The sequence below is a fragment of the Pseudoliparis swirei genome, chromosome 20 (assembly GCF_029220125.1).
Source record: "Pseudoliparis swirei isolate HS2019 ecotype Mariana Trench chromosome 20, NWPU_hadal_v1, whole genome shotgun sequence".
NCBI lineage: Eukaryota > Metazoa > Chordata > Actinopteri > Perciformes > Liparidae > Pseudoliparis > Pseudoliparis swirei.
Window position 1 is genome coordinate 118077 of NC_079407.1, and position 70020 is coordinate 188096.

Here is a 70020-nt window from a genome sequence, read left to right on the forward strand (position 1 = left end):
CCTCCTCTCTGTCCTCCTCTCCTCCTCTCTCCTCCTCTCTGGCCTCCTCTCTCCTCTATGTCCTCCTCTCCTCCTCTCTCTCCTCCTCTCTCCTCTCTCCTCCTCTCTGGCCTCCTCTCTCTCCTCCTCTATGTCCTCCTCTGGCCTCCTCTCTCCTCCTCTCTGGCCTCCTCTCTCTCCTCCTCTGTCCTCCTCTCTCTCCTCCTCTATGTCCTCCTCCTCTCTGTCCTCCTCTCTGTCCTCCTCTCTCTCCTCCTCTATGTCCTCCTCTCTCTCCTCCTCTCTGTCCTCCTCTCTCCTCCTCTCTCCTCCTCTATGTCCTCCTCTCTCTCCTCTCTCCTCCTCTCTCTCCTCCTCTCTGGCCTCCTCCTCTGTCCTCCTCTCTCTCCTCCTCTCTGTCCTCCTCTCTCCTCCTCTCTCTCCTCCTCTCTGTCCTCCTCTCTTCCTCTCTCTCCTCTCTGTCCTCCTCTCTCTCCTCCTCTCTCCTCATCTCTGTCCTCCTCTCTCTCTTCCTCTCTGTCCTCATCTCTGTCCTCCTCTCTCTCTTCCTCTCTCTCCTCCTCTCTGGCCTCCTCTCTGTCTTCCTCTCTGTCCTCCTCTGTCCTCCTCTCTCTCCTCCTCTCTCCTCCTCTCTGTCCTCCTCTCTCTCATCCTCTCTCCTCCTCTCTGTCCTCCTCTCTGTCCTCCTCTCTGTCCTCCTCTGTCCTCCTCTGTCCTCCTCTCTCTCCTCCTCTCTCTCCTCCTCTCTGTCCTCCTCTCTCTCATCCTCTCTCCTCATCTCTGTCCTCATCTCTGTCCTCCTCTCTGTCCTCCTCTCTGTCCTCCTCTCTCCTCATCTCTATCCTCCTCTCTGTCCTCCTCTCTCTCCTCCTCTCTCCTCCTCTCTCCTCCTCTCTGGCCTCCTCTCTCTCCTCCTCTATGTCCTCCTCTGGCCTCCTCTCTCCTCCTCTCTGTCCTCCTCTCTCTCCTCTCTGTCCTCCTCTCTCTCCTCCTCTCTGTCCTCCTCTCTCTCCTCCTCTCTGTCCTCCTCTCTCCTCCTCTCTCTCCTCCTCTCTGGCCTCCTCTCTCTCTCCTCCTCTCTGTCCTCCTCCCTGGCCTCCTCTGTCCTATCTGCTCTCCCCTCAACTGGCTCCTTCTCACTCATGCATCCTCACTCTGCCACAGACGCTCTCCTCTCTTCCCTGTCTTCATCTCTTGATTCTCTTTGTCCTTTTAAGACACGACCGGTTCGGAAATCCTCTCCGTGGTGGTCTGACTCGGTGCTCCTCTCCTCTCCGTGGTGGTCTGACTCGGTGCTCCTCCTCTCCGTGGTGGTCTGACTCGGTGCTCCTCTCCTCTCCGTGGTGGTCTGACTCGGTGCTCCTCTCCTCTCTGTGGTGGTCTGACTCGGTGCTCCTCTCCTCTCCGTGGTGGTCTGACTCGGTGCTCCTCTCCTCTCCGTGGTGGTCTGACTCGGTGCTCCTCCTCTCCGTGGTGGTCTGACTCGGTGCTCCTCTCCTCCGTGGTGGTCTGACTCGGTGTTCCTCTCCTCTCCGTGGTGGTCTGACTCGGTGCTCCTCTCCTCTCCGTGGTGGTCTGACTCGGTGCTCCTCTCCTCTCCGTGGTGGTCTGACTCGGTGCTCCTCTCCTCTCCGTGGTGGTCTGACTCGGTGCTCCTCTCCTCTCCGTGGTGGTCTGACTCGGTGCTCCTCTCCTCTCCGTGGTGGTCTGACTCGGTGCTCCTCTCCTCTCCTCCTTCTCTTCCTCTCTCTCTGCAGCCAGAAGCTGGTTCTACCTGACACAATGCAGTCTTCCTTCTCTCACCCATCAACTCTTCTCTATCTCCTGTCATCCCCCTGGCCCCTCCTCCTTCCACCCTTCTGCCACTTTGTGACTACGTTACAAACAAGATGGACGACATCCCTCACCAGCACTTCTTCATCCCTCTCTCTTTCCTCTTTCACCCCCCTGTCTCCCAATCAGGTTCTCAGCTTGGTGACCTCCGCTGACCGACCACCTGACCCCTTGACCCCGTCTCACATCCTCCAGGCTGTTGCTCCTGACCTTCTGACCTCTCACCATCTTATGAACAGCTCCCTCTCAACTGGCTGTTTCCCTCTGAAGGAGGCGAGAGTCAACAGACCTGTCTCTCTACAGACCTGTCTCTCTATAGACCTGTCTCTCTATAGACCTGTCTCTCTATAGACCTGTCTCTCTACAGACCTGTCTCTCTATAGACCTGTCTCTATAGACCTGTCTCTCTATAGACCTGTCTCTATAGACCTGTCTCTACAGACCTGTCTCTCTACAGACCTGTCTCTCTATAGACCTGTCTCTACAGACCTGTCTCTCTATAGACCTGTCCCTCTATAGACCTGTCTCTCTATAGACCTGTCCCTCTATAGACCTGTCTCTCTGTAGACCTGTCTCTCTATAGACCTGTCCCTCTATAGACCTGTCTCTCTATAGACCTGTCCCTCTATAGACCTGTCCCTCTATAGACCTGTCTCTCTACAGACCTGTCTCTACAGACCTGTCTCTCTATAGACCTGTCTCTCTACAGACCTGTCTCTCTACAGACCTGTCTCTCTACAGACCTGTCTCTCTATAGACCTGTCCCTCTATAGACCTGTCTCTCTATAGACCTGTCTCTCTATAGACCTGTCTCTCTATAGACCTGTCCCTCTATAGATCTGTCTCTCTACAGATCTGTCTCTCTACAGACCTGTCTCTCTACAGACCTGTCTCTCAACAGACCTGTCTCTCTAGAGACCTGTCTCTCTAGAGACCTGTCTCTCTAGAGACCTGTCTCTATAGACCTGTCTCTCTATAGACCTGTCTCTCAACAGACCTGTCTCTCTATAGACCTGTCTCTCTAGAGACCTGTCTCTCTATAGACCTGTCTCTCAACAGACCTGTCTCTCTATAGACCTGTCTCTCTATAGACCTGTCTCTATAGACCTGTCTCTCTACAGACATGTCTCTCTATAGACCTGTCTCTCTATAGACCTGTCCCTCTATAGACCTGTCCCTCTATAGACCTGTCTCTCTACAGACCTGTCTCTCTACAGACCTGTCTCTCTATAGACCTGCCCTCTATAGACCTGTCTCTCTATAGACCTGCCCTCTATAGACCTGTCTCTCTATAGACCTGTCTCTCTGTAGACCTGTCTCTCTATAGACCTGTCCCTCTATAGACCTGTCTCTCTACAGACCTGTCTCTCTACAGACCTGTCTCTCTACAGACCTGTCTCTCTACAGACCTGTCTGTCTACAGACCTGTCTGTCTACAGACCTGTCTCTCTATAGACCTGTCCCTCTATAGACCTGTCTCTCTATAGACCTGTCCCTCTATAGATCTGTCTCTCTACAGACCTGTCTCTCTACAGACCTGTCTCTCTACAGACCTGTCTCTCTACAGACCTGTCTCTCTACAGATCTGTCTCTCTACAGACCTGTCTCTCTACAGACCTGTCTGTCTACAGACCTGTCTCTCTACAGACCTGTCTCTCTACAGACCTGTCCCTCTATAGACCTGTCTCTCTATAGACCTGTCTCTCTACAGACCTGTCTCTCTACAGACCTGTCTCTCTATAGACCTGTCTCTCTACAGACCTGTCTCTCTACAGACCTGTCCCTCTATAGACCTGTCTCTCTATAGACCTGTCTCTCTATAGACCTGTCTCTCTACAGACCTGTCTCTCTATAGACCTGTCTCTCTACAGACCTGTCTCTCTACAGACCTGTCTCTCTACAGACCTGTCTCTCTATAGACCTGTCTCTCTACAGACCTGTCTCTCTATAGACCTGTCTCTCTACAGACCTGTCTCTCTACAGACCTGTCCCTCTATAGACCTGTCTCTCTATAGACCTGTCTCTCTACAGACCTGTCTCTCTACAGACCTGTCTCTCTACAGACCTGTCTCTCTACAGACCTGTCTCTATAGACCTGTCTCTCTACAGATCTGTCTCTCTATAGACCTGTCTCTCTATAGACCTGTCTCTATAGACCTGTCTCTACAGACCTGTCTCTCTATAGTCCTGTCTCTATAGACCTGTCTCTCATAGACCTGTCTCTCTACAGACCTGTCCCTCTATAGACCTGTCTCTCTATAGACCTGTCTCTCTGCAGACCTGTCTCTATAGACCTGTCTCTATAGACCTGTCTCTCTATAGACCTGTCTCTATAGACCTGTCTCTCTATAGACCTGTCTCTACAGACCTGTCTCTACAGACCTGTCTCTCTATAGACCTGTCTCTATAGACCTGTCCCTCTATAGACCTGTCCCTCTATAGACCTGTCTCTCTATAGACCTGTCTCTCTATAGACCTGTCCCTCTATAGACCTGTCTCTCTACAGACCTGTCTCTCTATAGACCTGTCTCTCTATAGACCTGTCTCTACAGACCTGTGCCTCTATAGACCTGTCTCTATAGACCTGTCTCTCTACAGACCTGTCCCTCTATAGACCTGTCTCTCTATAGACCTGTCTCTCTACAGACCTGTCTCTCTATAGACCTGTCGCTCTACAGACCTGTCTCTCTATAGACCTGTCTCTCTACAGACCTGTCTCTCTATATACCTGTCCCTCTATAGACCTGTCTCTATAGACCTGTCTCTACAGACCTGTCTCTCTACAGACCTGTCTCTCTACAGACCTGTCTCTCTACAGACCTGTCTCTACAGACCTGTCTCTACAGACCTGTCTCTACAGACCTGTCTCTATAGACCTGTCCCTCTATAGACCTGTCTCTCTATAGACCTGTCTCTACAGTCCTGTCTCTCTATAGTCCTGTCTCTCTACATACCTGTCTCTCTACAGACCTGTCTCTCTATAGACCTGTCTCAAGAGACCTGACTCTCTATAGACCTGTCTCTACAGACCTGTCTCTATAGACCTGTCTCTCTATAGACCTGTCTCTCTACAGACCTGTCTCTCTATAGACCTGTCTCTATAGACCTGTCTCTCTATAGACCTGTCTCTCTATAGACCTGTCTCTCTATAGACCTGTCTCTACAGACCTGTCTCTCTACAGACCTGTCTCTCTATAGACATGTCTCTCTACAGACCTGTCTCTATAGACCTGTCCCTCTATAGACCTGTCCCTCTATAGACCTGTCTCTCTATAGACCTGTCCCTCTATAGACCTGTCTCTCTACAGACCTGTCTCTCTATAGACCTGTCTCTACAGACCTGTCTCTCTGTAGACCTGTCTCTCTATAGACCTGTCTCTCTACAGACCTGTCTCTCTATAGACCTCTCTCTATAGACCTGTCTCTCTATAGACCTGTCCCTCTATAGACCTGTCCCTCTATAGACCTGTCTCTCTATAGACCTGTCCCTCTATAGACCTGTCTCTCTATAGACCTGTCCCTCTATAGACCTGTCTCTATAGACCTGTCTCTATAGGCCTGTCTCTCTACTGACCTGTGTCTCTGTAGACCTGTCTCTGTAGACCTGTCTCTACAGACCTGTCTCTCTATATACCTGTCTCTCTACAGACCTGTCTCTCTATAGACCTGTCTGTCTACAGACCTGTCTCTCTATAGACCTGTCTCTCTATAGACCTGTCTCTCTATAGACCTGTCTCTCTATAGACCTGTCTCTCTATAGACCTGTCTCTCTACAGACCTGTCTCTCTACAGACCTGTCTCTCTATAGACCTGTCTGTCTACAGACCTGTCTCTCTACAGACCTGTCTCTCTACAGACCTGTCTCTCTACAGACCTGTCTCTCTATAGACCTGTCTCTCTACAGACCTGTCTCTCTACAGACCTCTCTCTACAGACCTGTCTCTCTGTAGACCTGTCTCTCTATAGACCTGTCTCTCTACAGATCGGTCTCTCTCCTTCACCTGTCTCTCTACAGACCGGTCTCTCTCCTTCACCTGTCTCTCTACAGACCTGTCTCTCTCCTTCACCTGTCTCTCTCCTTCACCTGTCTCTCTACAGACCTGTCTCTCTATAGACCTGTCTCTCTACAGACCTGTCTCTCTCCTTCACCTGTCTCTCTCCTTCACCTGTCTCTCTACAGACCTGTCTCTCTCCTTCACCTGTCTCTCTACAGACCTGTCTCTCTCCTTCACCTGTCTCTCTCCTTCACCTGTCTCTCTACAGACCTGTCTCTCTCCTTCACCTGTCTCTCTCCTTCACCTGTCTCTCCTTCACCTGTCTCTCTACAGACCTGTCTCTCTCCTTCACCTGTCTCTCTCCTTCACCTGTCTCTACAGACCTGTCTCTCTCCTTCACCTGTCACTCTATAGACCGGTCTCTCTCCTTCACCTGTCTCTCTACAGACCTGTCTCTCTCCTTCACCTGTCTCTCTACAGACCTGTCTCTCTCCTTCACCTGTCTCTCCTTCACCTGTCTCTCTCCTTCACCTGTCTCTCTACAGACCTGTCTCTCTCCTTCACCTGTCTCTCTCCTTAAATGTCTCTCCTTAAATGTCTCTCTCCTTCACCTGTCTCTCTCCTTCACCTGTCTCTCTACAGTAGTTGACACAGTGAACCACCAGATCCTGACGTCCTCCCTTCAGGACCTGGTAGAGGATCTGAGCCTGATCCTCTTCCTCTCACTATGGGGTCCCTCAAGGCTCCGTCCTGGGTCCCCTCCTCTTCCTCTCACTTGGGGTTCCTCAAGGCTCCATCCTGGGTCCCCTCCTCTTCCTCTCACTATGGGGTCCCTCAAGGCTCCGCCCTGGGTCCCCTCCTCTTCCTCTCACTATGGGGTCCCTCAAGGCTCCGTCCTGGGTCCCCTCCTCTTCCTCTCACTATGGGGTTCCTCAAGGCTCCATCCTGGGTCCCCTCCTCTTCCTCTCACTATGGGGTCCCTCAAGGCTCCATCCTGGGTCCCCTCCTCTTCCTCTCACTATGGGGTCCCTCAAGGCTCCATCCTGGGTCCCCACCTCTTCCTCTCACTATGGGGTCCCTCAAGGCTCCATCCTGGGTCCCCTCCTCTTCCTCTCACTATGGGGTCCCTCAAGGCTCCGTCCTGGGTCCCCTCCTCTTCCTCTCACTATGGGGTCCCTCAAGGCTCCGTCCTGGGTCCCCTCCTCTTCCTCTCACTATGGGGTCCCTCAAGGCTCCGTCCTGGGTCCCCTCCTCTTCCTCTCACTATGGGGTCCCTCATGGCTCCGCCCTGGGTCCCCTCCTCTTCCTCTCACTATGGGGTTCCTCAAGGCTCCGTCCTGGGTCCCCTCCTCTTCCTCTCACTATGGGGTTCCTCAAGGCTCCATCCTGGGTCCCCTCCTCTTCCTCTCACTATGGGGTCCCTCAAGGCTCCACCCTGGGTCCCCTCCTCTTCCTCTCACTATGGGGTCCCTCAAGGCTCCGTCCTGGGTCCCCTCCTCTTCCTCTCACTATGGGGTTCCTCAAGGCTCCGTCCTGGGTCCCCTCCTCTTCCTCTCACTATGGGGTCCTCAAGGCTCCATCCTGGGTCCCCTCCTCTTCCTCTCACTATGGGGTCCTCAAGGCTCCGTCCTGGGTCCCCTCCTCTTCCTCTCACTATGGGGTCCCTCAAGGCTCCGTCCTGGGTCCCCTCCTCTTCCTCTCACTATGGGGTCCTCAAGGCTCCGTCCTGGGTCCCCTCCTCTTCCTCTCACTATGGGGTCCCTCAAGGCTCCATCCTGGGTCCCCTCCTCTTCCTCTCACTATGGGGTCCCTCAAGGCTCCGTCCTGGGTCCCCTCCTCTTCCTCTCACTATGGGGTCCCTCAAGGCTCCGTCCTGGGTCCCCTCCTCTTCCTCTCACTATGGGGTTCCTCAAGGCTCCGTCCTGGGTCCCCTCCTCTTCCTCTCACTATGGGGTTCCTCAAGGCTCCATCCTGGGTCCCCTCCTCTTCCTCTCACTATGGGGTCCCTCAAGGCTCCGCCCTGGGTCCCCTCCTCTTCCTCTCACTATGGGGTCCCTCAAGGCTCCGTCCTGGGTCCCCTCCTCTTCCTCTCACTATGGGGTTCCTCAAGGCTCCATCCTGGGTCCCCTCCTCTTCCTCTCACTATGGGGTCCTCAAGGCTCCATCCTGGGTCCCTCCTCTTCCTCTCACTATGGGGTTCCTCAAGGCTCCATCCTGGGTCCCCTCCTCTTCCTCTCACTATGGGGTCCCTCAAGGCTCCATCCTGGGTCCCCTCCTCTTCCTCTCACTATGGGGTCCCTCAAGGCTCCATCCTGGGTCCCCTCCTCTTCCTCTCACTATGGGGTCCCTCAAGGCTCCATCCTGGGTCCCTCCTCTTCCTCTCACTATGGGGTCCTCAAGGCTCCATCCTGGGTCCCCTCCTCTTCCTCTCACTATGGGGTCCCTCAAGGCTCCGTCCTGGGTCCCCTCCTCTTCCTCTCACTATGGGGTCCCTCAAGGCTCCGTCCTGGGTCCCCTCCTCTTCCTCTCACTATGGGGTCCTCAAGGCTCCGTCCTGGGTCCCCTCCTCTTCCTCTCACTATGGGGTCCCTCAAGGCTCCATCCTGGGTCCCCTCCTCTTCCTCTCACTATGGGGTCCCTCAAGGCTCCGTCCTGGGTCCTCCTCTTCCTCTCACTATGGGGTCCCTCAAGGCTCCGTCCTGGGTCCCCTCCTCTTCCTCTCACTATGGGGTCCTCAAGGCTCCATCCTGGGTCCCCTCCTCTTCCTCTCACTATGGGGTCCTCAAGGCTCCGTCCTGGGTCCCTCCTCTTCCTCTCACTATGGGGTCCCTCAAGGCTCCGTCCTGGGTTCCCTCCTCTTCCTCTCACTATGGGGTCCCTCAAGGCTCCGTCCTGGGTCCCCTCCTCTTCCTCTCACTATGGGGTCCCTCAAGGCTCCGTCCTGGGTCCCCTCCTCTTCCTCTCACTATGGGGTCCTCAAGGCTCCGTCCTGGGTCCCTCCTCTTCCTCTCACTATGGGGTCCCTCAAGGCTCCGTCCTGGGTCCCCTCCTCTTCCTCTCACTATGGGGTCCTTCCTCTTCCTCTCACTATGGGGTCCCTCAAGGCTCCGTCCTGGGTCCCTCCTCTTCCTCTCACTATGGGGTCCCTCAAGGCTCCGTCCTGGGTCCCTCCTCTTCCTCTCACTATGGGGTCCCTCAAGGCCCCGTCCTGGGTCCCTCCTCTTCCTCTCACTATGGGGTCCCTCAAGGCTCCGTCCTGGGTCCCTCCTCTTCCTCTCACTATGGGGTCCTCAAGGCTCCGTCCTGGGTCCCTCCTCTTCCTCTCACTATGGGGTCCCTCAAGGCTCCGTCCTGGGTCCCTCCTCTTCCTCTCACTATGGGGTCCTCAAGGCTCCGTCCTGGGTCCCTCCTCTTCCCTCTCACTATGGGGTCCCTCAAGGCTCCGTCCTGGGTCCCCTCCTCTTCCTCTCACTATGGGGTCCCTCAAGGCTCCGTCCTGGGTTCCCTCCTCTTCCTCTCACTATGGGGTCCCTCAAGGCTCCGTCCTGGGTCCCCTCCTCTTCCTCTCACTATGGGGTCCCTCAAGGCTCCGTCCTGGGTCCCCTCCTCTTCCTCTCACTATGGGGTCTCTCCTCTTCCTCTCACTATGGGGTCCCTCAAGGCTCCGTCCTGGGTCCCCTCCTCTTCCTCTCACTATGGGGTTCCTCAAGGCTCCGTCCTGGGTCCCCTCCTCTTCTCTCTGTCATTCGTTCACATGGCTTCTCCTACCATCGCTATGCCGATGACACCCAACTGATCTTCTGGTTTCCCCAATCTGAAACACAGGTAGCAGAATCTCTGCCTGTCTGACCGACATCTCTCAGTGGATGTTTGCTCACCACCTGAAAATCAACCCTGACAAGACCGAGCTGCTATTCCTTCCAGGGAAAGGCTCTCCACCCATGACCTGACTACCACCTTCACCAGCTCTGTGTTGGCCCCGCCCCCGACTGCCAGGAACCTCGGGGTGACACTCGACAGTCAACCTGACGGCCAACATCACTGTGACAACGCTGCCCTGTACATGCTGCACAACATCAGGAGAACACGGCCTCTTCTTACTCAGAAGGCGGCACAGGTTCTGGTCCAGGCTCTGGTCATTTCACGCCTCGACTACTGCAACTCCCTCCTGCAGGTCTACCCGCTCAGGCCAGCCGACCTCTGCAGCTCATCCAGAATGCAGCAGCTGGTCTTCAGCCTGACTCCACCCACATCGCTCCGCTCCTCCACCCACACCACACCACTCCTCCACCCACACCACTCCTCCACCCACTCCACTCCTCCACCCACACCTCTCCTCCACCACTCCGCTCCTCCTCCACCCACACCGCTCCTCCACCCACACCTCTCCTCCACCACTCCGCTCCTCCTCCACCCACAACACTCCTCCACCCACACCTCTCCTCCACCACTCCGCTCCTCCTCCACCCACACCACTCCTCCACCCACACCTCTCCTCCACCACTCCGCTCCTCCTCCACCCACACCTCTCCTCCACCACTCCGCTCCTCCGCTCTCTTCGTGGTTCCCGGTGGAGCAGCATCCGCTTCACAACATTGGTTCTTGGTACCGTGCTCTGAGCGGATCGGGCCCGTCTACATCAAAGTCAAAGTCAGTTTTATTTGTCAATTTTCCATATGTGCAAACATACAGAAGATCGAAATTGCGTTTCTCTTCTGTCCAACATAAAGTGAATTGTGCAACATATAGACAACATAGAGTGCAAAAATAGTAAAAAACATGTGAACATATAGACAACATAAAGTGCAAAAATAGTAAGAAACATGTAAACATATAGACAACATAAATTGTGCTAGCAGCATTCAGACATGTGAGTCTGAAAGAGGACGGAGTGGGAGGATGGGGAGAGAGTTCAGCTTCCTGACAGCCTGGTGGATGAAGCTGTTGGACAGCCTGGCGGTGTGAGCCGGAGCTCGGTATCTCCTCCCAGAGGGCAGGAGGCTGAAGAGACCGTGTGAGGGGTGGCAGGGGTCACTCTCAATCGAGGTCGCTTTTCGGGTGAGGCGGGTGTTGTATATGTCCTGCAAGGATGGGAGGGGTGAGGCACCCATGATCCTTCCAGCTGCCTTCACTATGCGCTGCAGGGCGTTCCTGCTGTGGTCTGTGCAGCTTCCGCCCCACACAGTGATGCAGTTGGTCAGGATGCTCTCGATGGTGCCGCGGTAGAAGGTGCACATGATGGATGGGGGGCTCCCTGCTTTCCTCAGTTTCCAGAGGAAGTAGAGGCGCCTCTGTGCTTTCTTTGCCAGCGATGTAGTGTTGGCTGTCCACGAGAGGTCCTCACTGATTTCCACCCCCAGGAATTTGGTGCTGCTGACCTGCTCAATGTCCGCACCGTTGATGGTCAGTGGTGGGTGATGGGTGTGGCCTTTCCGGAAGTCAACAACGATCTCTTTGGTCTTGCTGTTGTTGAGCAGGAGGTTGTTGACTCCGCACCACGTGGTCAGAAGGTTGACCTCCCTCCTGTAGAGGGTCTCGTCATCCTTGGTGATGAGACCTATCAATGTTGTGTCGTCTGCAAACTTGACCATGTGATTGGTGCTGTAGCTGGTTTTGCAGTCGTGAGTCAGCAAGGTGAAGAGCAGGGGACTGAGCACACAGCCCTGAGGGGCCCCTGTGCTGAGTGTGATGCTGCTCGAGGTGTTGTTGCCAACACGTACTGCTTGTGGCCTCTCACTCAGGAAGTCCAGCAGCCAGTTACACAGCGAGGTGTTGAGCCCCAGCTGGTCAAGTTTGCAGATTAGTTGTTGTGGGATGATTGTGTTGAATGCTGAGCTAAAGTCTATGAACAGCATTCTTACATAGGAGTCTATTTTGTCCAGGTGGGTGAGGGCTGGGTGGAGAGCAGAGCAGATTGCATCCTCCGTGGACCGTTTGGCCCGGTATGCAAACTGGAAAGGGTCCAGAGTTGGGGGGAGAATGGATTTGATATGCGACATGACTAGTCGTTCAAAGCACTTCATGATTATGGGGGTCAGTGCCACTGGACGATAGTCGTTGAAGCAGGACAGTGGATTTCTTTGGCACAGGTATGATGGTGGTTACCTTGAAGCATGATGGGACAACAGCTTGTCTCAGAGAAGTATTAAAGACATCCGTGAAGACGTCCTTAAGCTCCTCTGCGCAGTCCTTCAGCACACGACCAGGCATGGTGTCTGGACCTGTTGCCTTGTGGGTGTTGATGGACGAGAGAGTCCTCTTCACGCTGGCAGCAGACGGGCACAGAACCTGATCGTGGGAAGGGGGCGGAGTCTTGTGTGGACGAGTGCTGTTCTGTGCTTCAAACCGGGCAAAGAAGCTGTTGAGGTTGTTTAGCAGAGAGATGTTGCTGTCGCAGTTCTGTGGCGTGGGTTTATAGTCTGTGATGGTCTGAATGCCCGCCACAGGCTGCGTGTGTCTCTGCTGTCTTTAAAGTGCCGGGTTATCTTTTTGTGTAGGAATTTTTGCTTTCCTGATGCCGTGGGACAGGTTGGCTCTCGCTGTTTTCAGGTCCGTTTCGTCCCCAGCTCTGAAGACCCTATTTCTAGTCCTCAGCAGCCGATGGACTTCCCTGTTAGCCACGGCTTCTGGTTAGCCAGTGGTGGTGGTCTTTACATGGGTCACATCATCAATGCACTTGCTAATGTAAGAAGTAACAGTGTCTGTGTACTCCCCATGTCTGTGTGGTCGTTGTATGTGGCTGCCTGTTTAAACATTCCCCAGTCTGTTGAGTCAAAGCAGTCTTGGAGAGCGCAGGAGGCACCCTCTGGCCACACCCGTACCTGCTTCAGAACCGGTCTGGAGGCTTTCACTCTGGGTCTGTATGCTGGCATTAGCATGACGGTGATGTGGTCAGAGAGACCTATGTGGGGAGGGGAGGCCTTGTACGCTCCTTTGTGGGTTGTGTAGACCAGATCCAAAATGTTGTCTCCTCTTGTAGGAAATCAACATGCTGGTGTAGTTTGGGAAGGACAGTCTTAAGGTTTGCATGGTTGAAATCTCCAGCAAAGATGGTGAAGCCGTCTGGGTGAGCCGTCTGTTGTTCGCTGATGGCCTGATACAGTTCACCGAGTGCGCATTTCTATCACTGTTGTTGGAGGTCGGGGATGTAAACAGCGACTAGCAGAATCGCCGTAAATTCCTCGGCAGATAAAAGGACGCACCTTATGATCATAAACTCCGCCAGTGGTGAGCAGTGTTTACATACCACGGCAGCGTCCGGCACCATGCGTCCGGATGTAAACACATACCCGCCGCCAGTTTCCCTCCATCAGCGAGGGCTCTGTCCGCCGGTAGCATGTTAGCTGCTCCAGTCTCACAGCAGAGTCGGGATGTTGTCGTTTAGCCATGTTTCCGTGAAGATAAGCACACAGCAGTTCCTCACGTCTCGCTGCTCCGTCTGCAGCAGTCTAATGTGGTCCATTTTATTGTCCAAGGATCGCACATTAGCCATGATAATGGATGGTATGGCTGGACGAGTTGGCCTAGCCGCTAGCCTAGCTCGGATACCTCCGCGCCTACCCTCTTCTGCTTCCTCTCACAACGCTTGCGCGCCTCCTTTCTGGGGAGGAGTGGCAGTCGAGTCCGTGTGGTCGGTGTGGTCGTGGGCGGTAATCCGTGCTCATGAGTGTTTCCGCTTGTTCAGCGTCCAGAGTGCCGTGTAGTTTGGTCCTGCCGATGGTTAACAGAACCTGGCGACTATATTTGGGTTCCGACGTAGACAGACGAGGCGAAGACGAACAATTTTTGGACGAACTTTTGCACAAACATTTAGAAACAGAACAAAACACCAAATGGTCAGAACAGAGAGGGGCCGCTGCGTCCGTACGCGCCGCCATCCTGGATGTGGTCACACCGTACACCTCATCACGGTCGCTCCGCTCGGCAACAGCCGACCGACTCGTGACTCCTCCCCCTCGAGCTCATCACTACATCCAGACTGTTGCTGTCCTGGCTCCTGATTGGTGGAACCAGCTCCCCACTGACATCAGGACAGCAGGAAGTCTCTACATCTTCACCCCGAGACTGAAAACACACCTTTAGACTATACCTGGAGTAAAACACAGATTAGCTCTTCAGTGGCTCTTAAATATCTTATTGTGGTACTTTTGTGGTTCCACTATGTTGAGGAAATATTACTTCCTGTGTTCTTGTTGTTCTTAGTTTGTTCTTTAGGTTGATTCACTTATTGTAAGTCGCTTTGGATAAAAGCGTCTGCTAAAGGACATGTGATGTAAGATAATGTAAAGACAACATACAACATATACCAGACAACATATACCAGACAACATATACCAGACAACATATACAAGACAACAAGACAACATACAACAAGACAACAGATAACCAGACAACAGATAACAAGACAACAGATAACAGACAACAGACAACATACAACAGATAACAAGACAACATACAACAGATAACAGATAACCAGACAACATACAACAGATAACAAGACAACATACAACAGATAACAGACAAGACAACATACAACATATACCAGACAACAAGACAACAGACAAGACAACATATACCAGACAACATATACAAGACAACAAGACAACATACAACAAGACAACAGATAACCAGACAACAGATAACAAAAAACATACAACAGATAACAGATAACAAGACAACATACAACAGATAACCAGACAACATACAACAGACAACAGATAACAAGACAACATACAACAGATAACAGACAAGACAACATACAACAGATAACCAGACAACATACAACAGATAACAGACAAGACAACAAGACAACATACAACAAGATAACAGACAACAAGACAACAGACAACAAGATTAATAATAATTAATCGCGATTAATGAATTTCAGAATGTGCGATTAATTAGTTACATTTTTTAAATCGATTGACAGCCCTAATATATACACAAACTAGAATGGGCACTCGGTACAGCGCATACCTTCGCATATCACAAGATTGGGCATTGAATTATGAACATTTTGGCATTAGTTGCATGCCAATTGGACAAAAATGTATCGTGCTGTAGGAGTATACAAATTCACGAGGGCCCTTTAAGGAAAGGGGCGTAGCCCTGGTGACGAGGGGGGTTAAAGGACACCAGGAAATAGAGAAAAATACAGGTGTTGCAAAGGAAAATAAACGACCACGGTCAAGCAGAACCACTCGACTCTTCGTTATTTCCGCACACCTACATTGGTGACCCTGATTTCTCATGGACGTTTCCGGAGAGAAGATGACGACACATGCAGTTTCGCTGAAGCTACCAGAGTTTTGGGAGACGCAGGCATCGGTGTGGTTTGCGCAAACTGAGGCTCAGTTTGCCTTAAAGGACGTTACAGCGGACGCCACCAAGTACGACTATGTCGTGGCGGCCCTCCGCAGTTCTACAGCGGGCCGAGTGGCGAGCATCCTGGAGGATCCGCCGGAGAGGGGCGAGTACGCCCGGTTGAGAGACCGGCTGCTGAAGATCTTCGGGCTGTCTGACTGAGCGGGCTCGCCGACAGCAAGCCGTCAGAGCTCATGGACACAATGTTAGCTCTGCTGGGACGGCACAGACCCGACTTTCTGTTTCAAGAACTATTCCTGCGGCAGCTGCCCCTGCTGGTGCGAGCCGCGTTGGCCAACACCGCGATCACCGACGGTCGGGAGTTAGCCGAAGAGGCCGATAAGTTTTTTCTGGCTGGCCAACAGAGCTACGCGGCGGCGCTGAGGCCGACTCAACCCACGGCATGGCTGCCGGGAGAGACGGATGTCGTGGCCACAGCGACAGCAGCGAGCCAACGGCAGAGGTCTACCGGCATGTGCTACTACCATGCTAGGTTTGGGCCGAAGGCGACACGCTGCAGAGCTCCGGGCAGCTTCAGCGGGACGAGAAACGCCAGAGCCGGCGCTCAGTAACAGCCATGAGCGTCGGGCGGGAAGGCCGGCTGCTGCTCATCATGGACCACGCTTTCTCTGCAACACGGGAGCGCAGAGGAGCGCGGTGCCTGCATCGCGGGTGGACATGCTGACCGGCGGGCAGGGCCCCCCCTAGAAGCAGCTAACGGGACCCCCATACGCACGTTTGGGACGCGGGGCCTCGAGCTGTCCTTTACGGGGCAGCGTCTCAGCCGGGACTTCGTCACTGCCAAGATCGCCGTTCCCCTGCTGGGCGCGGATGTCCTCTGCACTTATGGATTATTGGTGGACGTAAAGGGCCGCCGCCTGATAAATGCGGTAACATTTAGCTCTTACCCATGTACACTAAGTGGAGCTGGCTCTACCGGATTAGCTAGCATGCTAACGGTGGATGAGGAGTTTCTGCAGCTGCTGGCCAAGTTCCCGGACCTCACGCAGCCCACCTTCTCGTCCTCCATGGTCAGACACGGGGTGGAGCATCACCTCTCTACCACGGGCCCGCCGGTACATGCCCGGGCCCGGCGCCTGGATATCGCACCAAAGCCTGGGGGCGGGTGGCGCCCGTGTGGAGATTACCGCCGGCTCAATGACGCAACGGTTCCGGATCAGTATCCGGTTCCACATATTCAAGACTTTTCTGCCCACTTGTCGGATAGCGTGGTGTTTTCCAAAGTAGACCTTGTGCGAGGTTACCACCAGGTGCCTGTTCAGCCAGCGGACGTCCCCAAGACGGCGGTGATCACTCCGTTCGGCCTGTTCCAGTTCCTGAGGATGCCTTTCGGACTCAAGAATGCAGCGCAGACATTCCAGTGCCTGATGGACACGGTGCTGAGGGACCGGCCTTTTCTGTTTGTCTACTTGGACGACATACTGGTTGCCAGTACATCAAGGGCCGAGCACATGTCTCACCTTCGGATATTGTTTGATCGCCTCAGCCAGCATGGGTTGATCATCAACCCGGCTAAATGCCAGTTTGGATTATCCACCATTGACTTCCTGGGGCATCGCATCACAAAGGATGGGGCGATTCCCCTCCCATCAAAGGTGGAGGCAGTCAGTAATTTTGCGCGTCCACTCACAGTGAAGGCCCTACAGGAGTTTTTAGGCATGGTCAATTTCTACCACCGCTTTATCCCCCGAGCAGCCCAGTTGATGCGGCCCCTGTACGAGGCCCTGAAGGACAAGGCCAGCAAAAAGATGGTGGACTGGACCGAAGAACGGGAACGGGCGTTCGTGGACGCTAAATGGCTCTGGCGGAGGCAACAATGTTGGCACACCCGTCCCCTAAAGCTCCGATTGCCATCACCACGGACGCTTCGGACTACGCGGTGGGTGCCGTGCACGAGCAGTGGGTGAAGGGGGCGTGGCAACCGCTCGCTTTCTACAGCCGGCAGTTGCGCCCGAATAAGCGGAAGTACAGTACGTTCGACCGAGAACTCCTCGGCCTTTTTCTGGCCATTCGGCATTTCCGGTTCTTACTGGAGGCTCGGCAGTTCACCGCGTATGTGGACCACAAGCCGCTGACGTTTGCCATGAGGAAGAGCGCCGACCCGAGGTCTGCGCGGCAGCAGCGCCAGCTTGCCTACATATCGGAGTTCACGACGGATCTGCAGCATGTCGCAGGCAAGGAGAACCTGGTCGCAGACTGCCTCTCCAGGGCCGTCACCGGGGCTGTCCAGTTGGGATTGGACTACAGCGAGATGGCCGAGGAGCAGATTACAGACCCAGGCGTTCTCGGATTGAGGACGGCAGAGACGGGGCTGCGGTTGGAGGACGTTCCGTTTGGCGAGACCGGCACAACGCTTCTGTGCGACGTCTCCACAGGCCAGCCACGGCCGGTGGTTCCCGACGGCTGGAGGCGACAGGTGTTCCAGACGGTGCATGGGCTGTCACACCCTGGCACGAAGGCGTCGCAGAAGTTGGTGGCAGCAAAGTTCGTCTGGCACGGGCTGAAGAAGGACGAGAGTGGGCCAGGACCTGTGTGGTGTGCCAGCGCGCCAAGGTCCACCGGCACATAAAGGCCCCTTTAGCACAGTTCTCGGTGCCGGAAAGGAGGTTTGACCACGTGAATGTGGACTTGGTGGGCCCTTTGCCCCATCCGGGGTTTCACGTACCTCCTCACAATGGTAGACCGAACCACTCGCTGGCCAGAAGCGGTACCATTGGCATCGACAACAACGGAGGAAGTGGCTCGGGCTTTCATTTCGACCTGGGTCTCCAGGTTCGGAGCCCCAGCTGATGTATCCTCAGACCGAGGCCCGCAGTTCACATCGGAGCTGTGGAATGCGGTGGCAGGAAACCTCGGAGTAAAGCTCCATCGGACAACGGCCTACCACCCACAGGCTAATGGTTTGTGCGAGCGCTTCCATCGCTCTTTGAAAGCTGCTCTCCGGGCCAGCCTCAAAGACAGTGGTTGGGTGGACAGGCTTCCGTGGGTCATGTTGGGGCTTAGGTCGGCCCTTAAAGAGGATCTACAGGCCTCATCGGCCGAGCTGGTTTATGGACAGCCACTGCGGGTCCCGGGGGAGTTTATCCCCAAAGTCACAGACCCAGGAGAGAGAAACATTGTGGGAAAAGGCCAGGCTGTTCAAACCGGTGCCCACATCGCAGCACGGCCTGCCGCAGTCACACGTCCCATCCAGCCTCAAGTCAGCGGAGTATGTGTTTGTTCGCCAGGACTGCCACCGGGGAACCTTTCAACCCCCCTATATCGGGCCGTTTCGCGTTCTGGAGACCGGGGACAAAGCCTGCAAGATCGACATGGGCGGCCGCCTGGAATACGTGTCGGTAGACCGCCTGAAACCGGCACATTTGGACCTGGACCAGCCGGTGAGGGTGGCTTTACCCCCACAACGGGGGCGACCTCGTGCCCTGGTACCTGCCCACAGCAAGACCCAAGGGGAAGCCTCAACGGAGGGCCTGCCCCCGGCCCCAGAGACACAGAGTCGTGCGGGGCGATTGATCCGGGCCCCGAGACATTGAGCTGTTGGTGGGGGCTAGGTGAATTCTGGGGGGAGGCATGTAGGGGTATACAAATTCACGTGGGCCCTTTAAGGAAAGGGGCGTAGCCCTGGTGACGAGGGGGGTTAAAAAGGCACCAGGAAGTAGAGAAAAATACAGGTGTTGCAAAGGAAAATAAACGACCACGGTCAAGCAGAACCACTCGACTCTTCGTTATTTCCGCACACCTACAGTGCTATGGTAAAAAAAAGAGTTTGACCTTTCCATGACCTTGACCTTGACCTTTGACCCGATTGATCCCAAAATCGAATCAAATGCTCCCCGGATAATAACCAATCATCCCACCAAATTTCATGCGATTCAAGAACATTTTGACCTGTTCATGACCTTTGACCTTGACCTTTGACCCGATCGATCCCAAAATCTAATCAACTGGTCCCCGGATAATAAACAATCATCCCACCAAATTTCATGCGATTCGGTTCAACACTTTTTGAGTTTTGCGAATAACACGCATACAAATAAATAAATAAATACACGGCGATCAAAACATAACCTTCCGGCATTTTCAATGCGACGGTAAACATGAATCCTGAGATGATTTCTCCCTCCGCCCCGCAGAGGGCGCTGCAGGCGGAGCTTCCTGCTTCCGGTGTGTCACATTCATATCGGTCCGTCAGACAGCAACAACACGTGAGCGGAGCTGCTGCGGAGACGCGATGTTCTCCTCGTTAAAAGAGCGGACCGGGGAGGTTCTGCTCCCGGGGGACGAGTTCTGCTTCGAGGCCGACGACACCATCTCCCTGGCGGGCCCCGCCAAACCCGACAAGGTGGTCTGCGGACCGGGCCTGAGGCGCAGCGGCGACCGGCTGCTGGTGTGCAAGAGCGGCGTGCTGCGACACAAGCCGCCCAACGTGTTCTGGCTGGACTCGCAGCAGAGGAGGGTGAGTCCGGAGGGCCCGGCGGGTCGGAACCAGGACCCGGCGGGTCGGAACCTAGACGAGTCCAGAGACTCCCAACGGAAGTCTAGTGAAGCCACATTTACGGCGTTTCTCAATTCAAAGTCCACGAGTCCAGACGGGTGCTCTCTGGAGCAGGAGGGCGAGACCCCGGGCGGCGCGGGCGCTCAGCGGCACTTGCCAGTAGTTGCCAGCAGATTTCCTTACATTTATGAAATGTAACTCAGCAACACGTACTTTTTTTAAAGGGTATTCTCCAGTTAATTAGAATCTATATAGTTGGACTGTGGTGCCATCCAGTCGGAAATTTGCTAACTGTTAAAGTCTGTATAGAACATGAATCACTGAAACTTGAATTTCTTTACAGTTTAAAGACCAAGCACGAGAAATTCATACCTGATCCTCCAGTGTTAAACTTTAGACTAACAGTGGCATCTCCTCAAAGTAGAATGTCATGGCGGTATAACAGTATGACATGGTAAAAGAATAAATTATATATATATATTATTAAAGAAAGGCGGGTACGTTATACATATTGTAGCGACCCTGTGAAGTGGCTGTCGATCACAGTGGCACCGTGATGCTGGTCGAGGGGGCGGGCCTGTGATTGGCGGGGTTAACCTGTCGGAGAAGGGGAGTTAAGGTTGGTTGACGGGAACCGTTGCGGTTCGGCTGAGGAGGAGCAGCGGCCTGGAGGCCCAATGGAGGAGCAACGTCTCCGGTCAGACTAGCCAGTGCTTAAACTTTAGACTAACTGGCATCTCCTCAAAGTAGAATTTCATGTAGGTATGACATGGTAAAACAATTAATTATATATTTTTTTATGATTAAAGAAAGGCGGGTACATTATACATATCATGGTATATAAGTGTTATATATTACAAAGTGAAACGTAGTAGTAGCAAAACAATATTCAATATAGTACAGCAACATCATATTGCATATTGTAAGTAAGTCTAAAAAAATACATGATCTATCTATTTGTCCACTTAGGCAATGACAAAAGAAAACCCCGCAGCGTCTCCATCCTATGACCATAAACCGATGAACGGCAGCTGATCTGTCGGGACAACAGCAGGCTTTCTCCTGCATAGAGAGCATGTGGGCGTGCGCCTAAGCCCTTTTCCCGAGTGCCTAAGGCAAAAAAAGTCTGCGATGAAAAAACCCCTGTGTTCATCACGTGCATGTCAGCGAGTATGTTTCAAGGAGGCTACAGCCGAACCCTCGTTCTGTTTGGATCAATAGTCATGGAGTTGAGAAGCGTGTCTTCTTGTCTGATCCATGCTGTGAGGTGAATGGACAGAGCGGCCGGCTGCTGGTCCCTCACCAGCCCACCTGCACCAACACACCTGGACTATATCGGGATGCACCGATCTGATCGGCCGATATTCCCATTATCGGTTTTGATCGGCGTTCTCAAAACGGCCGATCAGATGATGTCACATCTGAGAGAACTATCAGACGTTTAAATCGCAACGGAGACGATGCGCCCGGCGAGGGCCGCAGAGGTCAGAGGGGATCCTCACCACCGAGCGGCGTCCCCGTCCCCCGAGTTGAATCTCTGGGTCGACTCAGCCGACTCACATGTCTGCCCCTAGAGACGCTCACGCTAAACACATTCCATCGGGAGCTAAGAGGGTTTTGATAACATTAGCGGAAGGATTTAAGTGACAACGTCCGGTTTTGCAAAGTTAGCGGAAAGAACCACGTAAAACAACATCCGTTTTTCAAAATAAGATGTCGACAAATCATACACGAGCATATAAAAGTAAACAATGAACTGATTTTGTATCTTTAGAGATCGTTTCTGAGATTTAGCTGAAATTATGCTAACATTAAAACATTTTTACTGGACCAAGGAAGAGTTCATAAAAATAAGTCAGACTTTTGTATGTTAAAAAAAGTCCTATAAATAGATTTCCCCAAGAGTTCCAGGAAATGAATGATGCCGATGTGTTCCATACATATCTGAAATCCCCTACAATAGCAATCAAACTATTTTAATGGATCAATTAGGACATTTTTCAAAGTAAAAGTCCTAAATGTTTAAGGAAATCTGTAATTTCTTTAATGTTTGAGTTGCTTTTCTATATGTATTTCCTCATAGTCCTCGGCAATAATGCTACACAATAAATAGAATGCTTCAATCGACTCGGTGATCGGTATTATCGGATCGGCAGATACTGATATCGGTGCTCGGCACCAAAAAACCTGATCGGTGCATCTCTAATTGTCAATCTATTAGCCGATCTATTTTAATCTAAAGTGGAAGCAAAATGATTTCCTCAAGCATAGCCTCCATTATTTATGTGAAAAAAAGGAAAAAAATACATAGATGTCTGCTAATTACTGTGATATGGCAATATAGACCGTGCGTGCACAGCGCGCAAACAATTTGTTTGGGAGCACCGAAGACCCATTTTGACTCAGGAAAAACCCTGGGGAGATGTTGAGCAGTGCATGATGGGAGAGGTTGAGAAGCAGTGCATTGTGGGAGAGGAGCAGTGCATGATGGGAGTCTGTCCTGTCCGCAGTACGTCCCGGCCAGAGGGGAGACCGTCATCGGCATCGTGACCCTGAAGTCTGGAGACGTCTTCAAGGTGGACTTCGGAGGCAGTGAGCAGGCGTCTCTGTCCTACCTGGCCTTCGAGGGCTCCACCAAGAGGAACCGGCCCAACGTCCAGGTGAGAGCACAGGGGGTCCAGGTGAGAGCACAGGGGGTCCAGGTGAGAGCACAGGGGGTCCAGGTGAGACCCGAGCACAGGGGGTCCAGGTGAGACCCGAGCACAGGGGGTCCAGGTGAGACTGAGCACAGGGGGTCCAGGTGAGACTGAGCACAGGGGGTCCAGGCGAGACCCGAGCACAGGGGGTCCAGGTGAGACCCGAGCACAGGGGGTCCAGGTGAGACCCGAGCACAGGGGGTCCAGGTGAGAGCACAGGGGGTCCAGGCGAGACCCCGAGCACAGGGGGTCCAGGCGAGACCCGAGCACAGGGGGTCCAGGCGAGACCCGAGCACAGGGGGTCCAGGTGAGAGCACAGGGGGTCCAGGCGAGACCCGAGCACAGGGGGTCCAGGCGAGACCCCGAGCACAGGGGGTCCAGGTGAGACCGAGCACAGGGGGTCCAGGTGAGAGCACAGGGGGTCCAGGTGAGACTGAGCACAGGGGGTCCAGGTGACCCCGAGCACAGGGGGTCCAGGTGAGAGCACAGGGGGTCCAGGTGACCCCGAGCACAGGGGGTCCAGGTGAGAGCACAGGGGGTCCAGGTGACCCCGAGCACAGGGGGTCCAGGTGAGAGCACAGGGGGTCCAGGTGAGAGCACAGGGGGTCCAGGTGAGAGCACAGGGGGTCCAGGTGACCCCGAGCACAGGGGGTCCAGGTGAGACTGAGGACGGTCCTTAACCCCTCCCTATGTGTACCTGTGCAGGTGGGGGACCTGGTGTTCTCCCAGTTCCTCTTAGCCAATCAGGACATGGAGCCGGAGCTGGTGTGTGTGGACGGCTCCGGGCGAGCCAATGGGATGGGCGTGTTCGGCGCCGGCGGGCTGCTCTTCACCGTCTCTCTGGGGCTCGTCAGGAGGTAAGCGTCCTGGGCCTCCTGTCTCTAAAGGCCCTGACCCCTGACCCCTGGTCTCCCCCAGGCTGCTGGCCCCCCACAGCGAGGTCCTGGCCGACCTGCAGCAGCTGGTCCCGTGTGAGCTGGTGATCGGGATGAACGGCCGGCTGTGGGCCAAGGCGGCCGGCGCCCAGCAGACCCTCATCGTCTGCAACCTGCTGCAGAGCGCCGACACCATGACGGCGCCGCAGAGACGGGCGCTGTTCAGGAGGGTGGCCCAGGGGGCGCTGTAGACCACGTGGGACCTTATGGACACCTTCACCTGGTCTCGTCAGAGCCCCAGAAGAGTGGTGATGACGATGATGATGAAGAGTTCCTTTCGAACGTTTAATGTAAAGTTTATTTTGGGTCTGAAGGTTCCGACTAGAACTTTTTATTTTTTTCCTTTTTTTAAGTCCGGGATCTCTGATCAAAGATCCTCGTGCGCGACAGACCTCCACTACTTCCCTTGTTTGAGACCAAATGATGAATAAAACATTAAAACAACCTCTTCTCTCCAGACACATTTATTTCAAATAGATTAAGAAAAAATTATTCTGTTCTCAATATTAATTAGTGCTGTGAAAAATAACACGTTAACGCGTTATGATTAAATTACAGAATTAATTAGTTAATTATTTTTACCGCATTTAACGCATGCGCAGAATGAGCTTCCAGTCCGTCTGTTGGTCGTCTCTCCAGCAGCGTGTCATTCTGTCTAGTGTCGCGTTAACACGACTCTGATCTCCGGCTCGTGCGCCGGCGCACACTGGTGAGCAAGTTCTGTGCCCCCGTGTATAAATGTATATATCCGTCTTTTGTCATAAATCTTTATGTTCTCACAAAAATATACAGAGAATATCGGTAATATGTGATTAATGATTAATCCACAGAAACCTGTGATTAACCTGATTACAATTTTTTATCGTTTCACAGCCCTAATATTAATTTAATATAACTTCTGAATCACGGGCTGTGTCTACTACCGCGCACTTAACGAAGTACACTGCAATGCGTCGCTGATGAGTCTGTCTCAAATGGAACACTTACGTTAACCACTTGGCGGAAGTGACGGACGCAAATCTGTTCACGGCACCCGCGAAATTAAGCCGGGAGTGACGTATGCAAATCTGCTTGCGACACCCAAACCCTTAAAGTGACCAAATGAAGCACTTCTTGCCCTCTTGTTGTCCCTTGTTTACCTTTCTCCACCCCATGTGGAAACTGCGATACCTCCACAATCGCGGCAGGAGCCTCCGCCTTCTGGCTGAAGTCGAGATGGTATATGTAAGTTTAATTGTGATTTTGCCTTACCTTCACAGCATAGCTTCATGTAGTAGTTGCAATTAAATTCTCCTCACTAGGTATACTAAATTCTCAATTATCTTGTCAGAAGTAGCCTTCTTCTTTGCAATCCACATACACACCATATGGAAATAAAACATGACAAATCTGTACATGTTTGTCCCTAGATTCCAATTAGTTTTAAGAATTATCCACTGAAATGATAGGCATCATCTGCTTGAATTCACACAGTAATAGGCCTACTTTGACTGACTGTACTTTTATACACATCTCTGTTGTAGTGAAGTTCACCCTGATACAGGAATCAATGAGCAATTGAACACACAGGCATATTAATTATTGTTACAAACATGCATCAATTCTAATATAAATCAGAAAACGCAATAAAAGACTACACAACCTCAATGACAACATTTTATTGATAAAATGACTTACATATTAATATAATCTTCCCTCCCCTCCCCCCACACTCTACAGCAGCCACCCAGTCCCAGCGGCGCTGCCGTATCAATGCTGCAATGCCACTGCTGGCGTTGTGTTGTGATGGCCACAGTGACATGAGGGTGGACTTCAGGCTCACCCGAGAGTCATTCAATGCCCTCATGGCTGTGCTGGGCACTGACTGACCACGGTTGGGGCCCCGAGATCTCCCGTCTAGTTTTTATTTTTTGGCTTGCCAGCGCCACCTCCCATCGGGTGGTGGCCCGGGCCTTCGACAGGCCCCGGACTCAGAGCATGATGCCAGGGTCCTGAATAACAGCCCCATCTTCTATGAGCAGGCATACCCTCCACCAGGATACTGTATCCTTGGGGATGGTGGCTCCCCCTGCCTGTCCCAACCCATCTGCCTCATGACCCCCTTCAGGCAGCCTGTCCACCTCCAAGCTACAACTGCTGCCTGTCAAAGGCCAGGTGTGTTGTGGAGAGGTCCTTCTGGATACTGAAGACGCGATGGCGGTCCATCTTCTTCAAGGCCCTGGAGGTGGATGTGAGGTGCCAGAGGTCATTGGAGCCAGATGCAGATGTCGGGAGGGCAGCAGAGGACCAGCACCAGCACCTCCAGGAAACGTCTCTGGGGCAGGAAACAGAAAGAGGATAGCCATTCAGTGCTCTGTCCCAGACCACCATTACATTTAAATTAATACATACACGACATTAAAACAACACACAACGATGATTGAAAGCTACAATTATTTCTAGAAGGACAAGCTTAGATAGCTATCGTAACGGTATTAATGATCGGGCGGCGTTTGGGCAAACGCTCGCGGTGTCATGTTAACCCGTTATTAAACTGAGCATATCCATTGTTCATCCATTATTAAAATTGCTATTTCGATTGTTTAACACTGTCCGATGACTGACAGCTATCTGTCGTCGGACTTGCCGCTGGAGCAAGCGCCTGGAGCCGACCTGCCCCCGCTCGTCAAGCAGAAAGTGTCCGATAAAAGTGCACCTTCGTCGGACTGGCCGGGTGGTGGATTACCCAGCTATCTTATCATAACTGCCATGCAGATCCAATGGCATCTCATGCTACCTAGGTATGCTCACTAATCTGAGAATGGCATGTTAGTAGTACATTGTAATACCAGTACAATGTGTAATTACCGCTGATACTTACATTTACGGTCTGTAGCTTCGTGGTCTACCGCTTGTGCTGTCCGCCATTGTTTTAGAAATAAAATGAAAAGCTGGCGAAATGGCTCCTCCTCTTCCGGTACGTAGCCAAGATGGCGGCCGCTTAGTGCGAGTAGTGTCCATCGTTTTACATGTTTTGCCCGTTTGCAGTGCACCATCCGGGTACTTTCAGTGCACTGAATTCTGCTGGTTTTTTCAGTGGCGCACTTCGAACACTGAAAGTCAGCTCCAAGTGCTCAAGTGCGCGGTAGTAGACACAGCCACGGTGTAACTCATACGGTCCAGCAGGCGGCGACATACCGTCAGTAAAAAGAAAGACGAAGAAGACGAAGACAACATCGCGAGACTTCCAACTTCTCGTTCTGTGCTCTGGTTAGCTATGCTACCTCTCAGCTCCGCATGAGCATCAGGTAAGAGTTCCTCCTCGCTGGTAGACAGACTATGAGTTGTTACATGTTCCTCACATGTTCTTCACATGTTCCTCACATACATGCTTAACTACGGAAGCCTGAAGGAGGAAATGCACACGTGACGTTATAACCTACGTTAGCTAACGATAGCATGAGCTAAGCCTGCCGTTAGCTAACTGCGGTTAATGTTCTACGTTTCGTTCTTCACTGATAAGATGTAAGATATATGTTGAATGTGTGTCATATATATATATATATCATAAACAGTATATATGCACACACACGCATACATGTATATACATTAACACATATAAACGTGTAGTTTCGCGGGTGCAACAACTTCCCACTGGTCTCGAGGTCCTGGTGCTGGTCTTCAGGTCTCGAGGTCCTGGTGCTGGTCTTCAGGTCTCGAGGTCCTGGTGCTGGTCTTCAGGTCTCGAGGTCCTGGTGCTGGTCTTCAGGTCTCGAGGTCCTGGTGCTGGTCTTCAGGTCTCGAGGTCCTGGTGCTGGTCTTCAGGTCTCGAGGTCCTGGTGCTGGTCTTCAGGTCTCGAGGTCCTGGTGCTGGTCTTCAGGTCTCGGGGTCCTGGTGCTGGTCTTCAGGTCTCGAGGTCCTGGTGCTGGTCTTCAGGTCTCGAGGTCCTGGTGCTGGTCTTCAGGTCTCAAGGTCCTGGTGCTGGTCTTCAGGTCTCGAGGTCCTGGTGCTGGTCTTCAGGTCTCGAGGTCCTGGTGCTGGTCTTCAGGTCTCGAGGTCCTGGTGCTGGTCTTCAGGTCTCGAGGTCCTGGTGCTGGTCTTCAGGTCTCGAGGTCCTGGTGCTGGTCTTCAGGTCTCAAGGTCCTGGTGCTGGTCTTCAGGTCTCGAGGTCTTGGTGCTGGTCTTCAGGTCTCGAGGTCCTGGTGCTGGTCTTCAGGTCTCAAGGTCCTGGTGCTAGTCTTCAGGTCTCGAGGTCTTGGTGCTGGTCTTCAGGTCTCGAGGTCTTGGTGCTGGTCTTCAGGTCTCGAGGTCTTGGTGCTGGTCTTCAGGTCTCGAGGTCCTGGTGCTGGTCTTCAGGTCTCAAGGTCCTGGTGCTGGTCTTCAGGTCTCGAGGTCTTGGTGCTGGTCTTCAGGTCTCAAGGTCCTGGTGCTGGTCTTCAGGTCTCGAGGTCCTGGTGCTGGTCTTCAGGTCTCGAGGTCCCGGTGCTGGTCTTCAGGTCTCGAGGTCCTGGTGCTGGTCTTCAGGTCTCGAGGTCTTGGTGCTGGTCTTCAGGTCTCGAGGTCCTGGTGCTGGTCTTCAGGTCTCAAGGTCCTGGTGCTGGTCTTCAGGTCTCGAGGTCCTGGTGCTGGTCTTCAGGTCTCGAGGTCCTGGTGCTGGTCTTCAGGTCTCGAGGTCTTGGTGCTGGTCTTCAGGTCTCGAAGTCCTGTTGCTGGTCTTCAGGTCTCGAGGTCCCGGTGCTGGTCTTCAGGTCTCGAGGTCCTGGTGCTGGTCTTCAGGTCTCAAGGTCCTGGTGCTGGTCTTCAGGTCTCAAGGTCCTGGTGCTGGTCTTCAGGTCTCAAGGTCCTGGTGCTGGTCTTCAGGTCTCGAGGTCCTGGTGCTGGTCTTCAGGTCTCAAGGTCCTGGTGCTGGTCTTCAGGTCTCGAGGTCCTGGTGCTGGTCTCGAGGTCCTGGTGCTGGTCTTCAGGTCTCGAGGTCTTGGTGCTGGTCTTCAGGTCTCGAGGTCCTGGTGCTGGTCTTCAGGTCTCGAGGTCCTGGTGCTGGTCTTCAGGTCTCGAGGTCCTGGTGCTGGTCTTCAGGTCTCGTGGTCCTGGTGCTGGTCTTCAGGTCTCGAGGTCCTTGTGCTGGTCTTCAGGTCTCGTGGTCCTGGTGCTGGTCTTCAGGTCTCGAGGTCCTGCTGCTGGTCTTCAGCCCCGTTAGACCACGTCAGGCCCCGTTGGGCCCCGTTAGACCACGTCAGACCATGTTAGACCACATCAGACCATGTTAGACCACGTTAGATCTGTAGTACTGAAGAACTGAAGTACTCGAGTACAGGACTAGAGTAGAACAGGACTAGAGTAGAACAGAACTAGAGTAGAACAGGACTAGAGTAGAACAGGACTAGAGTAGAACAGGACTAGAGTAGAACAGGACTAGAAGACTACAGGACTAGAGTAGAACAGGACTAGAAGACTACAGGACTAGAGTAGAACAGGACTAGAGGACTACAGGACTAGAGTAGAACAGGACTAGAAGACTAGAGGACTAGAGGACTCCAGGACTAGTCCAGTCGTGTTTCCCCCGGCCTGCTGCAGAGGGTCTGCTTCCTGTTTGCTGGGACCATGACTAAAGGCTGTTCTCGAGACGCGTGGTTCCCATGGCGATGATGTCATCGTGCTGTACTTGATGTCCCCCCCAGTGAGGCTCCTCCCCCTGCAGCGGGGCGAGCTTCCCTCTTCTTCTTCTGTTTGTTGCTGAGCGTCTAACCGACCCAGGTCCCTGTGGCCTCCTCCTTGTCACCGGGCTCCATCGGGTCCTTGTCCGCTAGGAGGCGGCCTTCCTCTCCTTGAGAGCTGTTCTGTCTCCTTTCCTAGCTCCTTGTCCTCTCCTGCCCGGTGCTCCGGCCCTGCCCCGTCTTGTTCGTGGAGAACCTTTCAGAGTGTCTCCCTCATTGTGTTTCAGAAGCCCTCCGACGGCCTCCAGAGAAGAGCTTCCCTCTGACCCCAGTCCTTCAGGCCCTTTAGAGACCGCCTCTTTCTCTTGACCTTTGACCCTCTTTCCTGACGAGCCGCCGCGGCGTCATGTCTCAGAAGTCGCAGTCCGAAGGTCCGAAACACTTCTCCGCGGGCCGCGGGCTGCTGGCCGCCGCCGAGACCTTGAACTTCAGCACGAACGACCAGCGATCCGGCCGGCAGATGGGAGGCGTGGCCTCGGGGTTGGGCGGCGGCGCGGCCCACCGGGCCGGCGGCTCCCAGATGTCCCGGCGCGGCGCCCACATCGGCAACACTTTGAAGCTGTTCGCCAGCTTGGGGCTGTCGTCCTCCGACCTGGACGCGCTGGCCGAGATCCCGGAAGAGGACATCAGCGTGGAGACGCTGCCGCGCATCCTCGCGCAGCTCAAGAGCCGCAAGGCGGCGGCCGAGCGGCGCGGGGCCGCCGGGTACGGAGGAGGACGGGGCGGCTGGGACGGCGTGCGCACGGGGAGGACGGGCCCCTCGGCCCGGGCTCAGAGCTCGGCCGACTTCGGCTACGGCCCGCCGCCGGACGGCGCCCCCGGCCAGGGCTACGGCGCGGGTTACGGCGGCAGGGAGAGGCCGTACCCGGAGCTTTCCCACCACGACTCCTACGGCGGCGGGGCGGCGCCGGCCGACCCCGGCTTCAGGCAGTGGAGGATCGGCCCCCCGTCCAACGGAAAGGTCCAAGACTTCTTGGGGGCCGCGCCCCACATGTTGCCCCACATGTGCTCTCTTTGTGACTTTGACGTGCACTCCGCCATGGTGAGTACACCAGCCTCCTCGTCCTCCTCCTCTTCCTCCTGCAGGACTAACTTGACATGTTTCAGCCTCTGGGCTCAAGTCTTCAGGGCGGGACTCCTCCGCCATGTTCTCTCTCTTCTCTTTAAGGCCTCCCTCCTCGTCATGATCTAGTCTCACATGTTGAGGACGCAGCGCACACAGGTCTGACCAATCGGCAGCCGGCCACACGGTGACATCACTCTTCTTCATGGGATTCAGTCTCATTGAGTCACATCACATGACATCACATGTCCTTTAGCAGACGCTTCTATCCAAAGCGACTTACAATAAGTGAATCAACCTAGAGAACAAACTAAGAACAACAAGAACACAGGAAGTAACATTTCCTCAACATAGTGGAACCACAAAAGTACCACAATAAGATATTTAAGAGCCACTGAAGAGCTAATCTGTGTTTTACTCCAGGTATAGTCTAAAGGTGTGTTTTTAGTCTCGGGGTGAAGCTGTAGAGACTTCCTGCTGTCCTGATGTCAGTGGGGAGCTGGTTCCACCAATCAGGAGCCAGGACAGCAACAGTCTGGATGTAGTGATGAGCTCGAGGGGGAGGAGTCACGAGTCGGTCGGCTGTTGCCGAGCGGAGCGACCGTGATGAGGTGTACGGTGTGACCACATCCAGGATGTAGACGGGCCCGATCCGCTCAGAGCACGGTACCAAGAACCAATGTTGTGAAGCGGATGCTGCTCCACCGGGAACCACGAAGAGAGCGGAGGAGCGGTGTGGGTGGAGGAGCGGTGTGGGTGGAGGAGGAGCGGAGTGGTGGAGGAGCGGTGTGGTGTGGGTGGAGGAGTGGAGCGGTGGAGGAGAGGTGTGGGTGGAGGAGGAGAGGTGTGGGTGGAGGAGTGGTGTGGTGTGGTGTGGGTGGAGGAGTGGAGCGGTGGAGGAGAGGTGTGGTGGAGCGGAGCGGTGTGGGTGGTGGAGGAGGGTGTGGGTGGAGCCGGGCTGAAGACCAGCTGCTGCATTCGGGATGAGCGGCAGAGGTCGGATGGCCTGAGCGGGTAGACCTGCAGGAGGGAGTTGCAGTAGTCGAGGCGTGAAATGACCAGAGCCTGGACCAGAACCTGTGCCGCCTTCTGAGTAAGAAGAGGCCGTGTTCTCCTGATGTTGTGCAGCATGTACCTACAGGAACGCGTTGTCACAGTGATGTTGGCCGTCAGGTTGACTGTCGAGTGTCACCCCGAGGTTCCTGGCAGTCGGGGGCGGGGCCAACACAGAGCTGGTGAAGGTGGTAGTCAGGTCATGGGTGGAGAGCCTTTCCCTGGAAGGAATAGCAGCTCGGTCTTGTCAGGGTTGATTTTCAGGTGGTGAGCAGATGTCCACTGAGAGATGTCCGTCAGACAGGCAGAGATTCTGCTACCTGTGTTTCAGATTGGGGAAACGAGAAGATCAGTTGGGTGTCATCGGCATAGCGATGGTAGGAGAAGCCATGCGAACGAATGACAGAGAGAAGAGGAGGGGACCCAGGACGGAGCCTTGAGGGACCCCATAGTGAGAGGAAGAGGAGGGGACCCAGGGCGGAGCCTTGAGGAACCCCATAGTGAGGAAGGAGGGGACCCAGGGCGGAGCCTTGAGGAACCCCATAGTGAGAGGAAGAGGAGGGGACCCAGGACGGCGCCTTGAGGAACCCCATAGTGAGAGGAAGAGGAACCAGGCAAAGGGCTGGTTTTGGCCCCTGATCTACAAGAAGATCTCTAAAGATGGATCAATAAGAATTAGACGCAGCAATAACCCAGTCCAGGGTCCAGGGTCCTGGTCTGGACTAGTAACTGTGTTTGACCTGCAGGAGTGGAACCAGCACACCAACGGACTCCGGCACGATGAGAACCGGCGGCTGCTGCTCAACATGTGAGTCACGACACGCCGACGAGTCGCTGCCGCTCTGCTCGTGTGACGATGCTCTATGTGCTCTCCAGGTATCCAGACTGGGACCCGGGGACGTCCTCGGGCCGCAGGTAAGAGACCACGTCTGTAGACTGAGACCAGGTCTTCGGCCCCGTTGCCATGGGACTCACTCAGGACCGGAACCCTAAGTCTAGTTTCATGATGAAGCTCTCACATCGAGGACATCCAACCAGGCTGCTGCCTCAGGTTTAGAGAATCAGAACCTAGAGCGACCTCCAGGACCCGGTAGAACCTAGAGGGACCTCCAGGACCCGGTTGAACATAAAGGGACCTCCAGGACCCGGTAGAACATAGAGGGACCTCCAGGACCCGGTAGAACATAGAGGGACCTCCAGGACCCGGTAGAACATAAAGGGACCTCCAGGACCCGGTAGAACATAAAGGGACCTCCAGGACCCGGTAGAACATAGAGGGACCTCCAGGACCCGATAGAACATAAAGGGACCTCCAGGACCCGGTAGAACATAAATGGACCTCCAGGACCTGGTAGAACATAGAGGGACCTCCAGGACCCGGTAGAACATAAATGGACCTCCAGGACCTGGTAGAACATAAAGGGACCTTCAGGACCCGGTAGAACATAGAGGGACCTCCAGGTTCTACCGGGTCCTGGAGGTCCCTCTCCCGGCAGAAGGGCCTCTCATGCCTGTCTCTGTTCCAGCGGGGGTCTGGCCGCGGCCCCCAACCTGTCTGCCGGGCTGCTGGGTCCGGCCCCTATGTCTTCATCCCACACCGCAGGAGGGATGTCCAGCTGGGGTGAGATGATGATGATGATTATTAATGATGATCAGAAATATAAATAATATTGTTATTATGTTTATTCTGCAGACTAACATTCAGTGTGTGTGTGTCAGGAGGAAGAAGAGGAGGAGGAAGAGGAGGTCCTGGTCTGTCAGCAAAGAACCAGCCGGGTCAAAATCAGGTCAGCTTGTGTCCACTGGATCTTCATCAGGGATCACCTGACTCCTCGTGTTCAGACCAAGAAATGCGATGTCACCGCACGATTCCAAAGAAACTGGAAGCTTATAAACGTCTCATAGTCATGTTGTAAACATTCTAAATGTGTTAGGGTTAGAAATATGACATATTTATAATGTTATAAGCATGTTATAACTTGTTATATGTGTCTCCATGTGGGTCCCAGGGGAGGAGCAGGGTGGTGGTGGTGAAGTACGACAGGAAGCCGCTGAGCAACCAAACCCTGTTCTCCTTCACGGAGCCCTTCGGCCGCCTGGCGGAGCACCTGGTCCTCAAGAACAAGGTGGGTCCCCTGTGGTCCTGGTCCTCAAGAACAAGGTGAGTCCCCTGTGGTCCTGGTCCTCAAGAACAAGGTGGGTCCCCTGTGGTCCTGGTCCTCAAGAACAAGGTGGGTCCCCTGTGGTCCTGGTCCTCAAGAACAAGGTGAGTCCCCTGTGGTCCTGGTCCTCAAGAACAAGGTGAGTCCCCTGTGGTCCTGGTCCTCAAGAACAAGGTGGGTCCCCTGTGGTCCTGGTCCTCAAGAACAAGGTGGGTCCCCTGTGGTCCTGGTCCTCAAGAACAAGGTGGGTCCCCTGTGGTCCTGGTCCTCAAGAACAAGGTGGGTCCCCTGTGGTCCTGGTCCTCAAGAACAAGGTGGGTCCCTGTGGTCCTGGTCCTCAAGAACAAGGTGGGTCCCCTGTGGTCCTGGTCCTCAAGAACAAGGTGAGTCCCCTGTGGTCCTGGTCCTCAAGAACAAGGTGGGTCCCCTGTGGTCCTGGTCCTCAAGAACAAGGTGAGTCCCCTGTGGTCCTGGTCCTCAAGAACAAGGTGAGTCCCCTGTGGTCCTGGTCCTCAAGAACAAGGTGAGTCCCCTGTGGTCCTGGTCCTCAAGAACAAGGTGAGTCCCCTGCGCTGTGACCTCTGACCTGTGTCTCCTCAGGCCTTCCTGGAGATGAGCACCCACGAGGAGGCCGTGGACCTGGTGACGTTCTACGAGCAGCAGCCGGCGTCTCTGTATGGCAAGCCGCTGAGCTTCTACCTGTCCAGGAGGCTGCTGGTGATCGAGGTACGGCGACCGCACGATGGCACCGCACGATGCCACCGCACGATGCCACCGCTCTGACACTGTTTGACCCCCAGAAAGACAAGCGTGCCGAGGCGGAGCGGCCGACCCGGGAGGTCAAAGGTCAGGGCAGCCAGGTGGTGTTCTTCTCCAACCTGCCCCGAGAGGAGGAGCGCAAGATGGAGCTGCTGACCATCGCCGGACGCTTCGGCACCGTGGAGAAGCACCTGTTCCTCACCGACCAGGGGAGCAGCTATTGATGGTCTCGTGTGAGGGACATGTCCTCTACTCATGGTCTGGTGTGAGGGACGTGTCCTCTACTCATGGTCTGGTGTGAGGGACATGTCCTCTCCTCATGGTCTGGTGTGAGGGACGTGTCCTCTACTCATGGTCTGGTGTGAGGGACGTGTCCTCTACTCATGGTCTGGTGTGAGGACATGTCCTCCTCTCATGTTCTGGTGTGAGGATGTCCTCTCCTCATGGTCTGGTGTGAGGACATGTCCTCTACTGATGGTCTGGTGTGAGGACGGTCCTCTACTCATGGTCTGGTGTGAGGACGTGTCCTCTACTGATGGTCTGCGAGGTGTGAGGGATGTCCTCTACTCATGGTCTGGTGTGAGACATGTCCCTCCTCATGGTCTGGTGTGAGGACGTGTCCTCTCCTCATGGTCTGGTGTGAGGACATGTCCTCTACTCATGGTCTGGTGTCATGGTCTGGTGTGAGGGCGTGTCCTACGTCCTCTCCTCATGGTCTGGTGAGGGACATGTCCTCTACTCATGGTCTGGTGTGAGGGACGTGTCCTCTACTCATGGTCTGGTGTGAGGGACGTGTCCTCTACTGATGGTCTGGTGTGAGGGACATGTCCTCTACTCATGGTCTGGTGTGAGGGACGTGTCCTCTCCTCATGGTCTGGTGTGAGGGACGTGTCCTCTACTCATGGTCTGGTGTGAGGGACGTGTCCTCTACTCATGGTCTGGTGTGAGGGACGTGTCCTCTACTCATGGTCTGGTGTGAGGGACGTGTCCTCTACTGATGGTCTGGTGTGAGGGACGTGTCCTCTACTCATGGTCTGGTGTGAGGGACGTGTCCTCTCCTCATGGTCTGGTGTGAGGGACGTGTCCTCTACTGATGGTCTGGTGTGAGGGACGTGTCCTCTCCTCATGGTCTGGTGTGAGGGACGTGTCCTCTACTGATGGTCTGGTGTGAGGGACGTGTCCTCTACTCATGGTCTGGTGTGAGGGACGTGTCCTCTACTCATGGTCTGGTGTGAGGGACATGTCCTCTCCTCATGGTCTGGTGTGAGGGACGTGTCCTCTACTGATGGTCTGGTGTGAGGGACGTGTCCTCTACTCATGGTCTGGTGTGAGGGACGTGTCCTCTACTCATGGTCTGGTGTGAGGGACGTGTCCTCTACTGATGGTCTGGTGTGAGGGACGTGTCCTCTACTCATGGTCTGGTGTGAGGGACGTGTCCTCTCCTCATGGTCTGGTGTGAGGGACGTGTCCTCTCCTCATGGTCTGGTGTGAGGGACGTGTCCTCTACTGATGGTCTGGTGTGAGGGACGTGTCCTCTACTCATGGTCTGGTGTGAGGGACGTGTCCTCTACTGATGGTCTGGTGTGAGGGACGTGTCCTCTCCTCATGGTCTGGTGTGAGGGACGTGTCCTCTCCTCATGGTCTGGTGTGAGGGACGTGTCCTCTACTGATGGTCTGATGTGAGGGACGTGTCCTCTACTGATGGGCTAACCTGGTGTGCTGGTCTCTGCAGGCCTTCGTCCAGCTGGGGACTCCGGAGGACGCTGAGATGCTGGTGAAGTACTACAGCGTGAACTCTCTGACCATCAGAGGGAGGCCAATCCGCCTCAACATCTGCACCAAGTACAAGACCCTGAAGTGAGTCCAGACCTCCTGACCCCCCCACCGAGGAGGAGGAGGACAGCAGCTCCTCCTCTTCATCAGCTGATCACGGTCTGTGTTTCAGAGTGAACCGGAGACAAGGAGGAGACGGCCGAAGCCAGAAGAGCAGCGGAGCCAACACCTCCTCCGGCTTAAACCCCCCCAGGGCCTCCTTCAACGCCCCCAGGACCTCCTCGTCCAAATCCTCATCCAGGACGAGAGAGGAGGAGGAGGAGAAGAAGAAGGAGGAGGAGGAGGAGGAGGAGGAGGAGCTGAAGCCTGAGGAGCAACCTCCAGCAGAGGAAGAGGTGTCAGGAGTGATGGAAGGGGAGGAGGTGGAGGAGCAGGTAGCTGATGTAGATGCAGAGGGGGAGGAGCCAGAGGGAGCAGCAGAGGAGCAAGAGGAGGTCAAACAGGAGGAGGTGAGAAAACACTGGAGGAGAAGCAAGAGGAGGAGGAGGAAACTTCATGTTTTAATTCAGCAAAATTAGAAAAACATGACCAACAATGATTGATAATAAAACGATGTAATAGACAATAAGGTGATATTAATATAATATTACTAATCGTGTGTCTATGATATTAAGTACAAATAATTAAAATTGCCCATATCAATTTAAAAATAATTATATCAATTTATAATTAGAACAAAATTAGAAAGAAATTATCAACTTAATTTTGCTCATTAAATACGTTTATATATCTATATATATATTAGGGCTGTCAGCGTTAATGCGTTAATCTATGCGATTAATTTGGCCGCGATTAACTCACTAAAATATTTTAACGCAATTAACGCAACTTTGTTTACTTCCGGTGTGCGTTGAAGTTTGTTCACTCCCCTGAGTGTCAAACAGCGGCAGTACGGTTTAACACTTTCCGTTTTCTCCGCGAAAATACAGAGCAGAAATACATCACATAACTCGTCACACGAAACCTTCACCGTGATTGGTCAATCCGTTTGTCTGTCAACGTTTAGCGAAAAAAACAACCAATGATCACTCAGTAAATCACAAAGGACCTCCCACCTCACAGGGGAGGCTCATTAGCAGCCTGTCAGTCAGAGAGCAGAGAACACGGCACGAGGACAATGAGCCTCATTACAGAGCTGAGATTGTTCTGGAATGTTTGATGTAGAACACGTGGGTATGTGTCATATGCAAACTCCTTTAAAAGGTGAATTTACATTTTTTTGTAGAATGGAGAAAATGCCTCCAGCCTCCAGAGGGTGAACGTGACATATGTGAATGTCAGTCAGTCACCAAGGCCACTGGTTCTGTTGTTCAGTGTTAAAGATGACAGGACCAATTTATCATCCACGATATTAAATACCTCGCTGGCACTTTATATGTAGGAGCCTCTTTGAAAACACAGCTCTGTGTGAAGTTTTGTCTTTAAAAAGAAGAAAAAAATAACTTAATCGCAATTAATGAATTTCAAAATGTGCGATTAATTAGTGAATTTTTTTTAATCGCTTGACAGCCCTAATATATATATATATATATACACTCACACACTTTGTGTGTGTGTGTAGGTTTCTGATGACGTCACTGAAGACGCACCTGGAGAAGTGGCCGTGGCTGAAGTCAAACAGGAGGCGGAGCCAGAGGAACAGACAGAACAGACAGACGTCTGTGCTGAGGAACATGAGAACGACGAACCGGACGCAGAACCTTCAGAGGCGCTGGAGGCCCCTCTTGATGTGGTGCGTCAGGATTCAAGAGATTTATATATATGTGTATATACATATATATATTTGTGTATATATATAAATATATATATGTGTATATACATATATATAATTAGGGTCCTCGTTACGACTTCGTCGTAGAGGAACCTATTGTTTTTCAAAGGATTATTAGGGTCTTCTACTACGACTTCGTCGTAGAGGAACCTATTGTTTTTCAAAGGATTATTAGGGTCCTCTACTACGACTTCGTCGTAGAGGAACCTATTGTTTTTCAAAGGGTTATTATTATCCTTTGTCGTGTTCAAACGTCGTCTGGCCGCACACCGTACGCCACAGCAGACTGGCGAAATTTTTTAGATTATTGAGTTTTCATATTTGTTTATAAAAAAAAATCTCTCTAGCGCCCCTTATATCCACGATTTTTTCCACCAATGACGGATTGACTTGAAATTTGCCATACGTGTCCGCTTGGACCTGCTCTACAACATTGCCAATATCACCCCTAAGCTCCGGCTTCTTATATTTTCCGCCATTTTGAATTTTGTAAAAAAATGTTTTTTTCACTTTTTTCCAAAACGGTTTGTCCGATTCATCCGAAAATTTCTGGGATCCATTATTGGTTCAATGTCATCATAACTACAGAAGATCTTGTTGATATCTCATTGCGTTCAGAGAATATAGACCAATGAACATTTAAAGGGTGTGCCCTGATATTTAAAGACACCTAACTTCCAAATTAATTGGCCAATCCTCACCAAATTACTGGACTATGTTCACATGACATCCCTTAAAGTACCCTAATTTTTTCATAATATTTGAACATTAGGGGGCGCTGCAATAAATCCCTAAATATCGGCATTTTTAGCCTTTTTTCGCCTTTTTTGGGCAGTTGTTAAACTGTTAACTCCTCCTAGAGCTTACACCTGATTCATTCCAAACTTGGCCAGTATGGTCTTGAGACCTTTGTCTTGAAAATGCCTTGAAAGATTTCAGAAATATTAAACTTTGTGCGTTTGCCGGACCGGCAAAGAAACGCCATTCGCCATGAAAATTGACATTGTTGTAACTCGGCCATACATTATGTAATCTGCTCCATATTTCTCATACCTCATGACATACTGTCCCTGAAGACATCCATATGCTAATTTTTGTTTCTGGTCGTCGCGCCAACTAGTGGCACTAGGAAGTTACATGTTTTTTACTTTTATACACTGCTCCTAGCAGATTATTCAGATCCCTCTCAAAATATACCAGAATAGACCTAAGACCTTGATGATGCTTCCCTGTGGAGCTCGTAGCGACACGTTGAATCACATTCACATGTAATTTACATGACAAGGTCTAGACTTCACATGGATACACATGATGCATGTATATGTTCAAATTGTCACAGCGCCCCCTGCTGGCAACCCTGGACTCGCTCAAATCTGCTCTAAACTTCTCATGCTTCGTAGAATTCAAGGCCTGAGGATATCAACAAGCCTTTTTTCACTCAGAGTCAAAGCGCCACCGACTAGCAAAGTAAAATCAGTGTCGCGTGACAAACGGTCAAACGCCCGAACGCTGTGCATGCGCTCTCGGCCGAGGGGGCCGGTGTCCGGCCAGCACCCCCGACGTGCGAAGCAGGAAGAGGACCCGTTCATCGCTGCTTGCAGCTTTAATTATTATTATTTTCTCGATGGAATGTTGCCCTTTTGAGGCCTTTATCATATTCCAAAAGTTGTCAAATTTGACATGCATATCAGGACTGGCGAAGATCGCGATATTTTCAAGGTTTCGCATTTGTGTATATAGAAATTTTTCTCCAGCGCCCACTTGAAAGCTAATACTTTTTTTCAACAATGACCGATTGACTTGAAATTTGAAATACAGGTTCACCTGGACCTGCTCTACAAATAAGTTCATGGTGGCCATCAAATGCGCCGACTTAGATTTTCCGCCATTTTGAATTTTGTAAAAAAAAAAATCCACTTTTTTCCAAAACGCTTTGTCCGATTCATCCGAAAATTTCTGGGGTCCATTATTGGTTCAATGTCATCATAAGCACTGAATATCTTGTTGATATCTTATTGCATTCAGAGAATATAGACAAATGAACATGTAAGGGGTGTGGCCTAATATTTGAAGTCACACAACTTCTAAATTAATTGGCCTATCCTCACCAAATTGCTAGCCTATGTCCATATCGCATCCCTTAAACTACTTTATTTTTTTCGTAATATTTGAACATTAGGGGGCGCTGCAATAACCCCTAAATATCGGCTTTTTTAGCCTTTTTTCATGTTTTGGGCAGTTGTAAATCAGTTAACTCCTCCTAGAGCTTACACCCGATTCATTCCAAACTTGCCATGTATGATCTTGAGACCTTTGACGTGAAAAATCGTTGAAAGATTTAAAAAATATTAAACTTTGTGCGGTGGGTCGAACATCAAAAATCACCATTCGCCATAAAAATCCAAGTTGATGTAACTCGCCCATACATAATGTAATCCACTGCATGTTTCTCATATCATGACATACTGAGCCTTAACACATCCATATGCTAATTTTTAATAATAGTCATAGCGCCGCCTCCTGGCAAGAGGAAGTTACATGTTTTCTACTTTTGTACCCTTTTCCTCACAGATAATTCAGATCCCTCTCAGAATATAGCAGAATAGACCTAAAACCTTGATGATGCTTCCCTGTGAAGCTCGTAGCGACACGTTGAAGCGCGGCGAATCTCTCCATCGGAAAACATTGATCCTTCGCCGTGAACGAATAAACCGATGTAACTTGACTCCACATCATCAGATCCGTTCTAAACTCTACATATGTGATGACACGCCAGGCCTGAAGACATGTGCAGTCTAATTTTTTATTTTTGTGCTAGCGCCACCTACTGGTAACGGGAACAAATCTTTTTTCTTTGGCTTCCTTCTCTGAGAAGGTAAATCAGATCAACATCAAATTTGTTCCACATGAAGGTTAGACTTTCATGATGCCAGAAGACGAAGCATTTTATGTTTCGTCAAACACTGTTGCCGTGGCAACCCATTCTTTGCGTCAAACAACAATGGGGCTTTAGAAGGACTTAAAATGCTTGAAACGTAACTAAACTTAGCACACATATTTATAGTCACAGATGTAGTTAACTGATATGATTTAAAAGCTTTGAAATGCCAATATGGCTCAATAGCGCCCCCTAGACTGTATTTTATGTTCAAAATGCTACGTTATTTGCCCCCGATAACCGATTACCTTGAAATTCATCATACATGTCCGCTTAGACCTGATCTAAAAAAAATTACATTATGACCATAAGCTCCGCCCACTTTGATTTTTCGACATTTTGAATTATGTAAAAAACACATTCTCTTCAACTCCTCCAAAACGATAGTTGCGATTCATACACGACTTGTTGTGGTTCATTATTGTTTCAATGCAATCAAAAATCCCAAAAAGATTGTTGATATCTCATTGCGTTCAGAGAATATGGACCAATGAACATCCAAGGGGTGTGGCCTGATATTTAAAGACACCTAACTTTCAAATCCCTTGGCCAATCCTCACCGAATTACTAGACTATGTTCACATGACATCCCTTAAAGTACCCTAATTTTTTCATAATATTTGAACATTAGGGGGCGCTACAATCAATCCCTCAATATATGCCTTTTTTGCATTATTTGGTCACGTTTTGGGGGGTTGTTAAACAGTTAATTCCTCCTAGAGCTTAAACCCGATTCATTTCAAACTAGGCCAGTATAGTCTTGAGACCTTTGTCTTCAAAAATCTTTGAAAGATTTAAAAAATATTAAAGTTTGTACGTTCTCCGGACCGGCAAAGAAACGCCATTCGCCATTAACATGTAAGATGATGTAACTCGGCCATACATTATCCAATCTGCTCCATATTCCTCGTATGTCATCACATAATGAGCCTGAAGACATCCATATGCTAATTTAAAATTCTAGTCATAGCGCCACCGAGTGGCCAAAGCAAATCAGCATAAAAAGCATCACATTTACATGTAATTTACATGACAAGGTCAAGACTTCACGTAGATACACATGATGCATGTATATGTTCAAATTGTCACAGCGCCCCCTACTGGCTACACTGGACTCATTCGAATCGACTCCAAACTTCTCATGCTTCGTAGAATTCACGGCCTGAGGATATCAACAAGCCTTTTTTTCACTCAGTCAAAGCTCCACCGACTAGCAAAGTAAAATCAGTGTCGCGTGACAAACGCCCGAACGGCGGGCATGCGTTCTCGGCCGAGGGGGCCGGCGTCTGGCACCCCCGACGTGCGAAGAAGGAACGAGGACCCGTTCATCGCTGCTTGCAGCTTTAATATATATATATTTATATATATATACATATATATATTTATTAGATATTTATAAATGTATACATATATATATATGTGTATATATATAAAGGGTGTAGAGTGAATGTCTAATGTTAGCATTATGTATTCATATCAATATGTGCATTAATAAGTATTGGTGTCGGTGTGTTGACAGTTCGATGGAGACTTCCTGGAGAACATGGAGGACTTTGTGACGCTGGACGAGCTCGAGGAAGACGAGGAAGAAGAGGACGAAGCAGACGGGGAGTCTGACTCCACCGGTACAGAAAGTTGTTGTTGTTGTTGTTGTTGTTATTATTATCATTGTTGTTGTTATTATTTCATGAACCCTGTTTGTCTTCTTGTTTGCAGACAGCACCAGGAGAGGAGTGAGTACCTGTGTATATACATATATAAATATATATAAGAACACATACATATATATGTGTATATATATACATAAATACATACATGCATATATACATATATAGATACATTAATAGATACATATATATATATACACACATACATATATAAATGCATATATACTCACAGATACATATATATGTATATAATAGGGCTGTGAAACGATTAAAAATTTTAATCAGGTTAATCACAGGTTTCTGTGGATTGATCATGATTAATCACATATATACATTTACAGGCTCTCAAGACAGGCAAGAGCTTCGAGAAGAGTTGTTGACGGGGACGGGTGCTAGCGACTTTTCATGCGCGCAGACCGGCATCGAAGCTCTGCGGCGACCGCGATCGACATATTGAGCACCGCTGCATTAAAACATTAAAGAGCCGAGAGTTTTTATCAGCGTGAGAAATACGATGTGTGGCGGGAGTGCGTGAGTTAAGACCGGAATGCGTGAGTCTCACGCTCAATGCGTGACACTTGAGAGCCCTGCATTGCTCACCAGTGCTCGCGCAGCATCGGAGCTCTGCTGCGCGAGCCGAGAGAAGAGTTGTTGACGGGGGGGGGAGGGGTGCAAGTGACTTTTCTTCGTCCCGAAGTGCGCGCACACGCCGGCATCCGAGCTCTGAGTCGTGTTAACGCGACACTAGAGACAGAATGACACGCTGCTGGAGAGACGACCAACAACAGACGGATTGAAGCTCATTCTGCGCATGCGTTAACAAAACTAGTTAAACCTGTAATTTAATTAACTGAGTTAACGCATTATTTTTCACAGCACTAGTATATACAGGCATGAGAATCCCTCACCTTTCGGCGAAATTCGCCGTTTTGAAACCAAAATAGGTGACTTACGTGAATCGTGTAGATCCGAAGAGTTTTTGTTTTGGGGTAGGGGTCAATTGGCCGGCCGGCGTTTATGAGATTGGAGTGGGACGCGGAGAAAGTGTGAAGTGTTGCTCTTCCCAATAAAACATCTTTGATGGGACGTGTCGCGTCTCGGCCAATCAGCGTCAAGATGTCTTCAGCGTTTAGTGGTTTAGGTTAGCTTGAATGTTAGACGCTACTTCTGCTGCTGTCGCGCTGCACGGTGTAGCGATGCTAACAAAGTACCCGTACGTTAAGAGCGATGTGATTTAGCATATTTTTAGTCTCAATACTTCATTAAAAGAGCGATCAGAGCGCGCGCTGCTCCGTGTCGAGCTGTCTGCACGCGCAATTTTCGGCTTTAAAAATAAAAATAAAAAAAGATGCCAGAAGTGAAATGTTTAAGTTCAGTCTGTAAAGTTCTGTAACTCTACAGCTGCTCTTCCTGATGAACTCTGTATCCTCTGGTCAGAGACTAACGGCCTCATTGTGTATAATCATTGATCAATGCTATGATGGAACCATGTAGTTTCATTAATATCTTACTGTATTAATACTAATATTACTGCTATTTGTTAAGTGTTGAAAAAGTTGGTAAAAAGTGAACCATACAGATATTTTATTTATTACTATTATAGATAAATATACCAGTATCGTATTTATGGTATACTGTTTTTATGGTATTGTATCATGATATTTATGGCAGGTATGGTATAGAAGATCGTGACTCATGGCTCAGCAGAGCACAAGACTTGAAGACTTGTTCACGCCAACAACAAAAAAAGGAAGTTGGTTCATGAATGACTATATTATACACAATATTACTATTATAGTATTATAGGGCCCGATCACTGACTTGGTGTCAGAATGGAGGACCTATAGATTATCATACAACGTCCAACATCGATGTTCGTGGAAGTCACCACCAGCACCCCCTGGCGCTATCCTCCTCACCTTTTTCACCCCTGACCCGTTTTCATGCCTGTATATAAGTATCTGAGTATCATCTGGAGACACCGAGAGGAAGGTCAACGAGCAACGCTGACATCCTGCTCCTTCCTCCCCCTCTTCCTCCTCCCTCTCCTCCTTCTCCTCTTCCTCCCGCTCCCCCTCCTCCTCGTCAGGGCATGAGGGTGGTGAACATCGTGGGCTTCAGGCGAGGTTACAACTTCATAAATGAGCTTCAGGGATTGGCCAAACCTTTTGGGAAGGTGGTGAAACATCTGGTTCTGGACCTGAGGCCAGAGGTACGAGCTGCAGAGCCCCTTCATCTATATGTAAATATAGATATATGTATATATGTATCTATATGTTGTTGTTCAGGCCTTCCTCCAGTTCTCCACAGAGGAGGAGGCTCGGGCCATGGCGAGCTTCTACAACAGCAACATCTCGGCGTCGGTGTGCGGCCGGCCGGTGAGGGTCAGTCACTCCATCAGCTACCCGACCATCCAGGTGAGCGTGTTACCTACTCATCTAATATATATATATATAATATACATATTTATTTATATATAATATAAATATTTACATATTATATATATTTATTTACATATTTATTTATTTGTATATTTATTTTTTGGGATATTTATACATATATTCATATTTACTTATATAAATATATATTCATATTTATATTAATATATAACTATATATACATATATCTACATATATATATATTTGTATATATATTTGTATTATTATTATTCTCAATGACTCCAGGGACATGGAGGATGTGGTTGGGCTCATGTTGTGGACTTTGTCTCTGTCCTCCTGACTGTCCCCCTGTATGTCCTCCTGTCTGTCCCCCTGTCTGTCCTCCTGTCTGTCCTCCTGACTGTCCTCCTGTATGTCCTCCTCTCTGTCCCCCTGTCTGTCCTCTATGTCCCCCTCTATGTCCCCCTCTCTGTCCCCCTGTCTGTCCCCCTGTCTGTCCTCAGGTCTAGTGTCTCATGTCTGTCCTCAGGTCTAGTGTCTCTGTCCTCAGGTCTAGTGTCTCTGTCCTCAGGTCTAGTGTCTGTCCTCAGGTCTAGTGTCTGTCCTCAGGTCTAGTGTCTGTCCTCAGGTCTAGTGTCTCTGTCCTCAGGTCTAGTGTCTCATGTCTGTCCTCAGGTCTAGTGTCTGTCCTCAGGTCTCATGTCTGTCCTCAGGTCTCGTGTCTCTGTCCTCAGGTCTAGTGTCTCATGTCTGTCCTCAGGTCTCGTGTCTCTGTCCTCAGGTCTATTGTCTCTGTCATCAGGTCTATTGTCTCTGTCATCAGGTCTAGTGTCTCTGTCCTCAGGTCTAGTGTCTCTGTCCTCAGGTCTAGTGTCTCATGTCTGTCCTCAGGTCTAGTGTCCCCTGTCTGTCCTCAGGTCTCTGTCCTGTGTCTAGTGTCTCATGTCTGTCCTCAGGTCTAGTGTCTCTGTCCTCAGGTCTAGTGTCTCTGTCCTCAGTCCATGTCTCTGTCCTCCCCAGGTCTAGTCTCATGTCTCTGTCCTCAGGTCTCTGTCTCACCTGTCTTACCTGTCTCTGTCCTCAGGTCTCTGTCCATGTCCTGTGTCCTCAGGTCTAGTGTCTCTGTCCTCAGGTTCAGTGTCTCTCAGCCATCTAGTGTCTCGAGCCTCTTGGGAGAGTGTCTACTTCCTCAGGCTGAAGAAGGTCGGAACCAGAACTCAGGTCTAGTGTCTCTGTCCTCAGGTCTAGTGTCTAATGTCTGTCCTCAGGTCTAGTGTCTCATGTCTGTCCTCAGGTCTAGTGTCTCATGTCTGTCCTCAGGTCTAGTGTCTCTGTCCTCAGGTCTAGTGTCTCATGTGTCTCATGTCTGTCCTCAGGTCTAGTGTCTCTGTCCTCAGGTCTAGTGTCTCTGTCCTCAGGTCTAGTGTCTCATGTCTCTGTCCTCAGGTCTAGTGTCTCTGTCCTCAGGTCTAGTGTCTCATGTCTCTGTCCTCAGGTCTAGTGTCTCTGTCCTCAGGTCTAGTGTCTCATGTCTGTCCTCAGGTCTAGTGTCTCTGTCCTCAGGTCTAGTGTCTCATGTCTGTCCTCAGGTCTAGTGTCTCTGTCCTCAGGTCTAGTGTCTCATGTCTGTCCTCAGTGCTTCATCGAGATGGAGACTGCAGAGGAAGCAGAGAAGATGGCGGAGGGTTACAAAGTGGATCCTCCGAGGTTCAGCGGGAAACGTCTCACGGTCTACGTCAGCAGGAAGTACCGGCAGCTGAAACACGGGTCAGCTTCTTCTTCTGTGGTGGCTCACACCAAGTGTTATAACTAGGGCTGTCAATCGATTAAAAAAAATTAACTAATTAATCGCACATTTTGAAATTGAGATTAATTAATCGCGATTAATCGCGCTTAAAAGTGTTTTCCTTCTTTTTAAAGACAAAACTTCACACAGAGCTGTGTTTTCAAAGAGGCTCCTACATATACAGTGCCAGCGAGGGATTTAATATCGTGGATGATAAATTGTTTCTTCAGTGAAACATCAGATTAGTAAAAAAAAAAAGTATATTGAGACCCCATTGGTCCTGTCATCTTTACCACTGAACACAGCAGAACCAGTGGCCTTGGTAACTGACTGACATTCACATATGTCACGTTAACCCTCTGGGGGCTGGGCTCATTTTATACATTTTACAAAATAAATTAAATTCACCGTTTAAAGTCTTTTGCATGTGACACACCCCCACGTGTTCTACATCAAACATTCCAGAACAATCTCAGCTCTGAAATGAGGCTCATTGTCCTCGCGCCGTGTTCTCTGGTTCTCTGACTGACAGGCTGCTAAATAGATGATAGATAGATAGATATATACTTTATTAATCCCCAAGGGGAAATTTGTCGTGACAGTAGCAGCAACACACAAGAATAAAAACAAAACACAAAATATAAGAAACAGGGATGAAAGATATAGAAGTATACAAGTAAAATAAAAGTAAAATACAAAACAAAATATATATGTAAATATACAACACACATGCATACACAACACACAACAACACTGACAAATCAAATACAAAAAATATTAAATATAGACAGAGTGCAAAAAGCAAAGTGTGTGTATGAGTGCAGAGCAAATGAAATGAAATGTGTATGTGTGTAGTGCAAACAAATGAGATGTGTGAAGTGCAGATCAACATAGTGTAAGTATTCAGTTATTGCACTAGGATCTGGCAAGAAGTGAACTGTTATAGAGCCTCATAGCCGCCGGCAGGAATGTTCTCCTGTATCTGTCCTTGTGGCAGCGGAGCGTGAGGAGACGTCTGGAGAAAGTCCTCCTCTGTCCCTGTAGGAGGTGGTGGAGAGGGTGGTCCGGGTTGTCCAATATGGACACAAGTTTCTTCAACGTCCTCCTCTCCACCACCTGTTCCAGGTGCTCCAGCTGGCAGCCGATGATGGAGCCAGCCTTCCTAACCAGTTTGTTAAGACGGCTGGTGTCACCGGCTCGATGCTGCTCCCCAGCAGACAATGGCAAAGTGCAGCACACTGGCCACGCCCACTGGGAGAACATCTCCAGCATCTTGCTGCACACGTTGAAGGATCGAAGCTTCCTCAGGAAAAAGAGTCGACTCATCCCCTTCTTGAACACAGCGTTGATGTTGGCCTTCCAGTTCAGTCGGCTGTCGATGGAGACGCCCAGGTACTTGTACTCCTCCACCATGTCCTCCTCCACTCCCAGGACACTCAGAGGGGGAGGAGCTCTTCCTCCTGAAGTCCACCACCATCTCTCTGGTCTTGGCCACGTTCAGCCGCAGGTGGTTCTCATCGGCCCACTTTACAAAGTCACTCACCACTGCCCTGTCCTCCTCCTCCCGTCCATCCCTAATACACCCGACCACTGCAGAGTCATCAGAGTACTTCTGCAGATGACTCCGTGTTGTACTGGAAGTCACTGGTGTACAGGGTGAAGAGGAAGGGAGACAGAACAGTTCCCTGTGGGTTCCAGCATCACTGACCACCGTTCCAGACAGCACATGGCCCATTCTGACAAACTGTGGCCTGTGAGGTCATCAGTGATCCAGGAGATGGTGGACGCGTCCACACCGACCACCGCAGCTTCTCACTCAGCAGCAGTGGCTGGATGGTGTTAAATGCACTGGAGAAGTCAAAGAAAGTGACTCTCACAGAGACACCGGTTCCATCCAGGTGCGACTGAGCTCGTTGCAGCAGGTAGATGATGGCGTCGTCCACTCCCACATGAGGCCGGGAAGCAGATTGCAGAGGGTCCAGCGACGATTTCACCTGCGGCCGGAGGTGGGCCAAGACCAGCCTCTCCAGCAGCTTCATCACATGGGAGGTGAGGGCGACCGGTCGGTAGTCGTTGAGGCCAGATGGTGCTGACTTCTTTGGGACAGGGACCAGGCACGACGTCTTCCACAGCACCGGGACCTCCTCCTGCCTCAGGCTGAGGTTGAAGAGGCGCTGCAGGACACCAGACAGCTGGGTGGCGCAGGTCTTTAGGACCCTGGGGCTGATGCCATCAGGACCTTCAGCTCTGCGCTGGAGTAGTTTCTCCAGCTGTCTTCTCACCTGGTCAGTCGTCACAGAGAGAATGGGGAGGGTGGAGGAGCCCATTGATGATGAGGGCTCGGTGGATGTGCAGCTCAGCAGGGGGGACAGAGGGGAGATGTGTGGGAGGTGTGATGTGTGGAGGAGACGGGGGAGGGCTGTGAACTGAACCTGTTGAAGAAACAGTTGAGCTGGTTGGCCCTCTCCAGGGAGCCCCCTGGCTGTCTCCCTCCCACCTTGAAGCCAGTTATCTGCTTCATGCCAGACCACACCTCCCTTGTGTTGTTCAGCTGGAGTTTGGCCTCCAGCTTCCTCCTGTAGGAGTCCTTGCCCTCCCTGAGCTTCACCTTCAGGTTGCGCTGGGCTTTCCTCAGCTCATCCCTGTCTCCAGACCTGAAAGCAGCTTTCTTCATGTTGAGAAGCGCCTTCAGGTCCCTGGTGATCCAGGGCTTGTTGTTGGGGAAGCAGCACAGTCCGTGATGGGATGGTGGTGTGTTCACAGAACTTGATGTATTCCGTGATGCAGTCGGTCATCCTGTTGATGTCCTCCCCGTGCGGTCCACACAGCACATCCCAGTCCGTTGACTCGAAGCAGTCCTGTAGAGCGTCGTTAGCCTCCAGAGACCACCTCCTCACAGTCCTGGTGGTCACAGCCTCTTAACCAGAGGAACATACCTGGTGTCAGCCGGACCAGGTCATGATCAGACCTGCCGAGGGGGGGAAGGGCAGTGGCACTGTATGCGTCCTTAGTATTAGCATACAGCAAGTCCAGAGTTTTATTGTTCCTTGTTGGGCAGTCTATGTATTGATGGAAGGTTGGCAGAGCTTTTTCCAATGTGGTGTGGTTAAAGTCACCAGTGATAGCCATGAATGCTCCAGGCTGATGATTCAGCAGAGCAGACACAGTGGAGTGGATGGTGTCCACAGCTTCCTCAGCGTCAGCTGATGGCGGCACGTACACGACAACCACAATGGCGGACGTGAACTCTCTCGGCAAATAGTACGGGCGCATCCCCACGGCCAACAGTTCAATGTTCGGGCTCCAGAAGCGCTCCTTCACGCACACATGGTCCGGGTGGCACCACCGTTCATTCACATAAACAGCGATCCCGCCCCCCCTCTTCTTACCGCTCTGTGTAGCGTCTCTGTCAGCCCGAACAGTCCTGAAGCCGGGCAAAGACGCTGTGATCCGGATAGTCCGCGTGTAGCCACGTCTCAGTGAAGCACAAGAGACTGCTCTCACGGAAGATCCTCTCAGACATTACCAGCGCCGAGCTCATCCGTCTTATTGGCCAAAGACCTCACGTTCCCCGTTATGATCGACGGTACCGAGGGTTTGTATCTCCTCGTTTTAGCCCTCCGCTTGACACCCGATCTGCAGCCGCGAGCCCTTCTCCGTAGCTCCAGCGGGATCACAGGTCTGTCTCCAGGCAGAAGCTGCGGCCTGCAGAGCGATCAGCTGAGCACGCGAGTAGACGACGGTCCCCGTCATTGTTTGCTGTGGCTCTCCGATACTCACGACAAAGTGAACAAAAGCCACAGTAGAAGTATCGAAAAAAGTAGTTATGGTCCAGTGTCCGACCGTAACTAAGACAAACGTAAAAGAAAAGAAAAAGAAAAAGAGAGAAAGTGCAAAAAAAGACAATAAAATAAAAGCAAAACGCCACTACTGAAACAAGCAGCCGTTGGCACGGCACCATTTTCTCATTTCTCAATGAGCCTAACCCGTGAGGTGGGAGGTCCTTTGTGATTTACTGAGTGTTCATTGGTTTATTTTTTACCGAAATGTTGACAGACAAACGGATTGACCAATCACGTTGAAGGTTTCGTGTGTCGAGTTCTTTCCGCGCGTCCCCCGACACGTCGCCCTCCGTTCCTCTGTGTATCAGAGGGGGAGACGGGAGGAAGGAGGAGCAGGAGGAAACCCGACTGATTCATCCACCAGTTAAACTGATTTATGATCCTTATTTTCGCGGAGAAATAATTGTTTTAAAAACGGAAACAGTGTCAAACCGTACTGCCGCGGTTTTTTTTTTAAAATTGCGTAAATTGCGTTAAAATATTTCAGTGCGTTAACGCGGCCAAATTAATCGCATAGATTAACGCGTTAACGCTGACAGCCCTAGTTATAACTGATACCTTCACATGTTATAACTGGTACCTTCACGTGTTATAACTGGTACCTTCACGTGTTATAACTGGTACCTTCACGTGTTATAACTTATTCCACCAAACATGTCAAACAAACTTCTCATCTTCACTTCTGTGAGTGAAGAGTTTCTCCCGATGTGGACTAACAACTCAGGTCCTCATGGAGGATCTCCTTGTGGTCCTCGCGGTCAGACGGTTCATCATGTTGGTGTTGTTGTTGTGACAGACGTTCACTCACTGACTCAGTTGCTGTTTGTCCAGACATCGATGTCCAGACCGACCCAAGAGGGACAACAGCAGCTTGTCTCCTGCATCCTCCCAACAGCCTGAAGAACCTCCTGCCAAGAAGTCCAAGGAGGAGGAGAAGCCAAAGGAGGAGCAACAGAAGGAGGAGGATCAGCAACAGGAGGAGAAGGAGCAACAGAAGGAGGAGGAGGCGACAGGAGAGGAAGAGGTGCAGAGTTGTGATGACGAGACAAAAGAAGCCCCGTCCCCGGAGCAGAGTCCTGAAGGCTGTGGCCAGCCCCCGGAGGTGAGTTCCTCCCTCGGTGCGTTGACCTGAGGGGTCAGCTCCATGACCCCGCCTGTGCTCTGCAGGACGTGAAGCAGGAGGAGCAGGAGATGGAGACGTCGTCCAATCAGAACGGACACACCGAGGCCCCCCCACCAGCTGAAAACAAATCCAACGTGGCGTCTCTGCCACTGCCCCCCCACGACCCCACGACCCCCATCGGTGAGACGGAGTGTTAGTGTGCTTCAGCCGCAGGTTTCCTACAACGCATCATAATGCTTCATAACCCTTCACGGCCCTTCATAACGCTTCATAACCCTTCACCGCCCTTCATAACGCTTCAGGGCCCTTCATAACCCTTCACGGCCCTTCATAACGCTTCACAGCCCTTCATAACCCTTCACAGCCCTTCATAATGCTTCATAACCCTTCACCGCCCTTCATAACGCTTCATAACACTTAACCCTTCATAGCCCTTCATAACGCTTCATAACTCATAACCCTTCATCGCCCTTCATAACGCTTCATAACCCTTCATAATGCTTCATAATGCTTCATAACCCTTCATAACGCTTCATGGCCCTTCATAACCCTTCACGGCCCTTCATAATGCTTCATAACCCTTCATAACGCTTAACCCTTCACGGCCCTTCATAACCCTTCACAGCCCTTCATAACGCTTCATAATGCTTCATAACCCTTCACCGCCCTTCATAACGCTTCATAACACTTAACCCTTCATAGCCCTTCATAACGCTTCATAACGCATAACCCTTCATCGCCCTTCATAACGCTTCATAACCCTTCATAATGCTTCATAACCCTTCATAACGCTTCATGGCCCTTCATAATGCTTAACCCTTCATAATGCTTCAGGGCCCTTCTTAACCCTTCATATCCCTTCACTGCCCTTCTTAACCCTACATAATGCTTCTTAACCCTTCACGGCCCTTCATAATGCTTCACCGCCCTTCATAACACTTCAGGGCCCTTCTTAACCCTTCATATCCCTTCACTGCCCTTCTTAACCCTTCATAATGCTTCTTAACCCTTCACGGCCCTTCATAATGCTTCACCGCCCTTCATAACGCTTCAGGGCCCTTCTTAACCCTTCATATCCCTTCACTGCCCTTCTTAACCCTTAATAATGCTTCTTAACCCTTCACGGCCCTTCATAATGCTTCATAACGCTTCACCGCCCTTCTTAACCCTTCACCGCCCTTCACAATGCTTTATAACGCTTCTTAACCCTTCACGGCCCTTCATAACCCTTCACAATGCTTCATAACCCTTCACAATGCTTCATAACCATTCACAGCCCTTCACAACGCTTTATAACCCTTCATGGCCCTTCATAACGCTTCTTAACCCTTCACCGCCCTTCATAACGCTTCACAGCCCTTCATACCCCTTCATAACGCTTCATGGCCCTTCATAACGCTTCATAACACTTAACCCTTCATAACGCTTCATAACGCTTAACCCTTCATAACGCTTCACAGCCCTTCATAACGCTTCATAACCCTTCATAATGCTTCACGGCCCTTCATAACGCTATATGACCCTTCATAACGCTTCACAGCCCTTCATAACGCTTCATAGCTCTTCTTAATGCTTCATAACGCTTCATGGCCCTTCATAACCCTTCACGGCCCTTCATAACGCTTCATAACCCTTCATAACGCTTCATAACCCGTCACCGCCCTTCATAATGCTTCATAACACTTCATAACCCTTCACGGCCCTCCATAACCCTTCATAATGCTTCATAACACTTCATAATGCTTCATAACCCTTCATAACGCTTAACCCTTCATGGCCCTTCATAATGCTTCATAACCCTTCATAACGCTTCACAGCCCTTCACAATGCTTCATAACGCTTCATAACCCTTCACCGCCCTTCATAACCCTTCACAGCCCTTCATAACCCTTCACCGCTCTTCTTAACCCTTCATTACGCTTCATGGCCCTTCAAAACCCTTCACGGCCCTTCGTAATGCTTCATAAACCTTCACAACGCTTAACCCTTCACGGCCCTTCATAACCCTTCATAACGCTTAACCCTTCATGGCCCTTCATAACGCTTCATAACCCTTCACAATGCTTCATAACCATTCACAGCCCTTCATAACGCTTCACAGCCCTTCATAATGCTTCATAACCCTTCACCGCCCTTCATAACCCTTCACTGCCCTTCATAACGCTTCATAATGCTTCATAATGCTTCACAGCCCTTCATAACGCTTCATGGCCCTTCATAACGCTTCATAACACTTAACCCTTCATAACGCTTAACCCTTCATAATGCTTCACAGCCCTTCATAACGCTTCATGACCCTTCATAACGCTTCACAGCCCTTCATAACGCTTCATGGCCCTTCATAACGCTTCATAACACTTAACCCTTCATAATGCTTCATAACGCTTAACCCTTCATAATGCTTCACAGCCCTTCATAACCCTTCACAATGCTTCATAACCCTTCACGGCCCTTCATAACCCTTCACCGCCCTTCATAACGCTTCATGGCCCTTCATAATGCTTCATAACGCTTCACGGCCCTTCATAACGCTTCATAACCCTTCATAACCCGTCACCGCCCTTCATAACACTTCATAACCCTTCACAGCCCTTCACAATGCTTCATAACCATTCACAGCCCTTCATAACGCTTAACAGCCCTTCATAACGCTTCATAACCCTTCACAGCCCTTCATAACGCTTCATAATGCTTCATAACGCTTAACCCTTCACGGCCCTTCATAATGCTTCATAACACTTCATAACCCTTCATAACGCTTAACCCTTCACGGCCCTTCATGGCCCTTCATAATGCTTCATAACGATTCATAACCCTTCACCGCCCTTCATAATGCTTCATAATGCTTCACAGCCCTTCATAACGCTTCATACCCCTTCATAACGCTTCATAACACTTAACCCTTCATGGCCCTTCATAACGCTTCACAGCCCTTCATAACGCTTCATAACACTTAGCCCTTCATAACCCTTCACCGCTCTTCTTAACCCTTCATAACGCTTCATGGCCCTTCATAATGCTTCATAACCCTTCATAATGCTTAACCCTTCACGGCCCTTCATAACCCTTCACAGCCCTTCACAGCCCTTCATAACACTTCATAACCCTTCACAGCCCTTCACAACACTTCATAACGCTTCATAACACTTAGCCCTTCATAACCCTTCACAGCCCTTCATAACGCTTCATAACCCTTCACAGCCCTTCATAACGCTTCATAACCCTTCACAGCCCTTCATAACGCTTCATAACACTTAGCCCTTCATAACGCTTCATAACCCTCAGGTGTGGAGCACGTGAAGATGGGCTTCTACTGCCGCGTCTGCTTCCTGTTCTACTCCAACGAGGAGACGGCCAAGAAGACGCACTGCAGCAGCCGGGCGCACCACGAGCAGCTGCAGGTGAGCCGCACCTTCACCCTCCTCTTCATCACCGGGCTGACACCCTCTGTCTTTCAGAAACATCTGGAGAAGAAGAGAGGGAAGAAGACGAGCTCCTAGGAGGAGTCTGGATGAAGCTCCTCTAGTCGTATTGTTTTAGTCTGAAGGAGAAGTCTGGATGAAGCTCCTCTAGTCGTATTGTTTTAATCTGAAGGAGAAGTCTGGTTGAAGCTCCTCCTCTAGTCGTATTGTTTTAGTCTGAAGGAGAAGTCTGGTTGAAGCTCCTCCTCTAGTCGTATTGTTTTAGTCTGAAGGAGAAGTCTGGTTGAAGCTCCTCCTCTAGTCGTATTGTTTTAGTCTGAAGGAGAAGTCTGGATGAAGCTCCTCCTCTAGTCGTATTGTTTTAAGCTGAAGGAGAAGTCTGGATGAAGCTCCTCCTCTAGTCGTATTGTTTTAAGCTGAAGGAGAAGTCTGGATGAAGCTCCTCCTCTTCGTCTTCCTGGAGAAACATGTTGACGGATTGTTTGAATGATTTATTAAATAAAGCGTTTAAAGTCTTGTTGCATCATGAAGACTTTACTGTAAAGAACACCTGAAGGAACTTTATGTAGCCCCTCCCACCAAGACCGGGCCCTCGGACCCCTCAGAGCCTCCGGGCCCCTCAGAGCCCCCGGGCCCTCGGGGCCCCTCAGAGCCTCCAGACCCCTCAGAGCCAGGCTCGTCCAATGGGAGAAGACCAGGGCTGTGTCTACTACCGGACACTTTACGAAGTGCACTACAATACAGTGCACTGTATTGCAGTGCTCTGTATTGCAGTGCACTGTATTGTAGTGCACTGTATTGCAGTGCACTGTATTGCAGTGCTCTGTATTGCAGTGCACTGTATTGTAGTGCACTGTATTGCAGTGCTCTATTGCAGTGCCCTGTATTGCAGTGCTCTGTATTGCAGTGCTCTGTATTGCAGTGCTCTGTATTGCAGTGCCCTGTATTGCAGTGCTCTGTATTGCAGTGCCCTGTATTGCAGTGCTCTGTATTGCAGTGCTCTGTATTGCAGTGCTCTGTATTGCAGTGCTCTGTATTGCAGTGCTCTATTGCAGTGCCCTGTATTGCAGTGCTCTGTATTGCAGTGCTCTGTATTGCAGTGCTCTGTATTGCAGTGCCCTGTATTGCAGTGCCCTGTATTGCAGTGCTCTGTATTGCAGTGCTCTGTATTGCAGTGCTCTGTATTGCAGTGCCCTGTATTGCAGTGCCCTGTATTGCAGTGCCCTGTATTGCAGTGCTCTGTATTGCAGTGCTCTGTATTGCAGTGCCCTGTATTGCAGTGCTCTGTATTGCAGTGCTCTGTATTGCAGTGCACTGTATTGCAGTGCTCTGTATTGCAGTGCTCTGTATTGCAGTGCACTGTATTGCAGTGCCCTGTATTGCAGTGCTCTGTATTGCAGTGCTCTGTATTGCAGTGCTCTGTATTGCAGTGCTCTGTATTGCAGTGCCCTGTATTGCAGTGCCCTGTATTGCAGTGCTCTGTATTGCAGTGCCCTGTATTGCAGTGCTCTATTGCAGTGCTCTGTATTGCAGTGCTCTGTATTGCAGTGCCCTGTATTGCAGTGCTCTGTATTGCAGTGCTCTGTATTGCAGTGCCCTGTATTGCAGTGCTCTGTATTGCAGTGCCCTGTATTGCAGTGCTCTGTATTGCAGTGCTCTGTATTGCAGTGCTCTGTATTGCAGTGCTCTGTATTGCAGTGCCCTGTATTGCAGTGCCCTGTATTGCAGTGCCCTGTATTGCAGTGCACTGTATTGCAGTGCTCTGTATTGCAGTGCTCTATTGCAGTGCCCTGTATTGCAGTGCTCTGTATTGCTCTGTGTGGCTGTGAGTGGCTCACATGTAATTCTCACGTTCACCACTTGGCGGAGTGACGGACGCAAATCTGCTCACGATCCCGTAACCCTTAAAGTGACCGAATGAAGCACTTCTTGCCCTCTTGTCCCTTGTTTACCTTTCTCCACCCCATGTGGAAACTGCGATACCTCCACCATCGCGGCAGGAGCCTCGTGGTCGACCGCTTGTGCTACCGTAGCATCTCGTCCGCCATTGTTTGAGAAATGAAATGAGAAGCTGTTGAAAGGGCTCCTCCTCCTCCGCTACGGAGCCAAGATGGCGCCCGTTGAGGGCCAGTAGTGTCCATCGTTTACTCTGCATGTTCTGCCCGTTGGCAGGGCGCCATGCGGGACTCAGCGCTCTGGTGCTGCTGGTGGTCAGGGTGGCGAAGCACTGAAAGACATCCAAGGGCTCACGGGTCCGGGAGGAGACTCAGCCCTGGACTCGAGGCCTCCGGACCAGAGGGAGGGCCGATGTGTTTCTGCTCACGTAAACAAAGGCGTAGTACAAAGAAACGACCAGCAGGGGGAGTTGTATTTCTTATATTTCATGTGGGCGGTCCACTCCGACCAGCACCACCAGTACTCTGCATTCATTAAGGCACATCGCAGTGATTCAGTCACTTGTTCTCTAAACAATGAAGTTAAACATGTCAACAGCAACAAACACAGATTGATCGATATATTGATGATTTGGATCAATGATGAGATGATTAGGACACTTCTAGACTTCAGGATCTATGCTTCTATTTAGGCTCAAAGCTTTTCATCAATTACTTTAATTAACCACCTGACGTGTTGATTGAGATTTAAGATTCTTTTTTCAGGTAATTCAACAATAATCAATAATCAGAATGTAATATTCTCAACAGCATGAACATTCGTTCTCCCCTCGGGAACAAGAGATAAATGAAATCCTTCGACCACGAGAACAGACTCAACGACTGATTAGCAGCTGGGTTACCGTGACGACGCACTCCTTAGCCTCAACAGCTAGTGTTAGACTCAACGGCTAGCCTTAGCCTCAACAGCTAGCCCTAGCCTCAACAGCTAGTGTTAGACTCAACGGCTAGCCTTAGCCTCAACAGCTAGCCCTAGCCTCAACAGCTAGTGTTAGACTCAACGGCTAGCCTTAGCCTCAACAGCTAGCCTTAGCCTCAACAGCTAGCCCTAGCCTCAACAGCTAGTGTTAGACTCAACGGCTAGCCTTAGCCTCAACAGCTAGCCCTAGCCTCAACAGCTAACATTAGCCTCAACAACTAGTGTTAGCCTCAATGGCTAGCCTTAGCCTCAACAGCTAGCCTTAGCCTCAACAGCTAACGTTAGTCTCAATGGCTAGCCTTAGCCTCAACGGCTAGCGTTAGCCTCAACAACTAGTGTTAGCCTCAACGGCTAGCCTTAGCCTCAACAGCTAACGTTAGTCTCAATGGCTAGCCTTAGCCTCAACGGCTAGCCTTAGCCTCAACAGCTAACGTTAGCCTCAACAGCTAGCCTTAGCCTCAATGGCTAGTGTTAGCCTCAACAGCTAGCCTTAGCCTCAACGGCTAGTGTTAGCCTCAACAGCTAGCCTTAGCCTCAACAGCTAATGGGAATGATTTAAAGGGACAGCTACAGTGATGAGCTTCTTCTCATGGTCACCGTTTTACTACAGAATCAGTTTCACCTTTCTGTTCTCTTCAAACACAACAACAACAACCACCAACAGCTCACAATAACACGACTGTCCCTTTAAGAAGTTTCTTACACAAACCTCAGTGATCAGGTTGAGAACCAGGATTCATTGGAACCCGGGTCCGGACCCGGGACCGGACCATGTTCTGTAAATAAAACCAAAAGTGTTCCTAACTTACAGAAAGTCAGCATCTGACAGCCAATCAGATTCCTCCATTATATTCCGGATGATCTGTAACAGGAAGTGAAATAACGCAGTGAAGGAGGGCTGTGATTGGTTGGAGGAGTCTAGATGTGTAATGTGATGTCATCGGTTTACCCCCAAGCAGCTTATCTGAGTATTATGGGATATGAAATGCACAACATCTACAACCTGCTTCAGCTGCTCTCTTAGCGCTGGTGGTTCTAAATGAGACCCCTTTATTACCCACAATCCCCCACCAGTGAGACCAGCAGCTGTGATTGGATGAGTGGCAACCTGGTGGAGGCAGCGGATTGGCTGCAGTCATCTTCCAATCAGAGACGAGTCTCAGAGTCCGTCTGTGTGCTTGTGCAAAATAAAGCTGATGTTTGGGTCCAGCTCGTGAGACCGGACCGGACTAGACCGAACCAGCTGGTCGTCATGGTTTCCCCAGGTCCACCGTGACCTTGGTGAAGAGCTCCAGCTTCTCCGTCCTCAGCAGCCGGTAGGACACGGAGCTGATCCGTCTCTGTGCATCGTCTCTCTGGTGTGAGCGATCCGGTCGAACCTGAGAACCAGGAGATCAATAATGACCTGATCAATACCCTGATCAATCAATAGCAGGATCAATTATTACCATCACCAATAGCCCTGATCAGGGATCAATAACCTGTACCTCTGGGGGTTGGGGTCGTTCTGCTTGTCTCTGTCGTGGCGGATCATCCTGCACTTCCCCACGTCTCCACTAGGTCTGGAGATGGACATGCCTCGAGAGGACAACCTGCACACAGGACAGAGGTCAACACACAGAGGTCACAGGTCAAAGGTCACAGCAGCGTGTGTCCCACCTGTTGAAGATGTCGTCGTCCTCGCCCCCCCAGCCCCAGTAGTTGTTGGGGAAGCCATTGATCTTCAGGTATTGGTCCTTACTCATCGAGGACACGCCTCCAAAATACTGATTGTAAGGTAACCTGTAGGACAGAGGACACGAGGAGATGAGGACACAAGGACATAGGACACAAGGAGATGAGGACACGAGGACATAGGACACCAGGACCAGTGGCGACTGGTGACATTTTTTTGGGGGGGGCAGTTGGGCGACGCGGTTTAAATATCACTCAATGAGAAGAAAAGCGGTTTTGAGTAGAATATAGTAGAACACAAAGCTTTAAAGAACACAGCGTGCTCAACACGGTCCAACAACAACTAAACACACTGACTTTAGAGGCTCAGCTTGAAGGAACATGGGGGCGGGGCTTCAGACACATGGGGGGCGGGGCTTCAGAGGGTCACACAATAGAAGAGGTTAACCTCACATGAAAGAGGTTCAGAGTCAGAGAGATCACATGTTACATGGGGACAGAGTAGAGTCAGAGAGATCACATGTTCCATGGGGACAGAGTAGAGTCAGAGAGATCACATGTTCCATGGGGACAGAGTAGAGTCAGAGATCACATGTTCCATGGGGACAGAGTAGAGTCAGAGATCACATGTTACATGGGGACAGAGTAGAGTCAGAGATCACATGTTCCATGGGGACAGAGTAGAGTCAGAGATCACATGTTCCATGGGGACAGAGTAGAGTCAGATCACATGTTCCATGGGGACAGAGTAGAGTCAGATCACATGTTACATGTGGACAGAGTAGAGTCAGATCACATGTTCCATGGGGACAGAGTAGAGTCAGATCACATGTTCCATGGGGACAGAGTAGAGTCAGATCACATGTTCCATGGGGACAGAGTAGAGTCAGATCACATGTTCCATGGGGACAGAGTAGAGTCAGATCACATGTTACATGGGGACAGAGTAGAGTCAGATCACATGTTCCATGGGGACAGAGTAGAGTCAGAGAGATCACATGTTACATGGGGACAGAGTAGAGTCAGATCACATGTTCCATGGGGACAGAGTAGAGTCAGATCACATGTTCCATGGGGACAGAGTAGAGTCAGATCACATGTTACATGGGGACAGAGTAGAGTCAGATCACATGTTCCATGGGGACAGAGTAGTCAGATCACATGTTACATGGGGACAGAGTAGAGTCAGATCACATGTTACATGGGGACAGAGTAGAGTCAGATCACATGTTCCATGGGGACAGAGTAGTCAGAGATCACATGTTCCATGGGGACAGAGTAGAGTCAGATCACATGTTACATGGGGACAGAGTAGAGTCAGATCACATGTTCCATGGGGACAGAGTAGAGTCAGAGATCACATGTTCCATGGGGACAGAGTAGAGTCAGATCACATGTTCCATGGGGACAGAGTAGAGTCAGATCACATGTTCCATGGGGACAGAGTAGAGTCAGATCACATGTTCCATGGGGACAGAGTAGAGTCAGATCACATGTTCCATGGGGACAGAGTAGAGTCAGATCACATGTTCCATGGGGACAGAGTAGAGTCAGATCACATGTTCCATGGGGACAGAGTAGAGTCAGATCACATGTTCCATGGGGACAGAGTAGAGTCAGATCACATGTTCCATGGGGACAGAGTAGAGTCAGATCACATGTTCCATGGGGACAGAGTAGAGTCAGATCACATGTTCCATGGGGACAGAGTAGAGTCAGATCACATGTTCCATGGGGACAGAGTAGAGTCAGATCACATGTTCCATGGGGACAGAGTAGAGTCAGATCACATGTTCCATGGGGACAGAGTAGAGTCAGATCACATGTTCCATGGGGACAGAGTAGAGTCAGATCACATGTTCCATGGGGACAGAGTAGAGTCAGAGATCACATGTTCCATGGGGACAGAGTAGAGTCAGATCACATGTTCCATGGGGACAGAGTAGAGTCAGATCACATGTTCCATGGGGACAGAGTAGAGTCAGATCACATGTTACATGGGGACAGAGTAGAGTCAGATCACATGTTCCATGGGGACAGAGTAGAGTCAGATCACATGTTCCATGGGGACAGAGTAGAGTCAGATCACATGTTCCATGGGGACAGAGTAGTCAGATCACATGTTCCATGGGGACAGAGTAGAGTCAGATCACATGTTCCATGGGGACAGAGTAGAGTCAGATCACATGTTCCATGGGGACAGAGTAGAGTCAGATCACATGTTCCATGGGGACAGAGTAGAGTCAGATCACATGTTCCATGGGGACAGAGTAGAGTCAGATCACATGTTCCATGGGGACAGAGTAGAGTCAGATCACATGTTCCATGGGGACAGAGTAGAGTCAGATCACATGTTCCATGGGGACAGAGTAGAGTCAGATCACATGTTCCATGGGGACAGAGTAGAGTCAGATCACATGTTCCATGGGGACAGAGTAGAGTCAGATCACATGTTCCATGGGGACAGAGTAGAGTCAGATCACATGTTCCATGGGGACAGAGTAGAGTCAGATCACATGTTCCATGGGGACAGAGTAGAGTCAGATCACATGTTCCATGGGGACAGAGTAGAGTCAGATCACATGTTACATGGGGACAGAGTAGAGTCAGATCACATGTTACATGGGGACAGAGTAGAGTCAGATCACATGTTACATGGGGACAGAGTAGAGTCAGAGATCACATGTTACATGGGGACAGAGTAGAGTCAGAGATCACATGTTACATGGGGACAGAGTAGAGTCAGATCACATGTTACATGGGGACAGAGTAGAGTCAGATCACATGTTCCATGGGGACAGAGTAGAGTCAGATCACATGTTCCATGGGGACAGAGTAGAGTCAGATCACATGTTCCATGGGGACAGAGTAGAGTCAGATCACATGTTCCATGGGGACAGAGTAGAGTCAGAGATCACATGTTCCATGGGGACAGAGTAGAGTCAGATCACATGTTCCATGGGGACAGAGTAGAGTCAGATCACATGTTCCATGGGGACAGAGTAGAGTCAGATCACATGTTCCATGGGGACAGAGTAGAGTCAGATCACATGTTCCATGGGGACAGAGTAGAGTCAGATCACATGTTCCATGGGGACAGAGTAGAGTCAGATCACATGTTCCATGGGGACAGAGTAGAGTCAGATCACATGTTCCATGGGGACAGAGTAGAGTCAGATCACATGTTCCATGGGGACAGAGTAGAGTCAGAGATCACATGTTACATGGGGACAGAGTAGAGTCAGATCACATGTTCCATGGGGACAGAGTAGAGTCAGATCACATGTTCCATGGGGACAGAGTAGAGTCAGATCACATGTTCCATGGGGACAGAGTAGAGTCAGATCACATGTTACATGGGGACAGAGTAGAGTCAGATCACATGTTACATGGGGACAGAGTAGAGTCAGATCACATGTTCCATGGGGACAGAGTAGAGTCAGATCACATGTTCCATGGGGACAGAGTAGAGTCAGATCACATGTTCCATGGGGACAGAGTAGAGTCAGATCACATGTTCCATGGGGACAGAGTAGAGTCAGATCACATGTTCCATGGGGACAGAGTAGAGTCAGATCACATGTTCCATGGGGACAGAGTAGAGTCAGATCACATGTTCCATGGGGACAGAGTAGAGTCAGATCACATGTTCCATGGGGACAGAGTAGAGTCAGATCACATGTTACATGGGGACAGAGTAGAGTCAGATCACATGTTCCATGGGGACAGAGTAGAGTCAGATCACATGTTCCATGGGGACAGAGTAGAGTCAGATCACATGTTCCATGGGGACAGAGTAGAGTCAGATCACATGTTCCATGGGGACAGAGTAGAGTCAGAGATCACATGTTCCATGGGGACAGAGTAGAGTCAGATCACATGTTCCATGGGGACAGAGTAGAGTCAGAGATCACATGTTCCATGGGGACAGAGTAGAGTCAGAGATCACATGTTCCATGGGGACAGAGTAGAGTCAGATCACATGTTCCATGGGGACAGAGTAGAGTCAGATCACATGTTCCATGGGGACAGAGTAGAGTCAGATCACATGTTCCATGGGGACAGAGTAGAGTCAGATCACATGTTCCATGGGGACAGAGTAGAGTCAGATCACATGTTCCATGGGGACAGAGTAGAGTCAGATCACATGTTCCATGGGGACAGAGTAGAGTCAGATCACATGTTCCATGGGGACAGAGTAGAGTCAGAGATCACATGTTCCATGGGGACAGAGTAGAGTCAGATCACATGTTCCATGGGGACAGAGTAGAGTCAGATCACATGTTCCATGGGGACAGAGTAGAGTCAGATCACATGTTCCATGGGGACAGAGTAGAGTCAGATCACATGTTCCATGGGGACAGAGTAGAGTCAGATCACATGTTCCATGGGGACAGAGTAGAGTCAGATCACATGTTCCATGGGGACAGAGTAGAGTCAGATCACATGTTCCATGGGGACAGAGTAGAGTCAGATCACATGTTCCATGGGGACAGAGTAGAGTCAGATCACATGTTCCATGGGGACAGAGTAGAGTCAGATCACATGTTCCATGGGGACAGAGTAGAGTCAGATCACATGTTCCATGGGGACAGAGTAGAGTCAGATCACATGTTCCATGGGGACAGAGTAGAGTCAGATCACATGTTCCATGGGGACAGAGTAGAGTCAGATCACATGTTCCATGGGGACAGAGTAGAGTCAGATCACATGTTCCATGGGGACAGAGTAGAGTCAGATCACATGTTACATGGGGACAGAGTAGAGTCAGATCACATGTTCCATGGGGACAGAGTAGAGTCAGATCACATGTTCCATGGGGACAGAGTAGAGTCAGATCACATGTTCCATGGGGACAGAGTAGAGTCAGATCACATGTTCCATGGGGACAGAGTAGAGTCAGATCACATGTTCCATGGGGACAGAGCCTCTCCTGTAGAGTCGCTCCTCTCTCTAAAGTCTCCATAACTCTCTGGTTAAAGTCATCATGTCTGTAATCAGCCTCCATCATTCTGAGGGAATGTGTCTGTTTCACAACTTCTTCCTTGTGTTTCGATGCCAGTTCGGTCTGCAGACAGGGTTAGCTTCATGCTGTTAGCTCGTTAGCTTCATGCTGTTAGCTCGTTAGCTTCATGCTGTTAGCTTCATGCTGTTAGCTCGTTAGCTTCATGCTGTTAGCTCATTAGCTTCATGCTGTTAGCGAGTTAGCTCCATGCTGTTAGCTAGTTAGCTTCATGCTGTTAGCTCCATGCTGTTAGCTAGATGCTGAGTTAACATCCGTGCTTTCCACTTGTCTGCAGCTCTTTAGGCCCCTCCCCCCGTTGTAGTCCAGAGAGTTTGAGTCCCTTTGGAACGACAGACAGGAAACTAAACAGCATTACTCACTGAGCACCAGCTGACAGCTCCGTTAGCTACCTGCTCCCGTAGCTCCGTGGAGCTCTCTGGCTGAGGGAACGATACCGGTCTCTGATTGGCCGAATAGTCCAGTCACGTGAAATATGAAACAATGTCATTCACGTTTCATCCTCCAATGAGAAGCCGTCCTTGCCGAAACGACCGTGAAATGTTTGCTCGCTGCCGCACACACACGTTGGGCCGGCGCCCGTAAAGGGGGAGGGGCTTCTCTCCGTGAGGATGAGTGGCGATATATTATTTATGTCACATTTAACTTAAGTGGTTGTTGACAGGCTGACGGTCTCCCACACACATGGAGCGCGTCAACACGGTTTATTTACTATTTAAATGATTTGGTATATCATGTTTTTTGTTTTTTTTATAGATTTTTTTTTTTATGAACAAAAAATTATTTTTACAGAATATTTGTCGTGAAATAGCATTTACAGTTTGTTATGCTGAAAATATTATTTTACAAAATGAAAATATACAAATGTATAACCTTGTAGAAATCACCACACAAGGATAATGTTTGTTTGTAACATAAGATGAAAACAAGGAGAAAAAACAACAAAACAAGACTAAACAAACAAAAATTCCACAAACTTTTCCCCATCCCACCCCTCCCCTTGTATGGCTCTGTTTCCTTTCATTTATACATCTACACAGTCTCTACACAGTTTACCTACACCCATCCGTACACATTTATATCTACACAAACCAATACAGCACTCACAACAAAATAAAACCAAAATAAAAAATAAATAACCTGCAGCGGACTTAATTTGACGCCGGTCTCACACCACCACGATCAGCCGAGTCCAGAGATGGCAGAATATCTATGAAGGGGCCCCAGATTTTTCCAAAGGTTGCCTGCTTCCCTCTCACATTATATAATATCTGTTCAGGTGTGCAGTAGGACACAAGCTCATTCATCCAGTGTCTTATTGATGGTGATTTTTCGGATTTCCAGTTAATCAAAATACATTTTTTCACTGCAATGCTCGCAAGTAAAATAAAGTATTTATTATAGTAGTTTGCATTGATGGAGCTTGTGTCCACCAGAATCCATATCTTTGGGTCCTGTTCAATTTGAATTCCTATTATCCTTGAGGTTAATTCAGTGACGCGTTTCCAAAGTTCTTCTATCAATGGGCAACTCCAGAGCATGTGTAGAAGATCACCGTTTGTCACTTTACATCTCTGACATCTGGGGGAAATGTTGCTGTCCATGTAAGGGGTGTAGGATGTCCTATGGAATATATTAAATTGAATTTGTTTTGTGGAGATTAATACCGTCTGTGCCTGTTCCAATAGGTGATACCAGTCTGCCTCCTCGTAGACACATCCTAGGTCTGTTTCCCATTTCCCTTTTGTAGATGTTTTATCATAAACAGGTGACTTTCCGTTGATGATACCGTATATTGAAGATATTATTCCTTTTGTTGATCTGCATAATTTGTTACATATGTGGGTTTCAAGGGGAGTTTCTTTTGGGATATCTGGGAATATTTCTATAGATTTCTCCTTAACCCAGTCTCTAATTTGTAAGAATTTGAAGAAACTATGGATGGATGGATATATACTTTATTAATCCCCAAGGGGAAATTAGTTCTCTGCATTTAACCCATCCTTAGTTATTAAGGAGCAGTGGGCTGCAGTGATGCGCCCGGGAAGCAACTGGGGGTTCAGTGCCTTGCTCAAGGACACTTCGACTAGCAACTAATGGGGAGAGCCGGGATCGAACCCACAACCTTGGGGTTGCAGGACGACCCCCTTACCCCACTGAGCTACAGCCGCCCTATATTTGGGAAGGTTGAATTTATCATTTAGTTGTTGGAGGCTAGCAAATGTATCATTAATGTATAAGTCAGCAGCTGTTTTAATTCCTCTATCCCTCCATCCCCGCAACACTGAATCCTCTGTGGTGTGAGAGGTTGGGATTACCCCACAGCCCTTCGAAGGAAAGAAATATTTATATCCAGGAGTGAGTGAGATTCCTGCCAAGCAGCAAATGTGTTCAGTATTATTGAATTGTTTGTGAGTGTGGCTACATTTTTTTTTACCTATGAATGGTACGTCCTTTAAAGGCATAGACTTCATCTCATGTTGTTCTATTGAGACCATCTAACTTCACTGTTCTCTGCATGCAGCCAGATCCAGATTGGTCGGTACTGAGAGGCAAGATAATAAGTTCTAAAGTGTGGTAGGTTAAGCCTTGAATATGGAGCCTGCAGAGCGATGAGTTTAACCCGGGGTTTTTTCATTTGCCATAAAAAAGGTGTTATAATTTTGTTAAGCTCTTTGAAGAAACTCTTTGGAACATTTACAGAGAGACATTGAAATAGGTAAATAAACTTAGGTAAAACGTTCATTTTAATAGTATTAATTCTGCCTATGAGAGACAGAGGGAGATCCATCCATCTTTGAAGATTAAGTTTGGTTTGTTCCAATAATTTTATATAGTTATATTTAAATATATGTTCATCCGATTTGCCAATTTGTATACCCAAATATTTGAAACCAGTGTTGCACCATCTCAATGGGTCAGTGAGAGCTCTAATATTGTTGTCCTGTATATTTAGTGGTAGAATCTCACTTTTAGTGTAATTTAATTTATACCCCGAAACTGCACTATATTCTTTGAGGCAATTCAATAGAGGGGGGACTGATGTGTGTGGCTCGGTTATATACAATAGGAGATCATCTGCATAAAGAGAAAGTTTATGTTCCCTTGTACCAAATGTAATTCCGGCTATGGAGGCGTTGGAGCGGATGGCGATGGCTAATGGCTCAAGTGCAAAGAGCAGCGGGGAGCGTGGACAGCCTGCAGCCTCTGGTTAGTGAGAAAGTCTTAGACAAGACGTCATTTGTTAAAATATTAGCTTTAGGGGCATTGAAAAGTGTTTTAACATACTGAGTGAATTTCTCTCCAAAACCCATAGCCTCTAGAGTCCGAAAAAGAAAGCTTGGTTCAATCCTATCAAATGCTTTGTTTGCATCCATAGATATTATTTGCGAGGAGATTTTGATTATTTTTTGAGTTCAGAATGTGGAGCAGTCGTCACATCATCAGCTCCGCACCTGTTTTTGACGAAGCCTGTTTGGTCAGCGGTATTTTCTTTGGTATAACATCTTCCAGTCTGAGGGCAATTAGTTTGGATAGTATCTTATAATCTGCATTTAAGAGGCTGAGGGGTCTGTATGAGTCACATTTCTGTTTGTCCTTACCCGGTTTCGGAAGTAATGTGAGTGTTGCAATCTCCAATGAGTCTGGTAATTTTTTGTTTTCTAGAGCTTCTTTAATCATGTTAACGATGGGTGTCAGTAGTTTTTTTGAGAAGGTCTTATAATACTCGATGGGGAAGCCATCTGGCCCAGGTGTCTTGTTATTTTGTAAGGAATTCATGGCTTGGAGTACCTCCGTTTCTGATATATCTGCATCTAGCAGATCTCTATCCTCATCTTGTAATTTGGGAAGGGTCATTCCGTCCATAAATCTTTTTGCTCCAGTATTATCAGCATCCTGCCCAGTTTTATATAAATCTTCATCAAATTGTTTGAACTCTGCATTCATGGATGGTAAGGAGTCTGCCGTCCTCTGTTAATATTGAGTGTCTAAACTTATCAGATGCTTCCTTTTTAATTTGCCAAGCCAAGAGTTTACTTGTTTTGTTCCCTAATTCATAATAGTGATATCTAGTTCTGGCCATAGCTGCTTCCTCTTTGTTGGTACATAGATTATTATATTGCATTCTTGTTGTAGTTCGTGTATTAAGATGTTCTTCCTGTTTGGTGGCAATGTAATCCTGTTCCTGCTTTTTAAAATCTCTTTCCAATTTAGTAAGTTTCTCTCATTTGTTTTGCCTTGTGGGCACTGTATGAAAAATGTAGGCCTCCAAGATGAGTTTAAGGGTTTTTCCAAATTTGCCATACAGGGTATATAATTTTGTTAGCCTTTGAAGAAATCTTTGGAACATTTACAGAGAGTCATTAAATGGGAAATAAACTTAGGTAAAACTTCATTTTAATGTAATTAATTTACTGCCTTGGGCAGAGAGATCCATCCATCTTTGAAGATTTAAGTTTGGTTATGATCTGAGTTAATAGTGTTTAAATATAGTTCATCATGGGCCAAATCCAAATATTTAGTGTTGCACTATGACCAAGGGGTCATGAGAGCTCTAGATATTATTGCCTGTAAAGAGGAGAAATCCTCACTTTTAGGTAAAATTTCCACGTCAACTTGCCTATATTCTTTAGCAATTGCAATAGTGTGTGACTTGATGTGGATGTTTTTGTAGCGATCGATCTCAAAAGAGAAAGTTTATGCAGACCAAATTTAATTCCGCCTACGGAGCTTGGCGAATGTAGCCATGGCATAATCAAATTGCAAAAAACAAGCTGGGTCATTGTATTAGTATATATCTTACCAAGGATATTTGTTACCTATATTATTTAGGGCTGAAAAGGTTTATAACATCTGAGTTTTCTCACCTGTTTCGAAATTGAGTTTAATCTTAAATGCTTTGTTTATCTAATACTTATGCGAGGATCTTGTTTTTGAGTTCGAATGATGGAAGCAGTCATGCCACCCAGTCTCTCGCATATTTTTGAAATGTTGGTCAGGTGTATTATCTGGTATCTCTTCCAGTCTGATAATTAGGGAAGTATCTTAAATCTGCATTTAAGAGCATTTATAGTCAACATTTCTTTCTCTTAATTGAGTATGATGCTCTTGCAATTCCAAGATTCTGTTAATTTTTGTTATTATAAGTTCTTTATGATGTTAACAGATAGTGTCATAGTTTTAGAAGTCTATAATACTGATTGGAACCATCTGCATTTGTATTTTGGGTAAAGAATGGACTTGGAGTTGTTTCTGATTATGCATTAGAGATCTGACCTATTTGTAAGGGAAAGGGTTTGAAACTTTGCTAGTATATACATCTCCCAAAAAAATCTTCATAAAAGGACCTGCATAATAAAACCCCTTGTGACTGTATAAACTTACAGAGGCTCTTAACTTTGCCAAGCAGAGTTGATTGGCTTCCAATGCATAAGGATATCTAGACTGGCCAGCTCATCCTCTTTGTTATGGAAAGCTTTTATATTGCACTATATGTGAAATAAGGCTTCTGTTTGAAACATGTAATTGTGCATATTTAATATCTGGTTCCAATTAGAAGTTGTCATCCTATCTGTTTTCCTGTGGGTGTAGAAAAAAT

General features: G+C 49.8%; 3 protein-coding genes and 2 long non-coding RNA genes across 7 annotated transcripts; 3 read left to right on the forward strand and 2 right to left on the reverse strand.

Moving 5' to 3' along the window:
- The first annotated feature begins 19407 nt into the window (after positions 1–19407).
- exosc3 (exosome component 3) lies at positions 19408–23782 on the forward strand. Of its 3 annotated transcripts, XR_008834829.1 has the most exons (5): positions 19410–19668; positions 22218–22367; positions 23109–23260; positions 23322–23586; positions 23692–23782. XR_008834829.1 is itself a non-coding variant. In XM_056440952.1 (4 exons), the coding sequence occupies exons 1-4, from the start codon at positions 19444–19446 to the stop codon at positions 23527–23529; spliced, it is 735 nt and encodes a 244-aa protein (XP_056296927.1). In that variant the 5' UTR covers positions 19410–19443; the 3' UTR covers positions 23530–23782. The 3 variants fall into 3 exon arrangements, 2 of the variants coding, with proteins under 2 accessions (XP_056296928.1, XP_056296927.1); XM_056440952.1 differs by having other exon boundaries at positions 23322–23782; XM_056440953.1 differs by lacking the exons at positions 23109–23260; positions 23322–23586; positions 23692–23782 and adding an exon at positions 22611–22874 and having other exon boundaries at positions 19408–19668; positions 22218–22430.
- A 270-nt stretch (positions 23783–24052) lies between these two features.
- Positions 24053–25366, forward strand: LOC130210588 (uncharacterized). Its single transcript, XR_008834836.1, has 2 exons — positions 24053–24562; positions 25058–25366. It is a non-coding gene; the product is annotated as an uncharacterized LOC130210588 (long non-coding RNA).
- Positions 24731–26301, reverse strand: LOC130210587 (uncharacterized). The gene is made up of 2 exons (XR_008834835.1): positions 26199–26301; positions 24731–25652 (listed from the first exon to the last, which is right to left on the reverse strand). It is a non-coding gene; the product is annotated as an uncharacterized LOC130210587 (long non-coding RNA).
- Positions 26302–26535: 234 nt separating this feature from the next.
- matr3l1.2 (matrin 3-like 1.2) lies at positions 26536–55366 on the forward strand. Its single transcript, XM_056441008.1, has 21 exons — positions 26536–26625; positions 29260–30074; positions 31895–31956; positions 32025–32063; positions 32675–32769; positions 32868–32935; positions 33158–33274; positions 33911–34036; positions 34111–34275; positions 35799–35926; positions 36015–36351; positions 37464–37634; positions 42131–42236; positions 42328–42344; positions 44368–44490; positions 44567–44695; positions 46314–46444; positions 51137–51407; positions 51473–51608; positions 54714–54829; positions 54887–55366. The coding sequence occupies exons 2-21, from the start codon at positions 29379–29381 to the stop codon at positions 54926–54928; spliced, it is 3075 nt and encodes a 1024-aa protein (XP_056296983.1). The 5' UTR covers positions 26536–26625; positions 29260–29378; the 3' UTR covers positions 54929–55366.
- A 1844-nt stretch (positions 55367–57210) lies between these two features.
- Positions 57211–60445, reverse strand: LOC130210585 (beta-1,4-galactosyltransferase 1-like). The gene is made up of 4 exons (XM_056441019.1): positions 59756–60445; positions 59384–59506; positions 59212–59316; positions 57211–59103 (listed from the first exon to the last, which is right to left on the reverse strand). The coding sequence occupies exons 1-4, from the start codon at positions 59779–59781 to the stop codon at positions 59031–59033; spliced, it is 327 nt and encodes a 108-aa protein (XP_056296994.1). The 5' UTR covers positions 59782–60445; the 3' UTR covers positions 57211–59030.
- Positions 60446–70020: the final 9575 nt, after the last annotated feature.

Coding starts and splice junctions, on each gene's coding strand:
- exosc3 (XM_056440952.1), top strand. CDS start 19,444: ATGTTCTCCTCGTTAAAAGAGCGGACCGGGGAGGTTCTGCTCCCGGGG. Junction 19,669..22,217: donor TGGACTCGCAGCAGAGGAGG/GTGAGTCCGGAG, acceptor TCCTGTCCGCAG/TACGTCCCGGCCAGAGGGGA. Junction 22,368..23,108: donor GGAACCGGCCCAACGTCCAG/GTGAGAGCACAG, acceptor GTACCTGTGCAG/GTGGGGGACCTGGTGTTCTC.
- matr3l1.2 (XM_056441008.1), top strand. CDS start 29,379: ATGTCTCAGAAGTCGCAGTCCGAAGGTCCGAAACACTTCTCCGCGGGC. Junction 35,927..36,014: donor ACCAAGTACAAGACCCTGAA/GTGAGTCCAGAC, acceptor TCTGTGTTTCAG/AGTGAACCGGAGACAAGGAG. Junction 46,445..51,136: donor TACCGGCAGCTGAAACACGG/GTCAGCTTCTTC, acceptor CTGTTTGTCCAG/ACATCGATGTCCAGACCGAC.
- LOC130210585 (XM_056441019.1), bottom strand. CDS start 59,781: ATGTTCCTTCAAGCTGAGCCTCTAAA. Junction 59,507..59,755: donor CTTCAAGCTGAGCCTCTAAA/GTCAGTGTGTTT, acceptor TCTGTCCTACAG/GTTACCTTACAATCAGTATT. Junction 59,104..59,211: donor AACGACCCCAACCCCCAGAG/GTACAGGTTATT, acceptor CCTGGTTCTCAG/GTTCGACCGGATCGCTCACA.